At 53.5% G+C, this 69403-nt stretch overlaps 1 protein-coding gene and 5 long non-coding RNA genes across 9 annotated transcripts; 3 read left to right on the forward strand and 3 right to left on the reverse strand.

Annotated features, from left to right (window-relative positions):
- Window positions 1–7003: 7003 nt before the first annotated feature.
- Window positions 7004–12885, reverse strand: FAM240C (family with sequence similarity 240 member C). Its single transcript, XM_025287385.3, has 3 exons — window positions 12514–12885; window positions 9164–9312; window positions 7004–7235 (listed from the first exon to the last, which is right to left on the reverse strand). Exons 1-3 carry the CDS (start codon window positions 12514–12516, stop codon window positions 7106–7108), a joined length of 282 nt encoding a protein of 93 aa, XP_025143170.2. The 5' UTR covers window positions 12517–12885; the 3' UTR covers window positions 7004–7105.
- A 5095-nt stretch (window positions 12886–17980) lies between these two features.
- LOC123333940 lies at window positions 17981–20372 on the reverse strand. The gene is made up of 2 exons (XR_006551531.2): window positions 20115–20372; window positions 17981–18445 (listed from the first exon to the last, which is right to left on the reverse strand). It is a non-coding gene; the product is annotated as an uncharacterized LOC123333940 (long non-coding RNA).
- Window positions 20373–38164: 17792 nt separating this feature from the next.
- LOC123333941 lies at window positions 38165–40219 on the forward strand. Its single transcript, XR_006551532.2, has 3 exons — window positions 38165–39236; window positions 39324–39577; window positions 39721–40219. It is a non-coding gene; the product is annotated as an uncharacterized LOC123333941 (long non-coding RNA).
- Window positions 40220–43143: 2924 nt separating this feature from the next.
- Window positions 43144–53652, forward strand: LOC112585759. The gene is made up of 3 exons (XR_003110347.3): window positions 43144–44889; window positions 51827–51981; window positions 53064–53652. It is a non-coding gene; the product is annotated as an uncharacterized LOC112585759 (long non-coding RNA).
- A 4324-nt stretch (window positions 53653–57976) lies between these two features.
- Window positions 57977–60916, forward strand: LOC112585760. 4 transcript variants are annotated; one of them, XR_003110349.3, is made up of 4 exons: window positions 57977–58106; window positions 58543–59569; window positions 59688–59943; window positions 60856–60916. It is a non-coding gene; the product is annotated as an uncharacterized LOC112585760 (long non-coding RNA). The 4 variants fall into 4 exon arrangements; XR_006641239.1 differs by lacking the exon at window positions 60856–60916 and having other exon boundaries at window positions 58543–59093; window positions 59314–59569; window positions 59688–60080; XR_006552039.2 differs by lacking the exon at window positions 60856–60916 and having other exon boundaries at window positions 58543–58667; window positions 59314–59569; window positions 59688–60080.
- Window positions 60917–65331: 4415 nt separating this feature from the next.
- On the reverse strand, window positions 65332–66629 carry LOC102395631. The gene is made up of 2 exons (XR_006552040.2): window positions 65804–66629; window positions 65332–65647 (listed from the first exon to the last, which is right to left on the reverse strand). It is a non-coding gene; the product is annotated as an uncharacterized LOC102395631 (long non-coding RNA).
- Window positions 66630–69403: the final 2774 nt, after the last annotated feature.

Raw genomic sequence — 69403 nt, forward strand, 5'->3', positions numbered from 1 at the left:
AGTAAACCAATGCATGCTTCTTGTATATGTCTGTTAGTTGCTCAATCGTGTGTGCCTTTTTGCCCGCCAGGGTCCTCTGTCTATGGAATTTCCCAGGCAAGAATAGTGGAGTGGATTGTCATTTCCTTCTCCAGGGGATCTTCCTGACCCAGGAATTGAACCCGGCTCTCCTGCGTTGCAGGCAGATGCTTTACCTTCTGAGCCTAAGCTATGTTAGTGAGACTATGTATTTGCTTTGGAATCTGCCTTTCTTCAAATCGGTTCTGCCTAAGACTAACCTTTTTCTCAAGCCTTGAGTTGATAGTGGCTCAGCAAACCAGTGCGTGTTACTCATGGAAATGTTAAACGATGTTAATGGAACTGAGTATTTGTTGGAGATCCTCCTTTCTTCAAGATACATGTCAGCTGTCTTATGGCTGAAGATGACTCCCCTTGTGCCGTTCTATCTCAAAATGCACGTTGTGGGAGAGGGGCCCGGGGAACTGTTTCAGTATTGAGCTGTTTCATGTATCTGACTAGCAGCTTGCTGCTGTTGCTGCTGCTAAGTCGCTTCAGTTGTGGCCGACTCTGTGCAACCCCATAGACGGCAGCCCACCAGGCCTCCCCGTCCCTGGGATTCTCCAGACAAGAACACTGGAGTGGGTTGCCATGCCTTGCTAAAAACTAGCAAGGGGGCACTCTTTCTGTCCCCTTCTGATGACTATCTCAGAAGCTTTGTCTCTTTTATACTTCAGCAAAACTTTGCTACAGAAAAGCTCCGAGTTATTAAACCTTGTCTCTGGCCCCAAATCCAAACCGTCTCCTCTGGAGGTCACCAGTCCTGGCTCAGCTCATGGCTCGCAGCCGCAACCTTTCACCTCCCACTTTTTCCCAGCTTTCAGTTCAGTTCAGTTCAGTCACTCAGTCGTGTCTGACTCTTTGCAACCCCATGAATCGCAGCACGCCAGGCCTCCCTGTCCATCACCAATGCCCGGAGTTCACTCAGACTCACGTCCATTGAGTCAGTGATGCCATCCAGCCATCTCATCCTCTGTCATCCCCTTCTCCTCCTGCTCCCAATCCATCCCAACATCAGAGTCTTTTCCAATGAGCTTTATTGAGGTATAATTAATATAACAGGTTGTGTAAGCTTGCGGTGGTGATTTGATGCATGCACACGTCATGAAATGATTCCACAGTAAGGTTAGCCACCATCTCCATCATCTCACATAGGTACCTTTTTTTTTTTTGGTGGGGATAACATTTAAGACCCACTTTCTCCGCAGCTTCCAAGCACACGGTGCAGTCCTGTAACTAGAGTCCCCAGGCTGGGCGTCAGTCCCAGAGGTTCTGAACTTAGAGCCAGAATTTATGTCCTTGACCAGCATGTCCCTGATCCCCCGCCCCCAGCAGCGCGTAACCATCAACTCTCTGCAGCCTTTCCCACCCTGCCCACGCGTCAGTGAGGCCACAGGGCTTCCGTCTTTCTCTATCTGGCTTTGTTGTAGCTGTGCAGTCACTCAGTTGCGTCCGACTCCTTGCGACCCCATGGACGGCAGCACTCCAGGCCTCCCTGTCCTTCACCATCTCCTGCAGTTTGCTCAAACTCGTGTCGGTTGAGTCGGTGGTGCTATCCAATCATCTCCTCCTCTGTCTGGCTTATTTCAGTTTGATGTTGTCAAGGTCCAGCCCTGTCATCACAAACGGCAGGATTTCCTTCTCATGGCTGAAGAGTTTGTACGTGTATATACCGCGTCCTCGCTGCCCATCCATCCGTCTGCAGACCCTTCACTGTTTTGTCAATGATGCTGCGCTGCACACAGGTGCCGGCGTCCCTCTGAGCCAGTCAGCTGCCTCCTCCTACAAGGACCCGGCTGCTGACGCTGGTCTTTCCGGAATGATGCCCCGTCTCAAGACCCCTAACTTAACTCCCTCTGAGAAGTCACTGGGTGTGAAGGTCACAGGCTTACAGGTTCTGGGCTCAGGACATGGACACCGATGGGGGCACCGTCTCACTGACCACGGTACGGATCAGGTGGCCCCGAGCATTCTGCACAAAGTCTCTGTCTCCCCAGGAGGAGAAAATCTGCTTACAGCGCTGGGTTGCGTCCTAGACCACGGCCTTCTCTCTGTGGGGACCACTCGGCTGCAGCCCAGCCTTGTCACTCACTGCTCCCTGGGTGGGGCCAGGGCGGGGCTGCCCCGCCCCCCCAACCCCACAGACTCTCTTCCTCTGCACAAGGGTGGGGCCTGCGTCTTCCTCACCCGGACGTGTCCACAGATGCCCCTCGGGGCCTGGCCGATCCGCCCCCCGCTCCACGTCTCCCCTGCCCAGTCCTGCCAACCTCTTGCCTTCTAGAGCCCCATAGCAAGCACTCTGGACCCTTCTGTGATGGCCCCCCGTCTGCCCCTGGGGCCTGCTGCCAAGGCCCTGGGACCCATTCCCTCCTAGGAGTGGGGGCCCCACAAGGGCTCGCCCTGGACTGGGGTCCCAGAGGGAGTGCTGGTGGGTGAGGGCCACGTGGGTTGGTGGCTGCTGTGGGTTCGGGGTGGCTGGATGGAGCCCATCAGTCAGAGGCTGACCTCCCTCCTCCGGCCTGGGCGGAGGGGCCCACGGACTGCTCAACTGTGCCAAGCGTGGGTCAGGGTCCCCCAGGGAGGAGAGGGACAGCAGACCCCAGTGGACAACACTCGAGACTGGGGACCCCAGAACCTTGGGTGGGAGAAGTCCATTGTCCCCACCAGGACCCAGCATGCACCTCCCTGGGGGCAGCGTGTCCCTTCAGACGGGCAGCCTCCCTGCCCTAAGCCTTTTCTATTGGGATGAAATTCATGTTCAGTAAAGCGTGCACCCCCAGGGCCCAGCCGAGGTCTGTGTGTTGTGTAACCTCCACCCAAACAAGACCTGGAGTGTCCCCACCCAACGTGGCCCCCAGGCTTCTTGGCGCTGGGTCCGTGCCCAGAGGGGACCAGGGTCCCACTTCCACCAGGAATGGCTGCACCCCTTCTGGGATGTCACCAGAGTCACCTGCAGGATGGGCACATCTTCGTCACATCCCTGCCTCCTTTCACCACACCTGCTGTTTTCGAGGTTCACCTGCATTGATACACATATGAACAGCTTGGTCCTTGTTATCTCTACTATTTTACTATTGGATGTACCATGACTTGTTTATCCATTTTCTGTTCTGGGGCAGCTCTGGTGATACCAGTTCAGGACCTTTTGTTGTTCCAGAAAGCCAGGGATATTTCAAAGATTAATGGAGTTCCATCAAAAAGAAGCTGGTTTGAAAAGGATCTCACTGGTCAAATCTGTGAGAATTTGAGCATCCGGAAGAGGGACGCTCAGGGTTGATTGACTGCATCCAGTTTATGTAAATCCATGAATCTGCGGTGATACTCAAACGAGAGAAAGCACGAGAAGGGATATAGTGCAGAAGTGAAGCCAACTCTTTCTTTTGATTATTGGTGTCATAAGGGACAATGTAACACTGCCCTGCTTTCTGCTCCCACTAGAGTCAGTCTAAGTAAATCACTCCAGTCATGAGGAAGGCCCACTTGGAAAAGGGATGCTGTCTAATGAACATGGAAGGGGGACAGATTAGCAAGTCCCCAGTGTCAGGTGCTGGAAGTGACCCCTGGGACAAGGTGGGGGTTTGTGATCGGACCCTCAGAGGGGTGACTGCTGGGGACCTGCGCTTGAGGCATTGAGGGGGCTGTGTGTCTCCTGGACGCTGGTGGGTGTAGACTCAGTCTCACTCAGAGGGCGCCCAGGTGCTGGTTTTGGTGGCAGGCCATCCAGCCTCTGTGTTTAGGTCAAGCCCCTTGCTCCCTTAGAGAGAGTTTCTGTCTTTGAGGAATGAGACAGGACGGGCGAGCAGAGCAGTGAGTGCAGTTGGCCAGGGGACAGTCCCCAGGGCTGGTTTTCCCGAGAGCCGCGGGAGGGGACCTATTTGATGTGAGTCTCGATCACACAAACCTGCTCTCACAGGAACCGGGGATAGTTGAAAAGGGACTTGGCATTAGCTGGTGTTCAAGAGTCTTTATACTTTTCTGTTAAGTACAGTAACTTAATTTTGGCTAGTCTGGGAAATGCTCTTATTTTTAAAGACGAATGCTGAGGAAAGAGACATGGTAAGCACCGGCCACCTCTAGAAGGCCTTCCTCCTGTAATTGGCCCTGCTCTTGGTTTGCCAGGTCCCAGCAACACCGCCCCATCTGGGGGACCCTCCTCCAGGAAGCCCCCAGAGTGCCACCCAGGGATCTAAAAGTCAAAGACCAGCCCCATGTGAGCGCTTCTCTTCCCAAGTTGACAGCCCCTCAAACCCTCACCTGCATTCCTGGGTCCAAACAGCTCTGAAAAGCACAAGTTTTCTTTGTAACTCACGTGGCAGCAAGACCCTGTCGTGTTCTACTGAGAGGAAGTGGTAGAAAGATGACCATGTTATCAGGGGGTTTCTGGGCTGAGGGTTGTGGTCCTGCCAGAACAGGGTATGCTCCAAGTCCCCCCAGGCCGGGCAAGGAGCCCAGGGACGAGGACCAAACCCAGGGACGAGGATCAGCCCGGCAGAGGGAGGCCCCGGCCCCAGAGCTGTGCCTGGCAGTCCCTCAGCTCCCGGACCCGACTCAGCTCTGGAGGACGAGCAGCCGTGGACTCAGGGCCACAGTGACTATTTAGAGTGTGCGGTTCTGCTCAACATCGTTGAATCCGGCAAACCCTTCCATGGTTTAGCAGACCAAAGCTCAGTTAGCTAGCGGGCCTCCTCCCGTTGTGTTCGGATAAGTCAGAGCCGAGCAACCATGCTGCTTTGGAGAGAGCTGACCGCCCAGTGTAGGGGCCTGGCTCTCTGAGGGTGGCAGGAGCCGCACAGAACCCCCTGCAGCGGGCGTCAGCCCCCACACGACAGCAGACGAGCCCCTACTCTGGGCCGCCCCCCGCAGTCCAGGCAGCCTGGGGGACCCCCAGCCCTTGGGCTGCATGGCCTTCCTCAGCCGCTCCAGGTCCTGGGGGAGGGAGAGGCCTTGTGGACGGAAGAGACTCTCTGTGTCTCCTCCAGGCTCTGCCCCCATTTCTCTGTGTTTCAAAATCTCCTCCAGAAAAAAAAGAGTCGGTGTTTGAAATCCAGCCCCTAAATATGCTCTGCACACGTGGAAAATTGCAAAAGGGCAGGGCGAGAGGAGGGCTCGGTCCAGAGCGCCCAGGTGGGGCCCCGCCCCCTTCCTCGGTCCCCGCCCCCTTCTTCCGTCCCCTGCATGAAGCACCCTCCGGTCTCCGGGGTAGCTCAGCTTTGGGGACAAAGATCAGTGGCGGAGAGGCTGCGGCTGGTGAAGAGCCTTGTCTCCATGCCACCCTGGCTTCTGCCATGAGGAGGAAGGTCAGCGGGTCACTGCAGCGTGGCGGGCCCTGAGGACGGGGTTCCGCATCAACACGCCCGTCCCCCAGACGGTCCAAGCAGACGTCTCTGTTTATCCGTGTTGACAGCGCGGAGCTCTAAGCACATCATCAGATGAAATTACCCTGGAGCAGCTTGGGGCTTTTCGAGTCTTAGTGACGGACTTCTATTCTCCAGCTATTTTTAGGGCCATTAATCACCACATTCCCCGCGTGTTCATCAGTGGAATGTCCTGAGTCATGAGCTCTGATGGACAGCTTGCAGGGTGGTCCAAGAACGTGCGTTTGCAGGTTGGTGTTGCGCTGGGCCTTCTCTGGGCCCTCTCCACGGCCATTTGGCGAGTCAAGCACCCGTATTTGTGTCCGATTCCGGACCTTTTCTGCTGGATATCCCCTTGTGGTCCAGTCTACTGAGGACAGCTCTGGAAATGCCGTGGATGTCACGTGGCCATTTGTGTTGGCGTTTTTTCCTTTGGTTAAGTCTCTGGAGAAGCTCCGACAACCCCTCCCCGTCCTTGCCAACTGGATCGGGGGTCAGAACAAAACAGAACCCAAACCCAACTGTTATAGAATCCAAATCTGCACTGTTCACTACACAACAGCCCGATAAATGGGGAGATGAGTTGTGGCACAGAACAGTGACTTTACTCAGAAAGCCAGCAGACGGAGACAAGGGTGGACTAGAGTCCCAAAGAGCATCTCGGCGGACTTAGAATTCAGGATCCTTTTATACTGAAAGGGGAGGGGGTTAGATGCTTGTGGTGAACTTCTTGCTATGGGACTCCTTTGTTCTCGCAGCTGCCCACGGGTAGGTCAGGTCACGATGTTCCTGTAAACCTCCAACGGGAAGATGTTATCCTCTGTTCTGCAACTCTTTATCTCTGTATGAATGAGAAATTATTAGCCTGTAAAGGCGGAGGCTTGAGAGCGGGCTGACCTGTGTATTTAAAGCTGTAGCCAACATTGCTGACTCATAGCGAAGGCGCCGGCACACGAAGGTTAAAGACCTGAGGTGGAGTCGGATCTGTCCTCCCCGTTACACTATCTGCAGAGACGGCACAGCCGGGCCCCAGCCCCCTCCCGGGAGTCCTGCCCTGTCAGCGAGGCGCCGTGGTGGCTCCCACTGTGGGCCATGTGGAGGGGGCACAGCCCCCGCGGGCATCTGGTTGGCTCCCGGTCCTCCTGTCTCAGCCCGGCCTCTGCTGCGGGCTCAAGCCCCCTGCTCATCCGGGGGTCCGGGGAGGTCACAGCCCCCGCTGGGGGGACAGGCAGGTGCGACACTGAAACACTGAGTCCCAGCCCTATCGGCCTCTGTGGCCTCCGGAGACTGTGCCTCCAAACCCAAGTGAGGAAGAGGCTGTGTCGCTTCCTGAGATGATGTGGTGGCGAGTGAGGACTTTGAAGGGACTTGGGGAGCACACGGCTTTACACAGCTTCACGTCGGGCACTGTCCTTAGGCTGAGCTTTTGCAGACATTTTGATCAAAGGTGAATTAAATTGTGTTCAAATTTGCCCAAGTCCCCACAGTCCGGAGATTTCTTTCTAACTTACTGGAAGTTAGTAGCATCATGTTCACTTTTAGTGTGTGTACATTTTACAGGTGTGAAGAAAAATGGTCACAAAACATCCACTCATCTGAGATTTTATTGGGCGCTTACATCACGCTAGAGACGCAAAACCATGCAGGGGCTGGGCGGCCGCAAGGGCGGCACGGGGCCGCGGGCAGCTGCGCTCTCAGGCTGCCAGCTGGTCCCCGGTGCTCAGGGCGGGGGTGCCCAGTGGGGCTGGCTGCGGGGGCGCCTCCTGGGAGCTCTGCAGCATCTGGTTCCTCCTCTCCAGCTGCCGAGCCCACTCGTCGCGGAGCCTGGGGGAGGCCGTTTGGGCTCAGTGAGGACCTAGCACACCGGGCTGCCCAAGGCCCGTGCCCGGTGCCTGCCCCTTCTCGTCTCCGAGGGCCCCGCCTGCCCGCCAGGAAGGGCCCCGTGGGCTCCTCCCAGAGGGGAAAGCGCAGCCGGGGGCAGGCAGGTCCCTGCAGGACCAGAGGCCAGGACGCAGCGCCTCGGTCAGCCTGCCCCACCCAGCACCCCAGGTGGGCCCTCGGGAGCTCACTTCCCGGGTCAGGGGTCTGTGGTTGGGACCACAGCATGACACCCAGTGGTGACCCGGGGGAGACAGGCCCCCGTAGACTGAACATGCCCTTGGGCCCCATGTGAGCAAGGGGTTTGAGTTGGAGGGAGCGGGCTGGGATGGGAGCCTGGCCTGGACCCGCCTCCGGGGCTGCTGGGCAAACTGGTGGGAAGTGCCCACACAGGGAGGAGGGTGCCTCCCCCGAGCCAGCGGAGAGGCCAGGACAGCCCTGATGGCCTGGGGACGAGGGCGGAGCTGCTGCTGCCCAGGGGCAGGGCTGGGGGCGGGCTGAGGCCGAGTCACCAACACGTCTCCCCTGACAGGTGAGGCTGTCAGCCCCGCCCAGGGCCTCAGTGACCGGCGAGGCAGTGCTGCCCGCAGCCTGCTCCTGGGACCTTCCCTCATGGGCTGAGACCCAGAATGTCCTGGGCCTGATGGCACATGAAGGACAGGGAGGAGGCCACGGAGACCCTGCAGGGATCCTGTGCCAGGAGCCCTTCAGATGAGGGTTCTGTGCCAGGACCTCCGCCCCAGGAGGCCAGGTGAGGACAGTGGCCAGCTCTGGGGGCCACACGGTGTGGACAGGAGGCGCCGCAGCTGCACACCTGTGCTGAGTGGCCAGAAGCACTGGATGGGGGGGCAGCATGGCAACCAGACCTCTGGCCACTGGCAGGGTCAGTACCCAGGCTGAGCCCTCCACAGTAGCCAAGAATCCGCCTTTCCAGCCTAGCTCGCAGGGCAGCAGCTGCTGGTGCTATTTGGGGACTAAGGTTGGGGCCACTTTGGAAGTTTCTGGCCATCTGAGACTTTGTCTTGGTGCAAATTATGTGCTAACATTCCCTCTTAACTGTCCACTGCTCAGGGTCACCTAGGACACACCCCTTAGCACCCACAGGCCCCTGTGTCCACTCAGAAAGAAAGTGGAGTTGGCTTTGAGTCTGTAAGTGAAGCACGTGTGTGACAAGGAGCAGGATGGACTTGCTGGTTGATTGCATCCAGCGGGAGCAAATGTCAGAAAACAGATAAAATCAGATGAACTCTGCAGGGCAACTTCCTACAGGACCCTCAGGAGATTGGGAATGAAGGGATGGGGTGATGGAGGGATGGGTGATGGAGGGAGGGGTGGTGGAAGGAAGGGGTGATGGAGGGATAAGGTGACGGAGGGATGGGGTGACAGAGGGATGGGGTGATGGAGGGATGGGTGATGGAGGGATAAGTTGATGGAGGGATGGGGTGATGGAGGGAAGGGGTGATGAAGGGATGGGGTGATGGAGGGATAAGGTGATGGAGGGAAGGGGTGATGCAGGGAAGGGGTGATGGAGGGATAAGTTGATGGAGGGATGGGGTGATGGAGGGAAGGGGTGATGGAGGGATAAGGTGACGGAGGGATGGGGTGATGGAGGGATGGGGTGACGGAGGGATAGGGTGATGGAGGGATGGGCGAGGGATGGATGGGGTGTTCTTCTCTACCACTACTGAACAGTGATGTGATTCTGAAGCTGAGTTGGCATGGTTGATGTTCAGTGGTTCGTACCCACTCCTCAGGTGACACTGATCTGGGGGTGGGAAGCGGGTGGTGGGGGGGTCTCTAGACTGCATCCTGAAGGCTGGCAGTCCCGGTACAGGTGTGTCTCTGTGCCCTCAGGTTGCTGGCACCGAGCTCACCTGTCCAGGGCACTCCTGCGGATCCTCATGTCCTCCTTTTGCAGTTGTTCCCTGTGAAGCTTGATTTTTTTCTCCCAAAACATCTTTAGCACGTCAGCATCGTAGGTTACCCTTCCGTGGTACTTCATGGTGTAGCTTTTGCTCATGTTCTGGATAAAGGAGAATGTGCAGATCTGTCATGCTGTGCTGTGCTGGTTTGAGAGCTCATGAAACCGGCCCCTTACCGATAAGAAGGCGGCTCCGCCCCAGATGTTTCCCTTGCCCCCTTGCACCTTCCTGGGGGTCAGACTGTCAGGGGCTCACAGCGCATTCAGACCAGCAGGCTTGCCGCCTTCTGGACTGGTTTCCTGGATTAGGGGAAGTAGCAGCTGATGGTGAATCCCACTGGGGCCTTTGGGCATTTGGGAACGTAAGTGACAGCAACTCTTGTCTGCCTCTCCTGTGGGTGACCCCAGGCGCAGATGGCTGGGGCGTGGTGCCATACAGCAGCGGCCCTGCCTGAGCCCCGAGCGGCTGCGCTGTGCGTCTGACCCCAGGACGGCAGAGCACGACGGAAGTGACTAAGGCTAAGTGAGGTCACCAGGGGCCCTGACCCGGAGGACTGGTGTCTTTACAGGGGGGCGGTTGGGACACAGACCACAGAGGGACGCCCCGCGAGGACCCGGGACCCGCCAATGGGTAAGGCCTCAAGGGAAGCTGCCCTGCCCACACCGGGTCTTGAGTTTCGCCTCCAGGACGGCACAGGTCAGCTTCTGTTGCGAGTCCGTGGTGCCTCCCGGCTCGTCACTGTGCTCACCGTGTCTCCAGCGTCCCGACGTCTGCCCTGCACACCCACCCCTACACGCCTTGTTCTGACACCCTGGTGCTGGGTCTGGGCCTCCTGGTGCAATTTTGAAATACACACTGAACAATGCGGGACCCTTGCCCTCTCCTTGGGGGAACCCACACTCTGGGCCACAGTCCACCTGCCCTCCTCACCCAGGATGGGGTGCCAGACAGCCAGGGACGGCCCTGCACCTCGGGACCCCTGGAATCCCACAGGCCTGCCCACCCTCCGCCTGCCTCCCCTGGGCCTTCCCACAGAAACCACGCTCCCTCTGCCCCGCCACCCTCCCCTGGGGACGGTGAGGGACAGACTGTCCAACGCAGTCACAGCCTCATCTGCTGGCCTTGCTGCATCATGTGCTTCCTATCAAGGCCCCTCATTTCAGGATGCAAGGTGGACACTGGCCAAAGAAGCCTCATGAGAGATTCCAGACCCCCTGTGGACCCCTGAGACCAGGCAAGGTCATTCCAAAGGCACCCCTGGCATAATTAGGGACTGAGATCAAAGTAAGATCCCGGGGACAGAAAGCGAGGTTTTTCATCTGGAACTGGCTGTTGTTAAAACCTCCGACCGTGGGAACTGCAGGACCAACCAGGCTCCCTCCCAGCAGAGGAGGAGCAGGTCGGGGGCAGCAGTGGACGAAGCCCCCCCACCCAATGGTGGCTTCTCTGCTACTCCGTGCTTCTAAGCACGTCATGAAGAAGGGGCCCAGTGCGGCCTGCCTCTGCAGCTCAACTCTTAAGGCACGTTTGGGCTTTCAAACCCCCTAAGCTGGTCAGACTTGACCTTGAGAATTCAGTCTCAAGCACAGGTGTTTGTCCTGAGCTGGCGTTTGTGGTGTGGGTTGTATGGTTCCTGTGGTTGGCGTGGCTGGGAGAATCCGCCCCCAGCAGGACCCTGACCCTGCGGAACCTGCTGCCATTTGTCAAGGGGTTTCTCGAGGGGCCAGAAGGAAACTCTCACCCCGGGCTCAGACCCACATGCCAGAGGCTCTTGTCTGAAAGGATGGAGAGACGACTTTGGTTAGAGAAAGTCTGCATCTGTGTTTGGTGGGAAGATGGTGAGATGCACAATCTGGGACCTTTGTTAGAAGCTATGGGTACAGGATGCCTGGCGTCTGGTCCTCCAGGCAGTCAGGTCATGCCTCTGTGTCCGGGTGAGGGGTCGGCTGAGCAGAGCTGTGTAAGTGCTCGGCTCCTCAAGGCCAGGGGCTGGGCCACATGTGGGACTGAGGCCACGGGCATGGAGACTAGTGGAGCCCCTGTGCAGAAGAGCCTCCCTGAGCCCCCAGTAGCCTCAGAGTACAGGGTCCGGTTTCAGCACCATGCCCGGGCAGCCTGAGGTGTGAAAGGAGCTCCTGTGTGTGTTGCACACTGCATGTGTGTGCGTGGGTGTGAGTGCCGGGGAGCCACCTCTGGGGCCTGCACGCTGGCTGACCCTTGGGACACGGGGCTGGCTGTGGGCACAGCTGTGGGCAGCTGCAGCTGGAGCCGGGAATCTGAAGGCCACGAGCCCTGGAGGAAGACCAGCCCAGGCCCACGCGTGCACAGCGGGAGCCAGGGGAGGCTGGCTCAAGGCTTGAAGATCTTCCTGTGGAAGCAGGTAGGGGCCGAGTTCCCTGTGACTTGGGGGCCGGGGCGCAGGGCAGGAGCAGGGGTGCCGGCGCGGGAACCAGGAGAAGAGAGGGAAACGACCCGCCTCCTGCTTCGGGGCCAAGAGCACTCGGGAGACCAGCCCTCCACACTCGGGCACAGGGGGCTTATGAAAACTAAAGGAGAAGCTGCAGGCTGGCCGCAGACCCATTAGAAACAGGTCTAAGTCTCTGGAGCTGCCTGCTTGCTGGATCGGGGTTTGCAAGGCCATGTGACTAACCCCAGTGCCCCGAGCCCAAGCCTGCACCTGCTGGGGTGTGATGGAGAAGCAGGGAGACGTTCGCAGGCGAGAAGGGCAGGAGGTGGAGCCGGCAGGGTCGAGGGCCAGGAGGGCGGCCGTCCCGACCCGTGGGGGACAGGGTGGGGGACAGGCTAGATTTGGGGGCAAGAGCAGCCCAGCCGGGGCCAGGCTCCACTGTGACGGTGAAACTGCAGGATGCCCTGGGCCCCAGGGGAGACCCCTCCTCACTCACGGACTCTGTGCGGCCACCCCACCCCTGCCTGGGGGCAGCCCCTTCCGAGCCCCCAGGGATGAGCCCTGCTCCGCCATCAGGTCCGCAGTGTGAGGACCCCGCCCTCCTGACCACCCGGCAGGGCCCGTGTGCCTGCAGGAGGCTGGAGGCTGCGCACGTGTGAGCTGCGTGGGAGGCGGCAGTAACAGCTCCGAGTGCTGGGGGCCCAGATGGCGGAGAAGGGGGACCCTGAGCTCACCTCCTCCCACAGACACTCAGAGCGACATCAGTGAGGGTGGCCAGAAAACTAGCAGAAAGGGGGACCCAGGACTAAAGACATAACAGAGACCCACAGCCAGACGGGCAGCAGCGGTGGGGACACAGCATATGGGGAGCCGCAGCCTGCGGCCGGCAATTCACCATGGGCCGGATTTCACAGTCGCAGAGGTTCCCCCAAGGAGCAGGTTGGTCTGAGCCCCACGTCGAGCTCCTCAGCTTGGGGTTCCTGCAGCAGGAAGGCGAGCTCCCAGAATGTCTGGCTTCCTTTCAGGAGAGCTGGAGGGCTGCGGGAACAGACTCTGCTTGCCAGGCTGGGAAGACCCGGGGTGGGGTGGCAGTCTGCAGGAGCCAGGGTCAGACCCCTGCTGATCATGGGGCGCCTCCAGGGAGGCGGGGCCCCACGGACAGCCCTGGGGCACGGATGCTGGCAGCAGCCCCTGTGGGAGGCTTGTGCTGCCAAGTGGGCACCAGCGCTGGCCAGCACCGCGTGGGAGCCCTCCTCCTGGCCTCTGATGCCAGCGGCTTAGCCAGCACGAGCTGTCCGCACCCGTCCTCTCCCGCCCACCACTGACTGGGCACCACGCGCTTGGGGAGCTAGCCCTGCCCACAGCAAGTCCAGGGTCCAGCCCCAGCCACCAGGGGCCAGCGCCAGCCCTGGGGGCTCCCTCTGGCCCCACATGCGGCTGCTCTTGGTCCACTCTGAGTGCCCCCAGGTCAGCACGTGTGGGGCTGGCCTTGGCCGGACAGTGGGCCGGCCACTGTCCCACGCCCCACCGGGGCCACACGGCTCACTTCTGAGGAGGCCTGCCCTGCCCTTCAGGGCGTCTGCCGCAGTCAGCCCCCCATGACAGAAGGGTCCATGCACCCCACAGAGGGGCCCTCCGGCAGCATGGAGCTCTGGGGACTGGAGGGGGCATGCTGTGGGCCCCCAAGGACATCTCTCACCTAAGGCCTCTCATCCAAGACTGGGAAGAGTAACCAAATAGCCCAACACATAGAAACGAACACAGAGAGTTAGGCAAAAGCAGGACACAGAGGACCTCAGGGAAAGAACTAAACAAGGTAAGGATCAGCCGTCTACCTAGTAAGGAGCTCACGGCTACGCTCACAAAGATGCTCATGGACGCAGAAGAAGGATAAACACAGTGAGGATTTCAACAGAGAGATGATGTAAAGAGGAACCAAACCGAACTGAAGAAAACAGTTGCTGAAAAAACCACCAACACGAGAAGGAATCAACCAATTAGATCGTTCCAACAGCAGAGGAAGGGGTCTGTGATCTGGAAGACGGAGTGGTGAAATCATCGGAGCTGAACAGAAAAAGGAAAAAAAGAGTATAAAATGAGGCTAGTTTAAGAGACTTCTATAACAACATCACATACAGTGGTCCCAGAATGAGAAAAGAGGGGAAAAGGAGCAGAAAACTTCTTTGAAGAAATAGTTGCTGAAAACTTCCCTGACTTGGGGAAGGAAAAGGACAGCCAGGTCTGGGAAGCACAGAGAGCCCTAAACAAGGACAACTTAAAGAGGCTGGCATCAGCATATTATAATTAAAGTGGCCAAACTGAAGATAAAGATAGAGTCTTAAAAGCAGAAAGAGAAAACCAGCCAGTTACCTACAAGGAAATGCCCATAAGACCATTAGCTGACCTTTCAGCAGAAACTTAGCCAGAAAGAAGTGATGCTATATATACTAAGTGATGAAAGGGAACCTACAACCAAGACTACTCAAACCGGCAAGGCCATCGCTCAGATTTGAAGGGCAGAGAAAAAGCTTTACAGATGAACAAAAGCCAAAAGAGTTCAGCACCACTAAACTGGCCTTACAAGAAATGTTAAAGGGACTTCTCCATAAAAACTGAAAGAAAAAAAAAATCTCACTGGTAAAGGCAAACATCGAGTAAAAGTAATGGAACAGCAACTTATAAATCTAGTAGGAAGTTTAAAGACAAAAGCGTTAACATCATCTATGTCCATCATAAGTGGTTATGGTGTAAAATGAGATGTCAGCAAGCTAAACGTGTGGGGGGTAATAACATTAGGGTGGTTAGAATGCATTTGAACTTGAGGTCATCAAATTAAGTAGTCACGTATTTCTATAGGTTGTTATGTATGAACCTCATGATAACCACACATCAGAAGCCTGTAACAGACACACAAAGAAGAGAAAGGAATTCAAACATGACATTAAACAGTCATGAGGTCACAAGGGAAGGAAGCAAAAGAAGCAGCAGCAAAAAGAACTGCAAAAGCTATCGGAAAACAACTAACAAAATGGCAATAAGCACATACCTATCAATAGTCACTTTAAATGTTAATGAACTAAATGCTCCAGACATAGAGTGGCTGAATGGATGGAAAAATAAGACCCACGTATGCCGCCTGCCAGATGCTCACTTGCGCTATAAAGACACACACAGACTAAAGGTGAGGGGATGGGGAAAGGTATTGCGTGCAGATGGAAATGAAAGGAAATCTATTATATCAGACAAAATAGACCTTAAAACAAAAACTGCAACAAGACATGGAGAAGGCAATGGCACCCCACTCCAGTACTCTTGCCTGGAAAATCCCATGGATGGAGGAGCCTGGTAGGCTGCAGTCCATGGGGTCGCTATGAGTCGGACACGACTGAGCGACTTCACTTTCACTTTTCACTTTCATGCATTGGAGAAGGAAATGGCAACCCACTCCAGTGTTCTTGCCTGGAGAATCCCAGGGATGGGGGAGCCTGGTGGGCTGCCGTCTATAGGGTCCCACAGAGTCGGACACAACGGAAGTGACTTAGCAGCAGCAGCAGCAGCAACAAGACATAAAAAAAGTATATTACATGATGAAGGGGCCAATCCAGTAAGAAGTTATAACAATTGTAAATATGTTTGCATCCAACATGCTGCTGCTGCTGCTAAGTCACTTCAGTCGTGTCCGACTCTGTGCACCAATAAAATGGATAGCTTAGAAGAAATGGGTAAATTCATAGTGTTAATAACATACAGTCTCCCAAGACTGAATCAGGAAGAATTAGATCAGGCTGATTACTGGTAATGAAATGGAATCAGCAGCGATAACAAACCAACCAACCACAAAAACTGCTGACAAACGAAAGTCCAGGGCCAGATGGCTTTACAGATAAATTCTACAAAACATTAAAGAAGAGTTGACACCTGTATGTCTCAAACTAGTCCAGACGATTAAAGAGGCAGGAATGCTTCTTAATTCATGATATGATGAGGTCAGCCTCACCCTGATACTAAACAGACCCCACACAAAAGAAATGGGTCAATATCCCTTCTGCAAATGGTGAGGACCCCGAGGAGAGCATGGCCCACGGCCAGCCTGCCCGCCACCACCCTGGGGCCTCAGTCTCTCTCCTGATCGCAGCCCAGCTGCACACACGAGCATGGCCCTGGGCCTCTGCAGCAGAGACTCCCGCATGTTCACATCCAAGGGAAGCAGAGCCCCGGCCTGCCTGGATGCAGGGCCACTTCATCAGCCTGGCCTTTTCCTCTCGCTGGCCTGCTGACCGGAGTCCGGAGGGAGTGGGCTTGGTGGAGGAACCGCTCCCCGTGGAGGCTGGCCTAGGCTCCAGCAGGCTGCAGGAAGAGGAGGCCACCTTCCATTGTGAGGACCCTTGGTCTCTGGGCGTGGGCACGCCCAATGTGCAGCTGCCCGAGCCCTGCGCTGCCCTGGGAACGCCGGCTGTCCTGGGGCTCAGGGAGCAAACAAGGGGGCTGTTTCCCCTCCCGGGACAGCCCTCCACTCTTGAAGTTTAACGTGTGAGCCTTTGCCCAGCCCCCCTCAAAGATGCATCACCCAGCTGGGGGGCTCCAGAAGGTTCTGGAACCAGGCCCAGGCAGCCAAGGACAGGGACCAGAAGCATCTTCCAAGTGCTTCTTGTGATGTCACAGGGGTATTGCTGCCGCTGTGACCTCCAGCTTGGGAGGCAGAAGCGAGGCCAGCCTGTGAGGGCCGTAGAGGTGGGATCTGAGGGGGCAGGCGGGTGAACACTTTGTGGGGGCCCTGTAGACCAAAGAGGCTTAGAGATGCAGCAGTTTGTCTCCAAGGGCCGAGTCCTCCAGAGTCAGGGCAGCCAGTGATTAAATGGCAAAAGCTTGGGCTGACGACATGGGAGGGCATGGGGGTGCTGAGTGCGTGGGGGCATCCACTCCACGGAGGGCCTGTCCTCCGGGAGGACCGGGCTGGGCGCTGGGCTCATTCAGACCCGGGGGGAACCTGGCACTTTAAAGGGAGCTCGGCTGCTCCTCTCTCTGGGGCTTCCCAGAGACACAGGTTCTCAGAGCTCTCACCCCAGGGAAGCCCAGCTCAGCAGGGCAGCTCTCCAAGTCCTCACAGAGCAGGAACGCAAGCAGATGGACAGACAGACAGAGAGAAGAGGCCACCAGAAAGCAGCAGATGGTGGACACAGACCCACCGCAGTCGGCCCTGGGGTGGGAAGCAGGGATAGGGAGGCCGGGGACTGGGTCTCCGGAATTCTGAGTGGGAAAGGCTGCGGACGGAGCCTAGACCCCCAGAAGACGCACATGTGACCTGGCTCCCATGCGTGCCCACGGCGGGCTCACCCGCATCACCCGGGGCTTACTCTGCGGTCCTCCCCGGCTGCTCAGGCTGCTCCTGCGGACGGGCGTCCTGCCGTGTCCCCAGCGCCCGGGCTGAGTCTGCCCCTCCCCTTTATACCGGCTCGGTGACCCGGGGCCTGGCGCTCGCTCAGCACTGGGAAAGACGAGCTGCCTTCCGTCCGGTGGCCCCTGGAGGCGCGATGGGCCCCGAGGGCAGTGGGGAGTGCGCCCGCGCTGGCTCCTGCAGGGATCGAGTCAGCACCACTTTCTCCCCCGGTGGCCTGCTCCTGGGACCCCTGGAGGCTGAGCTTTAAAAGAAACAGCTGTCATCAGACCCCCTTTATCCTAAGACGTGTGAGCGAAGGTCTCCAAACAGTACAGGATTAACTCTTAGTAAAGCAGCCAAGCGTAAGTAGCATTTTTCTTTTTTTAAACACTTTTATATTGGAATATAGTTGATTTATAGTTGTGATAGTTATTTGTAGTTTCTGCTGTATAGCAAAGTGATTCAGTAATACACATACATATATCCATTCTTTCTCAGATTTTTTTCCCATGTAGGTTAGATCAGAATATTGAGTAGAGTTCCCTGTGCTCTATGGTAGGTTGTGTCTAACAGAGTGTATCTGCTAATCCACAATTTCTCCCTCCCCCCAGCTCTCCCCTTTGATAAACATAAGTTTGTTTTCTATGTCTGTGAATCTGTTGCTGTTTTGTAAATAAATTCATTTGGATCATTTTAAAAGATTCCACATATAAGTGATACCATATTTATCTTTCTCTATTTGACTTCCTTCATTTAAGATGATAATCTCTAGGTCCATCGATGTTGCTGCGAATGGCATTATTTCATTCTCTTTGGATCCACCTTCTAGAGTAATGAAAATAAAAACAAAAACAAATAAATGGGACCAATTATACTTAAAAGCTTCTGCACAGCAAAGGAGACCATAAACAGAATGAAACAGCAGGATGGAAGAAAGTATTTGCAAATGATGCGACTGAAAAGAGATTAGTCTCCAAAGCACATGGCAGCTCAGGCAAGTGCAACATCAAAAACCCAAACAACCCACAAAAAATGGGCGGAGAACCTGGATGGACACTTCTCCAAAGCCAGGGTCTGGGGGGAGCGGCGGCGGCAGAGGAGGGCCCCCAGACCTGTATATGTTTTCTGTTTTTAAATGACCTTGTTTGAAGGTACAAAATGGCTGAAGTCAGCCGTGTCATGTGGTTTGAATTAATGTAACACAGGGAGCTTTTCCAGGTGGTGGTGGAAGCGTCGCGGACATGCAGAGCAGTGTCTGCATCCTGGGCAAGCAGACATCTCCTCCTCCTCATTTTCCACCCGAAACTGGCCGTCCTCTGACGGGTGTGTCTGCCTGCTCTGAAGGGTGCAGGTTGTTCTTCAGAGATCTCCGCCACTGCGTTTCCGAAGCCTGCTGTTCGACAGTCAGTATTAGCCATGGAAGGAGCCTCCATGGAAGGGGAGGCTTCCTCTGTTAAGCAAGGTTGCAAAGAGAGATGCGATACTAAGTGCCAGTTTTCCTACAGATTCCCCGTGGTGCCTTTGAAAATCTGAAGCAAGAACCATCTAATCCAGGGTGGGAGGGAGCCCTGGACACAGGACTTGCTGGCAAGGGTGAGACGTGTGCACTCTGGAGCGGCTTCACCCTGTGTTCCTGAGGGTCACTGTGACCCCACACGTTCGTAGCTGAGTCACAGGAGCCTCACCTGTGGACGTCATGGTTGCCAGCCACTGGGGTACAGTGCAGACTCTTGCACAAAGGAAGCTGGAGTGTTCTGCATGGTCCTTTGGCGTCCGGACCCTCGGCCCGTGTCTGAATGCCCCAGAGGCAGAAATTCCCCCACAGCGCATTCCCCGACAGCAGGAATGTGGCAGGAAACCCGTCTTGGGGATGGACAGGGTTCCAAGTCCCCTTCTGTCTACCCCTCTCCAAAACCTGGAGTGGAAAAATCCCATCCCTTCTTAAAAAAGTGGAATTCAAAAAACAAATCCTTACCTGCTGCTTAAATTCTCTGGGTGATTGCTTTTTTTCTGCTTGTAATTCCAAGCTAGACCCCAAATATTTCTTTGTAAGATGAGATCATTTCAACCTGCACGTGCTGATAAGACCTGTCTGCTCCTGGCCAGGATGACAAGGGATTCGTGGTGGAGCAGGGACTTGGCCATGTCCTAAAACACGTCTGTCCTAAGGCCACATCTTCACCTGAGTTTTCTAACAAGACTCAGTACCGGTCACTAAGGCTCTGCTTCCTCCTGGGTCCTGGCAGCCACGGCCCACCCCTGAGCCAGCAGCTCACCCTAAACCTCCACGCATGCTGCCTTGGCGATGGTGGGGGCAGGGTGCTCACTGTCTTAGTTGTGAAGTGTCCTGGTGCAAGTGTATCAAAAGCTAACAAGCTGGACACTTTAAACGTGGGCTACTTATATGAACAGTATCCCAAGAAATCTGTTAGAAAACAACAGAAAACGTCCATGGGAGCGGATCCAAGAGGTAAGTGGATGAATGGAAGCCTGAGGCCAGTATCGATGGGCAAGGCGGGGGCTTCTGAGTTCATAGGAAAGAGAGAGAGAGACAGAGGAACAGAAAGAGAGAGAGGCAGACAGACAGACAGATGGCTCATGCACAGGGACTTTCACACACTCTAATGACCAAACCCAGTTCCCGTGGAAAATGAACGAGATCACTGTCTTTATTCTTATTATTTCACTTTCAAAGTCTACTGGTTTTGTAATTTTCCATTCCACTTCATTAAAAGGCGTTATGTGATAAAAGGCTGGGAAACTCCAACTCCCCAGCCTGAATCAAACTTGAGGCAGGACTGTGTTCAGACGGGAGTCCTTTCTCTAAGCTGGCCACAACCCACACTTATGAGAGGGCGGGCAGGCGTGGGGCGCTCTAGGTTTGTGGGTCCACTGCGGGTGCCCAGGGCCTGGGTTCGGCTTCTCCAGAGATGGCTGGACTACAACAACCCTCTCCCGAGCCAGCCTCCCTGAGTAGCCACTGTCCATGCTGGAGCAAGGACCCCAACGGTCTGACCCTGGGGCAGGGACCTCAGCATCTCAGCCTGGCCTACAAGCCAAAGGCGAAGGGAGGGCCTGGGTCACAGACTGAGGGGAGAGGGGCTGGGGGCAGAGCTTACCTGCTGAGCGTCCCCGGGCAGGGGAGCCAGGTCTCCACTCGCCTGGGTTGCTATTTGAGGATGAGCAGAGCCCAGACGACAGGGTACCACTGCTCCAGGTCCCTGGAGAGGGCCTGCCCCTGCCTCAGCTTGCTGGATGCTGGTGATGTCCAGCAAGCGTCCTGATGGCTGGGGGTAACTGGGGTGACTTACGGTGGCAAACTGGGGAGGCAGGTGCTTTCCTGCCAACTCACAGGTCTCATCAGTGAAAGGAAGGAAGCCAGGAACCACTTCACCATGGATCTGCATTTCACCTGTTAAAGCAGGTGAGCCAACTGCTTAAACTGCATGGTCTCCCCAGGAGCCGGTTAACTGGGTGGGGCGGGGGCGCACACCTGGGGTGGGGCGGGGGTGGGGCGGGGGTGCACACCTGGGGTGGGGGTGGGGTGGGGGTGCACACCTGGGGTGGGGGTGGGGCGGGGGCGCACACCTGGGTGGGGCGGGGGTGGGGCGGGGGCGCACACCTGGACTTGTTTATCACCAGCCACTCGGAGCTGCACTAGTTTTGTTTTTCAGGTGAAATTTCATTTTTTAAAATGTGCTTTATTGAAGTATAGTTGATTTACAATGTTGTATTAATTTCTGCTGCACAGCAGTGACTCAGTTATATACATAAACATTCTTTTTCGTATTGTTTTCCATTATGGTTTAATCACAGGATGTTGAATGTCATTCCCTATGCTATACAGTAGGACCTTGTTGCCAACTCATTCATTCATTCATTCATATAATTGCATCTACTAATTCCAAACTCCCACTCCGTCCCTCCGCACCACCACCCATGGGCAACCGCTAGTCTATTCTTTATGTCCAACATTCCGTTTCTGTTTCATAGACCAGTTCATTTGTGTCATATTTTAGATTCCACACGTATCAGTTCAGTTCAGTTCAGTCGCTCAGTCGTGTCCGACTCTTTGCAACACCATGGACTACAGCACACCAGGCCTCCCTGTCCATCAGCAACTCCTGGAGCCTGCTCAGACTCATGTCCATTGAGTTGATGATGGCATCCAACCATCTCATCCTCTCTCATCCCCTTCTCTTCCTGTCCTCAGTCTTTCCCAGCATCAGGGTCTTTTCCAATGAGTCAGTTCTTTGCATCAGTTAGCCAAAATATTGGAGTTTCAGCTTCAGCATCAGTCCTTCCAATGAATATTCAGGACTGATCTCCTTTAGGATGGACTGGTTGGATCTTCTTGCAGTCCAAGGGACTCTCAAGAGTCTTCTCCAACACCACAGCTCAAAAGCATCAGTTCTTCAATGCTCAGCCTTCTTTATGGTCCAGCCCTTACATCCATACGTGACTACAGGAAAAACCGTAGATTTGATTATATGGACCTTTGTTGGAAAGTAATGTCTCTACTTTTCAATATGCTGTCTAGGTTTGTCATAGCTTTTCTTCCAAGGAGCAAGGGTCTTTTAATTCATGGCTGCAGTCACCATCTTCAGTGATTTCGGAGCCCAAGAAAATAAAGTCTCCCACTGTTTCCATTGCTTCCCCATCTATTTGCCATGAAGTGATGGGACCAGATGCCATGATCTTAGCTTTTTTGAATGTTGAGTTTTAAGCCAGTGTTTTCACTGTCCTCTTTCACTTTCATCAAGAGGCTCTTTAGTTCCTCTTCACTTTCTGCCACAAGGGTGGTGTCATCTTCATATCTGAGGTTATATATATTTCTCCCAGCAGGCTTGATTCCAGCTTGGGCTTCATGAAGCCTGGCATTTCGCGTGATGTATTCTCCATATAAGTTAAATAAGCAGCGTGGCGATACGCAGCCTTGACATCCATGTCCTGGCTGCCGTAAACAGTCCTGCAGCGAGCATTGGGGTGCGTGTGTCTTTCTGAATCATGGTTTTGTCTGGGTATACGCCTGGGAGTGGAATTGCTGGGTCATATGGCAGCTCTGCTTTTAGTTTTTTGAGGAACCTCCATACTGTTTCCATAGTGACCACACCAGTTTAGAAGCTGCGTTAGCTAAGTGACAGAATGTTACCCTCTCTCCCTGATTTGTGTTCAGTGGTCCTGAAAACAGACACAGACACACGTGTACCTTTGAAGGGGGCCCTCGTCACAGGCTTTCGGGACTAGAAGGGCTTGTAGGACCAGAGCGCCCTCACTCACCAAGGTTTTCACGAGCCTCCTTACAGTGTGGTTCTGATTTGGGCCTGAGGGTTTGCATTTCTGAGGCTCTGGGGGTGCTGCTGCTGGGGGTGCTGCTGCTGGGGTCACAGTTTGAGGATGGAGACTAATTGACTCCCCCACGCTGGTACGGGCTTTCACAAAGGAGGAGCACTCGTGGGCAAGGGGCTCTCGTGAGGAATTGTGGGCTCCTGGGTTCACCCGGGCAGAGGTGGACAGGCAGGGCAGCCCATCCTGTGGGGCTGAAGTCAGTCCAGTCCCTTCCTTCTGTAGTAGAATCACCTGCCTGGGCGGTAGGGGTTGGCCACCATCCAGCCCCCTGCCCCAGTGGCCTCTGTGACAAGGGCCCTCTCCCACTTTTCAAGCTTAGGGTCCTGCCAGCAAAATTGTCATCATGCCTGAACCTGAGTCCATGGTCCAGATGTCTGTGGCCCCCAGATTCCTGTGTTGGAATCCTTACCCCAAGGGCAACAGTGTCAGGAGGAGGGGCCTCCAGGAGGAGGTGGGGTCTTGGGTGGAGCCTCATATTGGGTTCAGTGAGAAGGCAATGGCACCCCACTCCAGTACTCTTGCCTGGAAAATCCTATGGACGGAGGAGCCTGGAGGGCTACAGTCCATGGGGTCGCTGAGGGTCGGACACGACTGAGCGACTTCACTTTCACTTTTCACTTTCATGCATTGGAGAAGGAAATGGCAACCCACTCCAGTGTTCTTGCCTGGAGAATCCCAGGGATGGGGGAGCCTGGTGGGCTGCCATCTCTGGGGTCGCACAGAGTTAAACACGACTGAAGCGACTTAGCAGCAGTAGCAGCAGCAGCCCCATAGCAGAGACCCCTCCCAGGGAGCTCCCTCCCTCCCTTATGTGAGGAACCAATGGAAGTTGACGGTCCTCAGCCAGGAGGTGGGCTGGCACTTTGATCTTGGACTTGGTCTGTGGTGCTTTCATTACTGCAGCTCCCAAGGACCAGGGCCCTGAGTGGCACATGGGCAGTCTCTGCAAATGGAGAGGATCAGCAGGCTCATTATCATGTTGCTACACTGAGCACTGGGCTCCAAAATCACCACAGATGGTGACTGCGGCCGTGAAATTAAGACTCTTACTCTTTGGAAGAAAAGTTATGATCAACCTAGATAGCATATTAAAAAGCAGGGAAATTACTTTGCCAACAAAGGTCCATCTAGTCATGGCTATGGTTTTCCCAGTAGTCATTTATGGATGTGAGGTTTAGACTATAAAGAAAGCTGAGCACTGAAGAATGGATGCTTTTGAACTGTGGTGTTGGAGAAGACTCTTGAGAGTCCCTTGGACTGCAAGGATATCCAACCAGTCCATCCTAAAGGAGATCATCCTGAATATTCATTGGAAGGACTGATGCTGAAGCTCCAATACTTTAGCCACCTGATGTGAAGACCTGACTCATTGGAAAAGACCCTGATGCTGGGAAAGATTGAAGGCGGGAGGAGAAGGGGACGACAGAGGATGAGATGGTTGGATGGCATCACCGACTCAATGGACATGAGTTTGGGTAAACTCTGAGAGTTGGTGATGGACAGGGAGGCCTGGCGTGCTGCAGTCCGTGGGGTCACAAAGAGTCAGACACGACTGAGTGACTGAACTGCACTGAACACCGAGTATAGACAAACTAGATGGGAACAGACGCTCCCATCGCCTCCTTTCTGCTGAACGACGGAAACCAGTGCTGATCAGATCCTCAAAATCAACCCATTTCAAACTAATAGCCCTACTTTAAAGGCATGGATGATGTTCTGCTGAAACTAAATTCTGATGTTGAGTTTAATCACCAGTGTGTCTGGCTTCTTTATGTCTTATTGTGTCTGCCTGGATATTATGATTTCAGATACACAAATCATCATTCAAGTCTCTCATTATCATCAGTGCTATTTACCATTTTTAATAGCTTGTTCATTTTATCAGTGGATACATCCTACTCGTGGGGCAGTCAGCCGAGTGATGCACCCCGGATTCTGGGCTGAAGGGTGAAGACATCCGCTCCAAGGAAACTTTGCTCTCCTGTTTACTGCTCTGAGACCCATAACGCTGGTTCCTTCCTGACCCACCTGTTTTATCAGTTCTCAACCGGGTGTGTTTATGGGGAATGCTGCTACTCCAGGCTAGAAGGCCCCTTCTCAGGCCGTCCTGGAGTGAGCAAGGCGGGGTGAGAGCTGGGAGGACTGCCCAGGTGCTGGGTGCTGCTGTTTGGCACCGGGTTGGGGATGTATCACCAAGGTCAGGAAGCTAAGCAGGAAGTGGGGGCACTCATCCAGGTGGACGTCCAGCCCCCATCTCCTCAGATGAACTTGTCAATGACAGCAAAGCTCCTGCCTGAGTGCCACTGTGCTCTGCTCCACGTGTTCACTAGATGCACATCAGTCAGCTACTGCTGTGTAACAACCACTCCCCACTTCCCACAGGCTTGCAGACGGGGCCACCTCCCAACTTCCTTCCCCACTTCCTCCACCTGGACCCCTGAGCCCGCAGCTCGTGTCGCCCCAAGCAGCTCAGTACCCCCATTTGCTCCTTTTCAGTCTCTTCTCCTTTGAGTTTCCTTTGAGGCTGAGCTGTATTGGGACCAGACTAATCTGGTTTGTGGGAGTGTTTTCTGCTGTGATTTCCAAGAGCGGTTTTGGCTCTGAGCCCCAGGCCTCTGCCCTGCTGGGGTGGCTGAAGCAAATTTAAGGTTTAATTTTATCAGGTTTGTGATGTGGGGACTGGAACAGGTGGGCTTTCAGAGCTTGTCACATGCATTTCTAGGGGATCTGGATTTTGTCCAAAAAGAGATTGAAGATTCAACCAGCTGATCATGGGTGTTACCCTGAGATCTGGTTCTGGGTGTTTAGCTCTGCCCCCCGCAGGACTCACACACATAAGACACGCATCTCCCTTCCAGAATGTCCCTCCTGATGAGAGAAAAGGAGACTCGTGAGTGTCTCGTGACGTGGGGGGCAGCCTCCCACGTCACAGGCTTTGCTGGGTGAACCCCCAGGCGATAGCAGTGCTCTCCCAGGCATGCAGCCAGCTGCGTTCTTCCTGGCCTGGGATGACCCTGTGGATGGCAGACATCTCTGGGTGTGGACCTCAGAGATGGAGGAGGGTGAGTCCCTTTTCATCATAAACTTTTGGTCACAAAATTGCTTAAACAGGCATGCGTGTTACTTTCCTGAGATAAAAATTACCTAAGAAGTGGGAATTCTAGAACAAAATCCCACACTTTGGAATATGCTGCAAATGTCTTGGAAGACACCGTGAAATGTGACCTTGGCAGGTGACCTGTGTTTCCTCCTTCCACTCTGGTCTCTCTTTCCCCGTCACTCTTCTTCATCCTGTCTCGCTGAGGAGGAAAAATCTATCATTTGCCCCTTTGTGTCCCCACGTGACAGAGCACGTCCTCCCATGCCGTTCCAAGCTCTTAGACACGCTAAGACCCACATGGTGTTTGATGAGTTCCCGCTTCAGAATTCACCTGGCGTTGTTGGGTGTTTGGGTGATTTCAGTCTTCTGCCCCTCGTTGTTGCCCTGCAAGGGTGTGTCCTCAACTCTCCTCTTGCCTCCCGGCTATTTTAGTTTTTGGTAGAGTCCTTCAGATGGACTTGGTCTTGTGGGGATGAGGATGTTTTGGGGCCAGACGCCTCAGGAGAGACCCCAGCAGACACCACCAGGGGAGGAGAGCTGGGGTCTTGGTGCAGCCATGGCAGGAATAAGGCTGAAACCAAGCAGCTGAGAGGAGAGAATCGGGAACTTTGGGGTAAATTGTTGAGATTTTGGTTGCCGTCTTCCATCCACCAGATGATTTAAACAATAGAGTAAATGAACACATGGCTTGCCTCATTTAGAGGGACGGGGAGATGGGAAGGAGGCTGGGTTTTGGTTCTGAACCCACGTGGGTCTGGTTGTTGGCCCTTGTGCTGAACTCAGGGCTCATAGTTAACAATCAGTGTGTCCTGTTCTGATCGGGCGCCACCCTTTCAATCTGGAAAAGGCAGGGCCCATGGCCCCGTGTGAGGGGTATCCCTGGATGTGATGTCCCCACTTCGAGTGCCCGGCCAGCATCCTGGTCCCACCCTGGCCCAGACCCCTCTGCTTCTTATGAGCACACAGCCTGTTCACCGCTAAGTCCTTCACAGCCTGGCCACCACTGCAAACGGCTGCCACCTGTCAGCTCCCCTCTTTTATCACTGGGCAGCTCGTGCCTGTCCTTGGGTGCCCAGCAAGCTGCCCATGAACGTGCACTTGTCAAAGGTTGGTGCAGCCTTTAGTGGTGGGGATGGGCTGACAGGTTAGTTACAGGAGCACAGATTCAAATGCGGGGCCAGGCTCAAGACAGTTGTTTCCTTTGGACCAGAAGGGCTGGCCCCGTTCCTCAGGGGAGACCAGTGTCCTTTACTGTTGCAGCGTCTTCTGATCTGAGGGGACTTGGACCCTCTGCTGCCTCGTGGGGGCTGGAGAGGACCAGCAGGAGGCTGGGTCTGGGGTCTGTCTGCCCTGTGTCCCCCTGGGAGGGGGGTGGGGTCAGTCCCTGCTCGGGTGCCACTGGCTGATGAGCCTCAGTGCCTGGTTTTACTTTAAAGGAACATGAAAAAGTCAGAGGCTGACACTGCCCCCCACTCTCTTGTGTAAGTGGGGTTCACGCTCGCCATTGTTTTTGCTTGGGGGGAGACACAGGCGGCTGGGAGCTGAGCCGCTGGTGTCCAGTCGTGGGCAAGCACAGCCATTAGTGCCAGCTGACGCCTGACCCGGCCGGCCTGACCACCTGAATTGGCCAGCACGTCCCACGAGCCCTTCAAGTGCACGAAGACCCCCCAGACTGCCGCCTGCGTTGGCTGCGTTCGGACTTAGGGAAAGAGTGAAGGGATTTTAGGCCTTGCACTTCCTTCCAAGATGGAGTAAAAGCAACCAGTTCACTCTCACACTGAACACAACCACAAATAAGGGAAAAGTGTGAAACTGGTTTTATACGCTGGGCCCCAAGTAGTGAAGGGCAGTGGCCTCTGGGAGATGGAGAAAAATGATGTGAGACCTACAGCTGGCACAGCTCTTCTCTTTGCTCCCCAAGAGACTGCAGGCCCTGGAGGAGGGGGTACTAATGCTCACCTGGGGGAGCCGAGATGCTCAGACACCTGCAGACGGTTCCTCTGGAGACTCTAGTGGAATGCTGACTGACATGTGCAGGTGAGGAAAGAGGTGTCAGAAGGATGAGTGCAAACAACTCTGAGACTCACCTGGCCTGAGCATGTTTCCTACTGTCACTGGCCAGGATCATACTGGATAAAGAATCAGCAGCGTATGAGAAACTATAAATGAAGACATGAGCTGGTGAAAAGTAAAACATGGGGAAAGATACACTGGGCTGACACTAACCAAACAAAACCTGGACTTGCTCTGTTGACATCAGACTCCACAGTAGAGACCATGACAGTCACTGAATACTCACCTATCAACAGCAGAAAACTCATTTCCAAGTGCACATGTGACGTTTACAAAGACAGATTCTCTCTTGATTCATAAAACAAGTCTAAATAAGTAGAAAAAAGATCAAATCACACAAAGTATGTTCCATGACCATGATGGAACTAAATTAGAAATCAATATCACAAACTTATTGGAAAAATTCCAAAATTACTTGGAGACCAATAACACATTTATAACAACATGTGGGTCCAAGGAAAAACCATAAGGAAAATTAGAAAGTATTTAGAGCTAAACAAAATGGGAAATCAACACATCAAAGTCTGTGGAATGCCACTAATTCAGTACTTAGTGGGATTTACAGCACTAAACACCAGTTTGGAACTAAGGAAACTCTCAAATCAATGACCTTGGCTTCCACCTTAGAAAAAGAAAAAAGCATATTAAATACAAAGTAAGCAGAAAAAAGAAATAACAAAGACCTATGGGGAAAATCAATGAAGTAGAAAATAGAAAACAATAGAGAAAAATTAATGAAAATCAGGTTCTTTGAGATCAATGCAGTTGATAAATACTTTGTCAACAAAGGTCCATCTAGTCAAGGCTATGGCTTTTCCAGTAGTCAGGTATGGATGTGAGAGTTGGTCCATAAAGAAAGCTGAGCACTGAAGAATTGATGCTTTTGAACTGTGGTGTTGGAGAAGACTCTTGAGAGTCCCTTGGACTGCAAGGAGATCCAACCAGTCCATCCTAAAGGAAATAAGTCCTGAATATTCATTAGAAGGACTGATGCTGAAGCTGAAGCTCCAATACTTTGGCCACCTGATACAAAGAGCTGACGCATTTGAAAAGACCCTGATGCTGGGAAAGATTGAAGGCAGGAGGAGAAGGGGACGACTGAGGATGAAATGGTTGGATGGCATCACCGGCTCAATGGACATGAGTTTGAGCAAACTCTGGGAGTTGGTGATGGACAAGGATGCAGTCCATGGGGTTGCAAAGAGTCGGACACGACTGGGCGACTGAACCGAACTTAACTGAAAGAGGAAAGAGGAAAGAGTATCAGAGAGACTGACATCACCACAGATGCTATAGATGGGAAAGAAACGTTACGATCAACGGAGATTCTACAGCTTGGACGAAACGGGCAAAATCCTTGAACGACACAAACACGGACGAGGTGTCTTGTTCACGTGTAACCCTCCTTGATGGCTTGGCGGATTGATTTTATTTTCTGTAGAGTGAGTGTGTGGTTGTGACCGTGTGATTTCATGTGAGTGTGAGGCGAGAGCAGGGCAGCACCCCCCCCTCCCCCGCCCAGGCTGTGATTCAGACCCAGTGCCCCCCCTGCTTGCTCAGCTCTAAGCTGAGAGTTGGTTTATCTCAGACTTGGTCCCTGGAATATTCTAGTGTACTGACCTGGGTTTGGGGCCATGTAGATTCTCCTCATGTGCAAAGTGGCTTCCCTGGGACTGAGGTGAGCTGGGATATTTTTGCTTTTGTTTGTGTTTAAGCAAAAGTACAAGTGCATCTGATGCTGGGAAAGATTGAAGGTAGGAGGAGAAGGGGACGACAGAGGATGAGCTGGTTGGATGGCATCACCAACTCAATGGATATGCTTTTGAGTAAAGTCTAGGAGATGGTGAAGAACAGGGGAGCCTGGCATGCTGCAGTCCCTGGAGTCACCAAGAGCTGGACATGACTGAGTGACTTGGCATGCACGCACACACAAGTGAACACACTTAGCTTCTGTCCAGGTCCTGACTCCCAGCAGAAGCTGACGAGCCCTGGCAGGAGGGCGAGGGGACTGGAAAAGGGGCCCCTTCTGTGAGTGGAGTGTCAGGCAGCAGCCCAGGTGCCCCGGGTGAGTCCTCCCCCACCTCCTGCCCCTCTAGGGAGCACTGTGGGAGCTGAGACCTGGTTGCCTGGAGGCCACGGGCATCTGGTGTGTGTGTGTGTTTAGTTGCTTAGTCGTGTCCGACTCTTTGCCATCCTTTGGACTGTAGCCCACCAGGCTCCTCTGTTCATGGGATTCTCAGGCAAGAACACTGGAGTGGACTGCTGTGTGCTCCTCTACTGGGCACCTGGACTTGCCTCCAGCCCGGCTATGCAGGAGGGGAAAGCATGGCACTCGTGGGCTCAGGGAAGGGACCCGGGCCCAGCTGTTCCCGCCCACTGTCTGGTCACAGACCACGGGGTGGCTGTGGGCTGGGCATACCCTGTTTCTGCCGGGATGGCAGCTAGGCCAGGCCCTGGCTCCCAAGATGCTGATCTTGCACCATGCAGTGCTCATCCATGCCACCCTGTCATGGGTGCCATGACTGCGTGTGGACAGACAGCAGGCGTTCAGTGACATCTTGTCGCTGGCCTCACAGTCTCGGCTCCGATCTGCTGCCTGCACTGAGGCCCCGTGCTGGGGTGACAGCAGAGACCCCGTGTCTGCAAGGTGTGAGGGGCCCATCACCCTCTCCCAGCTGCCCGCCTGGCTTTTCAACCTACGTAGCAGGTGTGCCATCTGTGGTGCTTCCTGGGAGTCGTTTTCCTTCAGAAGCTCACCTTGGGCTCCCGGCCCCCCGGGCCCCCCCAGACCCCTGGCCCTGCAGTCCCCCACCCCTGCGGCCCCCCCAGACCACATCCCCCCACCCCTTGGCCCGGCCTTCTCCTGGGAAATGGCTCTCTGATCTCAGTTCCCAATTCTCGGGCAGTGTCAGATCTCCCACTGAGGGCTGGTTGGGAGGGGGCTTTGGCCCCCGCCCCCCACTCCCTGGCTTTGTGCGGTGACCCTGGGTGGGGGAGGAAACTGCATCCTTACAGAAATGGTGCACGGTGGGCTCCGGGGACGGGGCTGCCCGCAGGCCCGGGTGGGCTGTCACCACACTCCTGGCTCTGGGCGCCTGGCTAGGACCTGCACTTCTGGGCCAGGGGCCAGATCAGCACCTGCCCCACTCGGCCTCCCTACGCACCCTGGTCTGATGTTTCCCATTCAGTTCAGCAGGGCAGGTGGGCGGGAGTGGTCTGTCGTCTCCTCTCAGCTGCTCCTGGGCCAACACCATGGCCTCCATGTTGGGGCCAGAGCACTGGGGCCAGGGAGAGGGTCTGGGGGGCCCCTGACCCTTTCGGATGCCCTGCGGCCATGGGCGGAGTATGCTGGGAGCCCTCAGAGACCGTCTAGCCCCACCTTTCCTGGACCCTGAGCCGAGTGAGGCCCCGGGTCCCTGGGCTTTGATGTCCAGAACGGAGGTCTCTCAGAAAACCCCATGCTTTGGAGGTGGGGGCCCATTGGCGGTGGACCAGACATCCTACTCAGGAGCACAGTGGCCCGTGGAAGCAGTGGTGACCAGGCGTCCCCCTCAGGAGCACGTGGCCCCCCCAGCATCAGGGGTGACCAGGCGTCCCCCTCAGGAGCACGTGGCCCCCCAGCAGCAGGGGTGACCAGGCGTCCCTCTCTGGAGCACGGTGGCCCCCCGGCAGCAGGGGTGACCAGGCGTCCCCCTTGGGAGTACGGTGGCCCCCTGATAGCAGCAGCCACGTTAGGCTCTCAGCCTGGGGCCCTGGCAGCCTCTCCTCTGGCGGGTCCCCCATGAGGGCCGTGCCTTGACCAGGCCAGCTGGCTTCATCTGGGAATGTCTGGAGTCACGCGCAGGCCACTCTGTGACTCAGGACAGCCACATTTGCCCCCGGTGGGGGACAGGGTGGCACAGGCTGCCCAGCCTGAGGAGCTGCTGACTCCAGAGTGGGTTTGAGGTGGGCGCATCCCACAGCCTCTGACTCCAGCAGGTGGATGGTACCGGCCGCTGTGGGACATTCAGCCTCCACCCCCCAAGTGGATGGTCAGCCCCATGTCTGCACCTGGGCATGGGGTAGGACCCTGGCCGCCGTGTGAGACGCTGTGATTAGCTAGCTTTTTCTCACCCAGTGCCTGGTTTAATAGCAGAAGCAAAAATTTTGGTTGAAGCTCAGAGTGAGGCAGAGAAATTCATCTTGAAGTCACGCTGCAGAAAGCCACCCACACCGAGGGACGTTTGGAGGAAAACACGGCTCATGGAAACATTCCCAAGCGAGTGCTGAAACCACAGTACTTCAAAACTGCGTTCATGTTATTTTTAGAGTTTGTGCTGACAACCGTTATAAGTGAGCAGAGAGGGAGCCACAGACCTTAACAGAAGGCTGTTCAGTTTAGGTTTTCATTCCTTTTCTGCTCAAAAGAACACCATGAACTGAAGGAGTAACATGTTACTTGTCCCTGGAATGCTGTAATTTTTCTTGTGGTGTCGGAAGCTATTTTGGTTAATGAGATTCCCAGCTTGTCTCCAAGGAGAGGTGACTCCTCCAGGGCCTCCCGTGAGAGTGGTGCCTGCCGCCCAGCCCCCGCGCCCAGAATCTGCAGACTTCCCACGTGGCTCCTCAGGGACACGAGCTTGTTCCCTCCAGTGCAGCTGAGTGCTGCGTGTGCAGTGTCTGGATCTCCAAACTGGATGCATATTTCTTTGGAGAGGAGCTGGTTCCTTCAGGGGCTCTGGGCCTGAAATGAGAACCAGGTCTGTGGCCCTCGGCCCCAATGTGGCTACAGACTCTCAAGTGGGATGAGAAAAACAGCCCCACATCAGACTCAGAGGCCGAGGGACGCTCTCTGGAGGGGCTCTCAGCCCCCCGGCCACGTTCCTGGTCTAGAAGGTGGGGGGCTCCCTTGGTCTCAGGTTATTGTGTCAGATCATGAAGTCAAGGCAATCAGGAAGCCCAAGGGGTCCCCAGCCCAGTGGCTCCTCCAGGTTCTGCCTTCAGGGCACCAGAGCAAGGCTGAGGCAGGTGCCTTGGCGGATTAGATCCCCTGGCTCTTGATTGAACTGTGAGTGTGTGTGTCTGTGCGTGAGCGTGGTTGTGTTTATGCTACTATTAGACTCAGAGCAAAAATCCAAATTGAGGGAAAACAATGGGAAATTTCTAAAGTGCACCTGGGTCCTTCCCTCGCCCCACAGATGCCTCCACGGGCTGACGGCCCAGACGGCCAGGTGCTGGGGCACAGAGCTGCAGCCGCTTGCCGAGGGGGCAGCCCTTGAGGGCTGACCTGGTCCGGCCCCTGGGAGCCTGAGAAGAGGAGAGCCCATCTGGACCCTCAGGGCCCATATCACCCGTGTGGCTGGCTCACTGGGCTGGGAGGCGGGGGGCCTGGGCGGTATGGACTGGCGCTGGTGCGGGCTCCGGGAGCTGCGTGTGTGCGTGTGCACGTGATGTGAGCATGCCCCCTGCGTCCTTCGGCCTCGTTCCTGCCACCTGCACCCGGGGTCTGGTGTTGCTGCCCCCAGACTGTTCAGACCCCGAATGTGCACCCAGGGATGGGGAGGTGCGTCCCCCCTCCCACGGAGGCTGGCAGCTCCCTCTTCATGGTGTATGGACGGGGCCGGTAGTCAGAAGGACAGCTGAGTTGAGAGAGCAGTTTTGCTGCAAGTTCTCAACTTGTTTAGAACCAGGAAATGACGACTTAGGGGAAACCAGGTATCGCGGTTCCCGAGCCTCATGTGAGAGTGAAGCGTTTCATCACACACAGCACAACACCCACCCCCATGTGTACATGTGTGTGTGAGACAGCACAGGCGGTCCTTCCAGGTCCTCGCCTGTGTACATGTGTGAGACAACACGGCTAGTCCCTCCCGGTCCTCGGCTGTGTGCATGTGTGTGTGAGACAACACGGGTGGTCCCTCCAAGTCCTCGCCTGTGTACATGTGTGAGACAACATGGCTGGTCCCTCCCGGTCCTCACCTGTGTACATGTGTGTGTGAGACAGCACAGGCGGTCCTTCCAGGTCCTCGCCTGTGTGCATGTGTGTGTGAGACAACACGGGCGGTCCCTCTCAGTCCTTGCCTGTGTACATGTGTGTGTGAGACAGCACGGGCAGTTGCTCCCGGTCCTCGGCTGTGTACATGTGTGTGTGAGACAGCATGGGCGGTCCCTCCTGGTCCTCGGCAATGTGTACATGTGTGAGACAACACGGGTGGTCCTTCCAGGTCCTCGCCTGTGTACATGTGTGTGTGAGACAACACGGCTGGTCCCTCCTGGTCCTCAGCTGTGTACATGTGTGTGTGAGACAGCACAGGCGGTCCTTCCAGGTCCTCCTGGGGCTGCAGCTTCTGGGCGAGGCTGGGGGATGTGGTGGAAGGTGTCGTGCAGACAGTTTAACCCCAGCTCCACGTGGTCCACCTCAGCCCTGGGATGAGAGGGGTGGCCGTCCTGGGAGGGAGGCTCTCTAACAGCCTTGGACTCTGATTACAGGCCCCCCAGGGGCTTTGACTGCCCCCAGCAGCCCCACTCAGCCCCCTGGGATCCCGCCCGTGGGTCTCCTGTGTGTGGTATGGTCTGAATAGCTGCAGTCCACGCTTCCAGTTTCAAAAGAAAGAAAAAATCTCAGTCATTGTCACATCTGCGTGAGGTGTCTGACTTTCTGAATAATCCACTGGATCAAACGAGAAATCACAGGAAAATTGGAAAACAAAGTGAAGTGAATAGAAATGAAATGCAACATTTCAACAAGTACAGGATGGAGTTAAAGTAGTTTTAGAGGGAAATTTCTGTACCACATTCTTATGTTTGAAAAGAGAAAAATCAGAATCAATGACGCAATTTCAACCAGAAGAGGCTGGAAAAATTGAGTACATTTATCTTGAACTGAGTAGAAGGAAGAAAATGATAAAGCCAATATATTGATTATATTTAGAAAACAAGTAAATGGTAAAATCAGAAATAGACAAAGAATTAAAAAAATCAATGGTCACAAATGCTGGTTGTTTGAAAAAGTCACACGAGTCTCTGCACTTGCAGTGGAATAACCAAGGCAGAGCTTGTTGATTTTATCCCAGTTGCGAACTTCCTGCCTTCTTGTGGCTTCTTTGTCTTTGGCTGTGGGGTATCTTTTTTGGTGGGTTTCAGTGATTTTTGTCAATGGCTGTTCAGCAGGTAATTTTTTTGCTGCTTTCACGGAGGCAGTGAGCTCACATCCTTCTGTATCACCGTCTTGGCTCCATTCTCCCAAACTTGCTGTGAGGAGGGGGCCCTGGGGGACTGCGGTGTCTCTGAAGGGCACGATGGAATCTGGACTCAGCTGCCGCTGCAGGAAGGCTCTCCTGCTGCCACAGACAGACGTGAGGGTTCTCTGCAATTACTCTGTCCTGAAGGACCTGCATGTCCTTGGCTTGATTCACCTTCCTCAGATGATAGGAGCTTGTTGTCAGCACAAAGGCCACCTTCAGAATCTTCCCCTCCCTCAGGTGCTGCCCCAAGGCCCCTCCCATGGGTGCTGCCCTCATCCACCCATCCTTCCATCCTTTGATTCACCTTCCTCAGATGATAGGAGCTTGTTGTCAGCACAAAGGCCACCTTCAGAATCTTCCCCTCCCTCAGGTGCTGCCCCAAGGCCCCTCCCATGGGTGCTGCCCTCATCCACCCATCCTTCCATCCTTCCTTCCATCCATCTGTCTCTCCATCCATCCTTCCATCCATCTCTCCACCCATCCATCCACCCATCTATCCTTCCACCTATCTGTCCATCCATCCATCCATCCTTCCTTCCATCCATCCATCCATCATCCCATTTGTGGATCCATCCATCTCTCTATCTAGCAATTATGATTATTTACATGCCCTTTTTGGTCATAAGTGACTGTCTTTCTCGGTTAAGTGCTGGGTGATAAGAATGGATGATTGATCTAACACGCTTACTATGGGTAACTCCCCTCAAAGAGCATATTGAAAACTTCTTAAAAACAAAACCACCTCAGCAGTTTGGCCAAAGATAATAGACAAATGTGCTGATTTTGGGGGAAATTAGACCCCCTGCCGAGGGCCAGTGCCAGCACGGAGTACTGCACAGATGAGGTGGAAACTACGATTAGAGTGGAAAACACCTCGTCCTGGAGGAGGCTGCAGCTTCTCGCCTCACCCTTGCATTTCTTTTTTTTTTCTTTTTAATTTTCCAAGGTGACTTGTATTTTTACTCTAGGGAGTACAGACCACTATGGAAAGTATTGACAAATGCACTGCATTAAAATTAAGCACTTGTGTTCATACCCTGCCCCCATCAAAAAGAACTAAAGAAGGTATTCAAAGCAGCATCACACGTAAAAAGAAATGCGCAGTGTGACGAGTCTCAGCACCTCACAGCAGGCTTGAGCCTGGGAGGCGGCTCTGCTGTTGTTCCGTCACTAAGTCGTGTCGGACTCTGTGGCCCCATGACCGCAGCACACACGCAGGCTCCTCTGTCCTTCACTGTCTCCTGGACTTTGCTCAGGTTTGTGTCCACTCAGTCTCACCACTGCATTTCTATGCAGTTCTGGCGAGTTAGTGCCCAGGCCGGCCCCTGCCCTGGGACCAGTCCCATCCATGCGGTGGACTTGCAGCTGAGCCTCCACGCGTGCCGAGGCTACGTTCATCTCTGTTCAAAGCCCAGCCCTCAAGGGTGGTGCCTCTCGGTGAGGAAGGGGGCCTCTGTGTGGCTGGAGGTGGTCCTTTCAAGAAAGCTTTCATCAGTGTGATAAACAGCAGCGGAAGGCTGCCTTTTACACACACTCCTGTTCTCAGAACGTGTCCTTGGCTTTTCCATCTTATTAGTCATGAATGAAAACACACTACAGTCTAGGATGAACAAAGTGAAGCTACAGAAACGAAAAGTAAAAGAATTAAGAAAACCAAGGTCAAAGGCAGTCTGGAATTTCCAAGCGTATATATATTCTCTCTTTTCTATTGGTTGCTGCAGGAAACTGTGAAGCACATAAAAGTCCACAGGAAGTTGGGAAGGTGTCTCATCACCTGCCCAGCGGCAGCGCTGGTGCTTTGTCAGAAGCTGCCATAGACACACACACGTGTGAGGGGTCACAGTGCAATATGCGCCTAGCGGGAGGCCAGCCTGGACTGAGCTGACCCCACAGCAGGAGGATCCCGGGACTGCCCCAGGAAACGTGGTCCTGATGCTGGGAGCTTCTGGTAACCTCCGGCTGGGACCCCTGCACCCCAGCTGTTCAGGCGACTCTCCAGTGATGACATCCAAAGATAAATGAAGGGTCCAGGTGTCCACATCATCAGTCTGAACCTCCCTCCCAGGGTGGCCGTTCCCCAGGAGGCTGCTGTCGCCTGTGCCCGTCCGGACCCGCCCACGCCCTTCTTGGCCCGGGGCCCGGCCCGGCTGGGGAGGGTGTCCTGTGGTCTCTGTGGCTCGTCTCCCCAGCGCGTCCCCCCAGTCTCTCTGTTGCCGATGGTTTGTCGTCAGGCTTGGCGGGTTTCACGTGGTCGGGTGCTTCCACCTTTCCCTGAGTGCCCACTGAGTCTGACCACAGCTGGAGGAGCCCTTCTCCTCCCAGGAGCAACCACGGCTCCTTGCCTTTTCTTCTGGAAAATTATGCCACGGGCACACTGGCTGCTTTACTCTGTGGTCTGAGGGTGGCCATGGTCTGATTTTGCTTCAACGGCCGGCCAGGCTTCTCATTGGCATTTCTCCAAAACCTCTTGCTCTTCTTGCACGAGTTCAAGCGCCACTTTGTTCTTTACTCGGCTGTGAGGAAGGGATTAACTTTCCCTGATTAGCTGTTACACAATTCTCATTTTTTTTAGGACAAGTTCCAAATTTCCATCTGGTGTACTTTCTTTTTTCTGGAAGAGTGTCTTTCACCTTTTTTTTTTGTAATGAGAATCTGCTGGTGATGATTTTTTTGGCCTGAGAAGTTACTATTTCATTTGATTAAAAAAAAATAAAAAACTATTTCTGTCATCTTGGCTGCACTCGGCGTTCATGGTGGGCTTCTTGTTGCGGTGGCCTCTCTTGTTTTGGAACACGACCCTCAGGCGTGTGAGCTGCGGTAGCTGTGCCCCCAGGCTCGAGAGCCCAGGCTCAGTAGCTGCGGGCACGGGCGTCACTGCTCCGTGGATCTTCCAGGACCAGGGATGAAGCCCTGTGTCCCCGCCCTGGCAGGTGAATTCTTAACTGCTGGACCACCAGGGAAGTCCTCATCTTATTGTCGATGGGCAGATTGGCAGCCGTTTTCTCTCTATGCTGTAAACATCTGGCTTCTTTCCCGGAACCTCGGGCCACGTCTGTCTGTGGTGGGCCCTGATCTCCACCTCCTCGCAGGTTCTGTGGGGAAGCCTCTGGGCTGTGAGGCTCAGGGGCTTTGTGGGCTTGTCTCCTTTCCGAGGTGTCGCACACCTGTCCTGGGGCCGCTCAGCGCTGGGAAGCACTTCCCCTCATGGTTTGTTTGGTTTTATGATTGTCTGTAGTGAGAGACTAAGTCTCACTCTTGTTAAGGCATCTTAGCTAAAAATGGAAGTTCCTATTCACTTTTTGAACATCTTTTAAAATTTATAATGAGAAAAAATAAGCCGGCAGTGTATAGAGCGCTTAGTCTGTGAAGTTAAACAAGAGTTTCACCTTCTTAATGTGGAAATTAGTGGTGTTTTACTCACGGAGCATCACGATGCTTTTGTTCTTACACAATCTCCTGGATGGAATCAGGTGTGCAAGCACAAACACTCAGGCTGGGATTGTGTGCTTCCTTATTGGTTCATGTGTCCTAAGAACGTGCTCTTGGCAGATAAATGTTTCCTTGCATAGAAACAGAAACAGCAAAACATTAGCACGAGGTCGAACAAGCCCTTCTTCTCAAAGGCCACAGACACAGCTAGATTCTGAAGATGACTGACACAGGAGAACAGGTTAGCGCCTTGGCTCTGGACACGCGGAGAGCTGTCCACCTTGGGGGTGGCGGCTGCAGCCCCTTCTTCAGGAACAGAGAGGTGATATTTCATAACCGAATCGCGGGTAAAGACGCCAAAGCTGAATGGCCAGTGAAACCCTGCGGGGTTGCTTGCTCCGTGTGAGCAACGGATCTCCCTGACTTGTGAACCGGATGCATCAGCTTGTCGCGTGTGCGGGCCGACACGCTGTTCCCCACGGTCCCAGCCTGCTTCCCGCCTGGGTGCCCTAGCTGAAGCAGGGCTGCTTGCTTTTTCTCGGTTGTTCCCCATGGTTTTCTGGGTGACGTGAACTTGGTCGCAGGGCCTGGGCCCCCGTCAGATGGACATGGGCTGGTTTCCTGTCTTGTGCTGCTCTTGTCCCCCTGCAGCCAGGGGCAGAGACAGACCACGTGCTCCCGGACGTGGCCCTTAAACAGTCAGACCTGCCTGTTGACAGGAAGTTAGCATGTCATGGTAGCATGTTAACATGTCATGCCACGTCAACCTAGCACAAACACGGGACCACGTCCTAAAAACTCTTATCAAAGAGGAAGGCGTCATGAATCACAATTCTGGAAAGCTATTTTGGTTGACATTGGGCTGGTATTACTCATTACTTGTGGGCGGATATCAGAGACGCAAAAATCCCATCTTCCCCTGAGGGCTGTACTACTTTCCATCCCGTGGTGGGAATGTCTCAGCTACAAATACGTGCGTGCTAAGTCGCTCAGTCGTGTCTGGCTCTGTGTGACCCCGTGGACTGTAGCCCCCAGACTCCTCTGTCCATGGGATTCTCCAGGCAAGGGTACTGCAGTGGGCTGCATGCCCTCCTCCAGGGGTCTTCCTGACCCAGGGGTCAAGCCTGCATCTCTTACGTCTCTTGCATTTGCAGGTGGGTTCTCTACCACCAGCGCCACCTGGAACCTGTGAAGCTTCAGCACAGGCACACGGCGCGGTGAGCCCAAGGTGACGAAAGGGTTTGGAAGAGAAGAGACTTCCAGGAGTTTCCGAGATGAAGGTAGCTTTCTGTTTCCGGAGGGACACGGACTCTGCTCAAAGGTCTGACCTCGCGGCATCAGAGCATTCAAGGAGGAGAAATGCTCTTTGGGGCAGCGATGGACACTGTCTGCCTTCACCGTGTCCTCAGTAAGAGCTGCTGATTTCCCTCCTTGGGGTCTGATGCTACCATAACTGTTCCTTAGTTTGTCTTCCACAGAACTGCTAAATTGTTTTCTTCAAGAGTCCTCGATAATTTGTCTCACAATCGTTAAAACTTGCATTTCCCACAGCAAATATGAGAAGCAGAGGACAGAGAGAGGCTGGTGGCGCCCGTGTAAGTCAGCCACTGAACCTGGGCCCCTCACAAGCTTGCCACCTGCCCGGAACTTGGGGCTGAATTACGAGCACCTGTGACTGAGCTGACCCGTCACCTGCTGCTGTTCTGCAGTGCCCACTCCTAGTTTGTGAGCTCAAAGCAAGGACGCGATAAAGACGACCTGCTGTCACTGCTTTGTCCCCCTTTGGGAATTTCTAACACAAGCTTCCCTGGTGGTTCAGAGGGTAAAGCATTTGCCTGCAATGCAGGAGACCTGGGTTTGATCCCTGGGTCTGGAAGATGCTCTGGAGAAGGAAATGGCAACCCACTCCAGTATGCTGGCCTGGAGAATCCCATGGACTATATAGTCCGCAGGTTTGCAAAGAGTTGGACACGACTGAGTGACTTCACTTTCTTTTCTTTTTCTATCTAACACACGTTCATTTCAGGTCTCGGACTTTTGTGCCACTGCGCCCTCATTTTTTTGAAAAAAGATCTCTCTGTCTACTCTCTCTGGCTTGCCTTGTCATTTTGGAAAGCTGGCTGTTTCCATCACTCCCTGTTTGTTACTTTGGTTCAGGGGGTGGATCAGGACGGTCAGCAAGCGGCGGCAACAGGGCATCTGATTCTTGGCCCTGTGGGCTGGGCGGCCGCAGGCTGGGCAGCCATGGGCTGGGCGGCCGCAGGCTGGGCTGCCGTGGGCTGGGGTGGCTGCAGGCTGGGCAGCCGTGGGCTGGGCGGCCGTGGGCTGGGGTGGCCGTGGGCTGGGGCGGCCGTGGGCTGGGGTGGCCGCAGGCTGGGGTGGCCGCAGGCTGGGCAGCCATGGGCTGAGTAGCCACAGGCTGGGCGGCCGTGGGCTGGGGTGGCCACAGGCTGGGCGGCCATGGGCTGGGTAACCACGGGCTGGGCGGCCGTGGGCTGGGGTGGCCGCGGGCTGGGCGGCCATGGGCTGGGTAGCCACGGGCTGGGCGGCCGTGGGCTGGGGTGGCCGCGGGCTGGGCGGCCGTGGGCTGGGGTGGCCGCGGGCTGGGCGGCCGTGGGCTGGGTTGGCTGCAGGCTGGGCGGCCGTGGGCTGGGGTGGCTGCAGGCTGGGCGGCCGTGGGCTGGGGTGGCTGCAGGCTGGGGTGGCCGCAGGCTGGGCAGCCATGGGCTGAGTAGCCACAGGCTGGGTGGCCGTGGGCTGGGGTGGCTGCAGGCTGGGCGGCCATGGGCTGGGTAGCCACGGGCTGGGCGGACGTGGGCTGGGCGGCCGTGGGCTGGGTAGCCACGGGCTGGGCGGCCGTGGGCTGGGGTGGCCGCGGGCTGGGCGGCCGTGGGCTGGGGTGGCCGCGGGCTGGGCGGCCATGGGCTGGGGTGGCCGCGGGCTGGGCGGCCGTGGGCTGGGTAGCCACAGGCTGGGTGGCTGTGGACTGGGGTGGCCGCAGGCTGGGCGGCCATGGGCTGGGTAGCCACGGGCTGGGCGGCCGTGGGCTGGTGTGGCCATGGGCTGGGCGGCCGTGGGCAGCACTTTTCTAGGTCAAATGTGCCAGTGTCCCTGCACAGTCTCTGGAGGCCGCTCACAGGCGCCCTGCAGACAGTAGGTCAAGGCCCACATCTGTGAGCTCTTCCTGTGAGTCACAGGTCAAGGGCAGTCAGGCCCTCTGGCCAGGGCCTTGCGTGGGTGACAGGGAGGGGTGGGCTCTGATCCGAGGTCTGGGGTGAGTCCCCTCTGTCTGCAGGCTCCCCCAGCATGGGCACAGCTCAGCTCCTCACCATCATGGGACTGAGGTGGCTTCCTGGCTGTCCAGCCTCTGTCCCTTCAAACCTGCGATGGTGGGCAGAGTCCTTCTCACCATCCAGTGTCTCTGACCCCTTTCAGAGGGCAGAGGAAACAGTGCTCCTTGTCTGCTGGGGTCCGTGTCACAGGTCTGACCCTCTGGACCATCTGGGACACAGTCCCAACCTCAGGTTTCTGGTCTTAGTCACTTACCCAGGGTCCTTGGGCCCTGAGAGGGGACATATCCACAGGTCCAGGGATTGGGACATGGAGTGGGCCTGTCAGTGGACCGGAGGCCCATAAACAGGGCAACGTCCAGTGAATCCAACGCACAACCACTGAGAACATCTGGGGAGAAAACAGAACAGCTCGCCGGTCATCTGCAGGTGGCTGGTTCCACCTACAGACCAGGTAATGGGCCGGAAAGGACGGCTTGTTCATGCCAGGACTGGGGGCTCCTGGAGGCTGGGCCCTTCCTCCCTCGGGGGGCCACTTCTGGGCCCTGAGGGGCTGCAGCCGCTCTTCAGGGGTGGAGAGGGATGCGGACCTGGGGAGGACACAGGCCTCTTGGCTAAGCGGAAGGCTTGGGTGACGTGGGCAGGAGCTTGTTCTGCTGGGTCCTTAACGTCTGTGGCGGTGACGCAGGCTTTTTAAGCTTATGTCTATTACATGGTGCTAAGATCTCAGCCAACTGGCTGAACTGGCTAAACTGTTGCCTCTTCAGGATCAGGATTTAGAGTCTGGGCTTCGGTCTTCTGGGTATAATTCACTGTGGGCTCTGGCTCTATCAGAAGCCGCTCTGACTTCCATGGATGTCAGCGGAAGACAGAATTCACTTCACTGTGATTGAATATAAACCTTAGTCCACCATCTTCCAGCCATTTCGCGAAATAAGAGCCAATCAGTGTCACGTTTTACAGAACAGTGACTGGTAATTATCCTTGGCTGAATAAATGGGTCCACTTTGTGCAGTGCATGCCTTCCTGTGTCTAGATTTCATTCTCTCCCTCCGGATTTTTAGCCTAAAAATCTTAAGTGAAGTCAGTCAGTTTTTGGAGAACAAGGAGCCACCAATGGCAGCGTTTTCAAGGTTTTGGGACAAAGCCCTTCTCAGGAGCTGTTTGCTGTTAAACAAACAGGATGGGCGGTGGGGAAACAGAATGAACCCTGACCTCCCAGGGGCAATGAGATTCTTGGAGAGGTTGCTTGTTGCTCACTCATCTTAGACACTCTGGATGCAAAAAGTTCTGGGTGTGGGGCTGCCTGTCCCCACAGGGTGCGGGTCTTGGGCTGGTCCCTGTCTGGTGGGAGACAGAGTCTCCCTGGTCTGAATGGTGGGAAGCCATCTGCTCGTGAGAGTGGGAGAGCAGCCAGTGTCTGGGGGCCTCGGTGGCCTGACGGGGAGAGGGGAGTGGTGACCGAAGGCCCATCCTCCTGCCCATTACTGCCTGGCAGACCCAGGCTGCCTGGGAGCCGCCTGCCCTGCCTAAGGGAGTGGCCTTTGGATGCTCTGTGAAGCCTCTGTTATACTTGACTAAGCCCTTGCTGGCCTTACGATCCAGGCCACGGACTTCAATCTTAGTGCCTCTCCAGGTGGGTCCATCACACCCAGGTCCTCCCAGGTTGGGATGGAAGCTCTGAGAGTGAGCATTGTGCCCCAGCATCTCAGATGCTCTCACAGGACCGAGGGAGCATCTGGAGTTCCACGGATGCCTGTCAGCTGATTGAGTCACTGTTTATAGGCGGCATTAGGCAGGTGTATCAGTCAGCGCTGAGGAAGCAACACCATGTGACAAGCTGCCCGGATACCCTGGCTCACAAGGGGCACTTATTCTCACGCTCGTGCAATGAATTTACCGAGTGTGTCTCACCCTCCTTGTCCTATGGCCACCTGGCCTTGCCCCTCTGCTGTGATGGAATATAAGAGACAAAGCCACATGTGCATGTGTTAATGCATCTGTTCTTGGGACATCTGACAACATTTGATTGGCTGATGGAAATCTCATCGATGGGGCAGAAAACACATTGGAATCATGCAGCTGGGGGAGCACACGCACGCCACATGACAAAGGGTGTGTGTGCAGGTCTTCTCACAGAGGCAGACGGGACAGGACCAGAGACCCCATCTGTCTACCTGGGCAGGGAGGAAAAGGGGGCCAGGTCCAGCAAGCACCCTTGCTTCCTTCTGCTCTGGTTGCACCTGAATTTTATATACACTAATCCCTGCAGCCCATCTTAGCAGAGTTGTGAGATGCTGATAAAAATCCGAGGATGAACAAACTTCAGGAGCTGGCTTCGGAAGACCAGGCCTCTGACCTCAGAGCTTCTGTTAGATCAGGAATCCTGATGCCTCGCTGTGTCCTTGGGATCCTGCTGGGCACTGTGGGCAATGCCACGCTGACTGCAGCTGCTTCCTGCCCCTTCCCTTTCCAGGGGCAGCTACCCAGTTGGGGAGGGAGGGCTTGAGCCGCAGCTCTGTATGTGCTTTTGCGAGGGGAATGTCCCAGGCCAGGGTTGACCAGGTGTCCCAGAGGGCAGGGCTGCTCCCCACCTCATTGTGCCCTGGGGCAGCCTCATCCATGAGGTTGGGAGGGTGACTGTTTCGGGACCACCGAGGTTGGTGCCTGATTGCTGAAGAAAGTCAGGTTTTCAAGAGTCTCCGGCTAAGTGCGGGAGATGCTCTGGGTCCCAGATGTGGTGTGAACTTCCTTCCTGTGCAGACCCTAATGGTCAGGAGCTCCATGCTCAATTCCTGTATTTTATGACCTTATTATAGAACCTGATGTTTATTGGCTTTGAAAGTCAGCCATTTGGAATATTCTGAGATGACGGATCCAGGAGTTTCCCAGCCTCCTCTCCTTTTCTCACTCCTGCCAGACCCAGCAGGATGGCCTCAACCTTCAGCCTCTGGCAGCCTCGTCTGTGAGGCCATCTAGGTGATGTGCCCCAGCCATCACAAGGGATTTCTGCCCCAGGCACGTGGACCATTGGGATGACATCTTCCTGAGAAGGCCCGGGCGGCCCTGGCCTGTGAGTGGCCTTAGCCCCATGGAGACCCCAGCAGAGCCCTGCTGGGCAGGAGGCCATGCAGCCAGCAGATGCTCCCTGTGGTGCCCACAGCCCCGTGCGCCCAGTGAGGGTGCCTGCTGTCCAGGATGACAGCCTTGTGTTAACAATTAACTCAGACTTTGAACACGAGCTTGGTAAACGTTGTGCTGAGTCGGAAGGCCTGGAGACAAACACACAGGTTTTACCAGATGGCACGCTGGCATCGCAATGGTCCGTAAATCTGAGTCTTCTTCTGTTGTTCACTGTGGTTCTCCCGGACCCCCAGACAGCACCTTAGTCTTCATTCTCTGCCAAGTCCTGCAAAATGGATGTTAAGAGGTAGGTATTTAAAGTCCTGAGCATTTGAAATGGTCACATATTTTAGGAATAATATATTTTGTTACAACATATTTTTAGTCTCATTATTTTATTAACAGTATGGCCTTGCATCCAATTTTCTAACAATGTATGATTTAAAAGTTTAAGTGGCAGAAATTGTTCCAATTTAACGTTTTATTCATCTGCAGGCCGAACATTTCAATCACTTCTCTGTGTGGCCAGGCGCCCCTGAAAGTGCCTGTTGTGTGCACCTCGAGGGCCCAAGAGGTTCTCCTTCGGGGATGGGGCGAGGCTTGTTCCAGGAGGCGCAGCGCTTGCTTATGGAACCTCTGAAGCACATGGTGAAGGCTGATGTCAGTGCCTTCAGGTTTCCATAGTAACCCTGTCTCCCTGCATGGGACCCTCAGGCATGGACGTTGACCCCTGGACCCAGAGCCTCATCCAAGCAAAGGATGAGTGAGGAACATGGTTGGATATGATGCCCCTCACCCTCCAGACCCGAGGGCAGTGCCCCCGCCAGGCGCACCGAGGAGTGCTGCCCTGACAGGCTCTTCCCTGGCGGTCCTCTGGGGGCGCTCCTTCTTCTGCCCGCGTCCCACACGCCTCACCAGGTGATGAGTCCCTCCCATCAGCTGGTAAAGAATCCGCCTGCAGTGCAGGAGACCCCAGTTCGATTCCTGGGTCGGGAAGATCAGCTGGAGAAGGGGTAGGCTACCCAGTCCAGAATTCTTGGGCTTCCCTTGTGGCTTTGCTGGTAAAGAATCCGCCTGCAATGCAGGAGACCTGGGTTCGATCCCTGGGTTGGGGAGGTCCCCTGGAGAAGGGAAAGGCTACCCACTCCAGTATTCTGGCCTGGAGAATCCCATGGACTGTATAGTCTCTGGGGTCCAAGAGTTGGACATGGCTGATATAAGGTATATCAAGAACTATTTCCACTGTAGATTACATGAAAGAAACACTTTTATGTTGTAAAAATAAAGCTATCCTTAATTTAAATGTTAAAGAGCATGTGTTGGTGGGAATGTAAATTGATGCAACCACTATGGAAAAAATTATGGCGGCCCCTCAAAATATTGAAAATAGGATGACCTTAGGATCCAGCAACTTCACTTCTGGGTGTTTTTCTGAGGAAAACAAAAACACTAACTTGAAAAGACACATGCTTTCTTATATTCACTGTAGCACTATTCACAACAGTGAAGATAAGGAAGCAACCTAAGTGCCCACTGATAGGTGAATGGGTAAAGAAGCTGTCATACATGAACACGGTAGAATATTACCAACCCATGGAAAGAATAAAACCTTACCATCTGTGACAATGTGGATGGACCTGGAGGGTTTTATGCTAAGTGAAGTATTAGACAGAGAAAGACAAATAGTCTATGATTTCACTTATATGTGGAATCTAAAAAACACAGCAAGCAAACAGAAATGGAAACAGACCCACAGATTCAGAGAAGGTGCAGGGGGTCGCCTGAGGGGAGAAGCTGGGGCAATGAGTGACATGGGTGACAGATCAGAGGCTTAGCACTCCAGGCGTAAAGTAACTTAGTCTCGTGCAGGCACCAGCCTCATAACAACCTCGTGTGAAGACAGATGGCAACTCGATGTGCCGCGCTGGTCGTGTGATAACGTCCACAAGGGCCAAGCCACTGTCTTGCACACCTGAAGCTGGTACAGCTCTGTGAGTCAGATGTGCTTCAAAAACGGCCCAACAGTGTGGAAACAGCAATTCGTTTCTCCCCTTCCTGGGAGACTATTTGGCAAATAGTGTTTAGTTCCAAAAGAAGCTGGGTAATAAAATACATGTTATTCATGCTTTCTAATATTTGTGCAACACCTGCCCTTCTTCACGCTCGGATGCGCATGTCAGTGGGTTTCGACAATGTTCCCCCAACCCCTACCCCTGTCCTGTAAACCCCTTGGCCCGTGGAGATGTCGTGGACTTAGTTTAGTTCACTCGGCTGTTCTGTTAACTTGGCCAAATCATTCTAAGATCTGTCTCTTAGGGGTGGGGGCTGCTTGGTGGAGACTGGCCTGACTATGGCTCTGTCAGTCCCCTCCCATCAGGAGGGGGCGGGGGACCACCTGACAGTCCATCCCGCCCCTGGGCTGTCTGTCAGTGTCCCCCACGGTGGACCCACGGATGGGTTGCGGAGCCCCTCTGGGATGTGGGGGCTCTGTGTCACTGTCTGCCCCCGACTTACTGCACACGAGGTGTAGTAAGTGCACAGGGTGGAGGGCTTGTCTCCCTACACGGAATCTCCCTACATGGAGTATGAGCTTCAGCAACAGTACCTCCAATTCAGGACTGATTTCCTTCAGGATTCACTGGTTTGATGTCCTTGCAGTCCAAGGACCTCTCAAGAGTCTTCTCCAACACCACACTTCAAAAGCGTCAATACTTTGGTGCTCAGCTTTCTTGCTGGTCCAACTCTCACATCCATACATGACCACTGGAAAAACCATAGCGTTGACTAGACAGACCTTTGTTGGCAAAACAATGTCTCTGCTTTATAATATGCTGTCTAGGTTGGCCGTAGCTTTTCTTTCAAGGAGCAAGTGTCTTTTAATTTCATGGCTGCAGTCACCACCTGCAGTGATTTTGGAGCCCCCCAAAATAAAGTCTGTCACTGTTTCCACTGTTTCTCCATCTATTTCCCATGAAGTGATGGGACCGGATGCCATGATCTTCGTTTTCTGAATGTTGAGCTTTTAGCCAACTTTTTCACTCTCCTCTTTCACTTTCATCAAGAGGCTTTTTAGTTCCTCTTCACTTTCTGCCATAAGGGTGGTGTCATCTGCGTATCTGAGGTTATTGATATTTCCCCCAGCAATCTTGATTCCAGTTTGTGCTTCATTTAGCCCAGCATTTCACATGATATATTCTGCATATAACTTAAATAAGCAGGGTGACGATATACAGCCTTGATGTACTCCTTTCCAATTTGGAACCAGTTTGTTGTTCCATGTCCAGTTCTAACTGTTGCTTCTTAACCTGCATACAGGTTTCCCAGGATGCAGGTAAGGTGGTCTAGTGTTTCCATCTCTTTAAGAGTTTTCCACTGTTTGTTGTGATCCACATAGTCAAAGGCTTTAGTATAGTTGATGAAGCAGAAGTAGATATTTTTCTGGAATGCTCTTGCTTTTTCTATGATCCAACGAGTATAGGCAATTTGATCTCTGGTTCCTTTGTATTTTCTAAATCCAGCTTAAACATCTAGGTGTTCTGGTTCATGTACTGCTGAAGCCTAGTTTTGAGAATTTTGAGCATTGCCTTGCTAGTGTGTGAGATGAGTGCAATTGTATAGTAGTCTGAGCATTCTTTGGCATTGCCTTTTTTTGGGATTGGAGTGAAAACTGTCCTTTTCCAGTCCTGTGGTCACTGCTGAGTTTTCTAAATTTGGTGGTATATTGAGTGCAGCACTTTAACAGTGTCATCTTTTAGGGTTTGAAATAGCTCATCTGGAATTCCATCACCTCCACTAGCTTTGTTCGTTGTGATGCTTCCTAAGACCCACTTGAGTTCGCATTCCAAGATGTCTGGCTCTAGGTGAGTGATCACACCATTGTGGTTATCTGGGTCATTAAGATCTTTTTGTATTGCTGTTAGGTTTAAGTTCATTCTTTAAATTCTCTTAGGTAGTGCATGTCATGTGACCTTTTTTAAAAATGGAAAGCTGCTTATTGGAAAAGCAGCTGTTCAGAACATATGGGAGATAGTAAGAAATACTGAGAAACCAGAATTGAGTGTTCAGCTTTTGAAAAACTGTGCTTCGAGTCTCCATATGGGGAGGTGAAACTTGAGGTGCCTCGTTACCCTTGATGTCAAAACCTGACAAAGACTTTAAATAAAGGAAAATTATGGAAAAGTCTCTTTCACGATAGCAAACAAAAAAATCCTAAGCAAAAATTGGCCAAATTACATAGAAACGCCAATATGTCATGATGCAGTGGGTTTATTCCAGGAAAACAAGGGTGGTTTAAAGCTAAAAAGTCAATGTAATTCAACACTATCGGATGAAAGAGAAAACCCCATCTCAATGGACGCAGGAAAAGTATTGATAAAATGCAAACTCCATTCATTGTGAAATCTTTTAACCGACACTAGGAACCAAAGGGAACCTCCTCAGTCCAATAAAGAGAGTAGATAGCCGTCCAGCCACGAACAGCACTCGTGAGTTAGTAACACTGCCACCATGTCTGTTCAATAGTTCCCTGGGCGAGAAAAACATGCCTGAGGATTTGGAAGGAAGAAATAAAATTCATAATGTGATTGTGTACAGAGAAGGAAAGAATACACTTAAAAACTCCCCAAATTAATATGGATACAGATCAATATTAAGAAATCACTTGTACTTCTCAATACCAGCGACAAATAGACAACAGAATCCTAAGATAGCAGCCTTTCCAGTCGTGCAAACAGTATCCAGTGGTATGCGGATGCCGTGTGCACTGAGAACCAATCTCAGCTGAAGGAAATGAAAGGTGAGTGGGGTGAGAGGCCACACGGTTTTTAAATGTCAATCTCCCTCAGACTGACTATAAATTCAGTGCGATTCTAATCAATATTCAGTGTGATTCTAATCAACATTCTAGCTGATTCCTTTTCTGGAAATCAACACGCTTACTTTGAACTCAATGTGTGTGGTCATCAGCCTCTGAGATGACCCAGGGACCCCCAACTCCCCACCTGTAGCCACCCCCATCCCCCGCCCTCGCCAAGGTGGGCTGGCCCAGGGACCCTCTCCAGTGAGGACACAGTGTCACTTCTGAAGCGCTGAGGTTACCTTCACTCAAGGAAGCCACTCCTGGATTCCTGATTTACACTCAGAGATAATAAGTGGGGTGTTTACACTGCTGAGTTTTGGGTGGTTTGTTTCCCAGCAACAAATAACTAATACAATACAGAAATGCAAAGGGCCTAGAAGAGCCAGAGCACGTGTGAGAACACAGCTGGAGGGCTTCCTGCAAAGCAACAGTGATTGAGGCTGTGTGATGCTGATGTGCGCTTTCCTGGTGGCTCAGCGGCAAAGAATCAGCCTGCCATGCCGGAGCCACAGGAGGTGTGGGCTCAATCCCTGGATGGGGAAGATTCCCTGCAGGAGGGCATGGCAACCCCCTCCAGTATTCTTGCCTGGAGAATCCCATGGACAGAGGAGTCTGGCGGGCCACAGTCCACGGGGTTGTGAAGAGTTGGGCACGACTGAGCGACTAAGCACGCAGGCACCACGATGCTGATGGAAAAGCAGACAAATGGGACCAAAGGGCCAGAAAGATGGCACAGAAACCGCCCCCTGATCCAGGCCACAGTGGCGCCTCGCTGTGCGGAAAGGAGGTTTTAAAAATAAAATGTGTGTGCTAATTGGTTCAAGGTGGGAAAGAGTGAAGTTCTGGCTCTTTCCACATTTTATGCAAAAATAAATTCACATTCTAGGTGTACTGCAGGTCCACACATGGACGAGGAAGCAGTTAAGATTTAAGGAGAAAACAAAGAGAATGCCTTCCTTCTTCTGGGAGGTGAAGGCATCTTAAGCAGGAAGCACACACTCAATAAACATGAGGAACAGGCTTGCTACTTGTGCGACGCTGTGATTAAGAACATCTGCTCATCAACAGACACAGCGAAGAAAGTGAAAATGCAGGTCACAGAACAGGAGGCTTTGTCTGTATCTGTTTATCTCTATATACTTACATGCGTCAAAGTATCTCATCCAACGAAGAACTACAAATTGCTCAAATACACGCACAGCAAATAAAGTATTTACACAGGCCCTTCAGAAAAGAAAAATATTCAGACAGCATGTAAATAGCAAAAAGGGCTAAAGTGTTACTCATTAGGGAGTAAGGCATGAAACCCCAGCGTGACACCATGGCACACTCACCATGGCACACTCACCAAATGGCTGAAAAGAACTCACGTGCTGACCTGTGGCTGGCATGAGTGCAGCCATCACGCTGGAGGGGAGACAAAGCCACGTGTGATCTGAGCCCGCAGCCCTGTGCCTCCCTGGCTCAGGGTCCCCACGGCCCCACGGATGCACTTGAGCTGCTGCCAGAGCAGGCAGCCGGAGGCAGGTCCAGGCTCAGTGACAGTGTCCTAGGGCAAAGAGCTCCCGGGGATGTAACAGAAAGAGCCCAGCGGATTGGCTCCTGAGGGGAGACTCTTACCGAGATGACAGACGCTCCAGAAGGAAGTCGCTGTGCAAATCTGTGACACAGCCAGGAACCTTTTAAGCATCATTGAGCAGCAGCCCTGGAGCCACAAAGGCTGGAAAATGGGCTGGTTTCCAGACAGTGTCGTGTGAAGGCAGGAGGTGCGGGCAGTCGTCCGCTGGTCACTTGTTCCCCAGAAGGCCTATGTTGCCCAGAGGATCAGACCAGTTACATTCACTGTTGGTTTACTAACCTGAAGTTGTTTCAGCAGGAAGCATCATGCAGATCTATATAATTAAACCTGCAGCAAATCTGAGGGACATTATTTTATCCTTTGAGTTAATAGTTTTACCTCTTCGATCTGGCTTGTAAAGAACTGAGCCTAAATGCCTGTGTGGCCCTTGTGTGGTGATTTGGTTGTAAGATTTCAAACTTTATTCAATTTCAATCAGGGAAAAATCACATTTTATTACAGTTTTTGGGTATTTCCCCATATTAAGTCCCAATGCCAGCCAAGTCATAACTGAGATACCTGTTTACTTTAAAATAAGGTATCTGATTTCTTTGAAACTATGGACCAGATAGTAATGGAGGGCATTAAATTTTGTCTTTTATATTGAACAATATTTTGGCAATATTAGACTCGGTGATTTATGACAATGGTGAACTGCTTTATCGAAATAATAGAGACAAATGAATTTCAAGACAGAAAGCCTGGGAAATAGCCAACTGGACCCTGGGGTTCTAGAACATTCACTCTGACGGCACTTTCCACCTCCAGGTCGTGAGGGATTTGGCGTCACCAGGTTGAAGCTGGGGCTGTTCCAGAAGCTTGGATAGACAGGCGGACGGAAGAACCCCGGGGTTCGAGTCTCCCTCGAAGTTCCCAGCAGGGAGCGGCGGCCCCACAGCCCTGCGCGTGGGGAGAAGTTGCTGGTAATGAAAACACTTTTCTGAAAAACCCTTAACTGGAGTAGAGGCAGCCGCGGGCCGGGCCTTGCTTCAGCGGGATTTAAGAGTCTGACACGACTGAGCGACTTCACTTTCCCTTTTCACTTTCATGCACGTGAGAAGGAAATGGCAACCCACTCCAGTATGCTTGCCCGGAGAATCCCAGGGACGGGAGCCTGGTGGGCCGCCGTCTATGGGGTCGCACAGAGTCGGACACGACTGACGTGACTCAGCAGCAGCAGCAGCAAGGGTCGGTAGCTGTCATTCTAGCTGTCTGTCTGGCGACTCCACCAGCTGCTGTGGGCGGTGCTTGCCGGGGGCCCGCCCAGCATCTGCTCCGAAAGCGCGGAGCCCCCCAGGGGCGTCCCTAGGGCCCTCTGAAAGGGCGCCTCCTCGTGGTCCAATTCGGCAGCTTTCACAACTGCGGGAGGCCTGCCTTTGTTTACGTGCCTGCGTACTGCGGTGAACTTGTGCACACACACACGCACACACACGTGCGTGTTGGCTCCAGGAGGGCCCAGTGTATTCCCTGCAGGGTTGCGGGGCTGTAGATTGGGGCCTGACCTCCGCCACCTCCCAGGAGGATTGGTTCCGGTCAGAGCAACACAGGGGCTGCTGAGGAGCCGGGCTGGCGGGGGGACAGTGAGAGGCAGGGGCGTCGGGGGTCCGGGTCGCCGGGGGTCCGAGACGCTGGCTGGAGACCCTCAGGGCCTGCAGCCCGGGCCGGCCCCCGGGAGGCCCTCGGGTCTCCCTAAGGGCACCTGAGACAGTGGTGAGGCTGGGTCACCTCTGTGTGTGAGATGTATCACTTGTAATAGGGCTTGCTTTTAACAGAAAATGAAATGATGCATAGAAACAAAGCTTTGGGGAGACACAGAAGTTAAATGAAACGATAAAGCTGACCACCGCAGTCACAGGCAACAAGAAAAACAAGCCCTGGGATAAATAACAATAGCAACAGAAAAAGGAATCGAGTTAGAGGAAACACTGACCGAGGAGATTAGCAATCTATTATGGGCTCCAGGCTTAACCTTGTGAAACTGCACGTTGAATTCTGCGGTTTGCAGTCCTGTGCACGTGCCTTGAAGAGCTGAGATTCAAACGTCGAACTGCAACACATGGAAGCTGACTCTGCCCTTCAGACGCCCGTCTCCCTCTGCTCCTGCTCCCTTGCCGCAGGCAACTCCGGAATTCTCGATGTGCCGATGTGCCGGGGTGGCCGACCTGACCTTGAGCTGGTGTTTGGGAATCCTTGTCCCAGGGATGCTGGATCATTCCGGGAGTGGAGGGGCAGCGAGAGTCCAGCGGGAGGAGGAGGCCCCCGTTTCTGGGTGGTGGTCCAGGGGCCCACTGCCCTGCGTCTGTGGGAAGGCCCCCTTATTCTGTTTTCTGTGCCTTTTGCAGCCAGATCTCTGTCTGGGACCCTGTGCTCGTGTCCTGGGGATGGACGGTCTGCGGGAACCATGTGCAGGGTCCCCGGAGCCCTGGGAGCATCACAGCGGCCGTCTGTGCATCTCTCCAGGACAACCTGCCCGGCCCAGACACCGTGCCCTCAGTCAGTCAGTTCAGTCGCTCAGTCGTGTCCCACTGTATGTGACCCCATGAATCGCAGCACGCCAGGCCACTCAGACTCACGTCCATTGAGTCAGTGATGCCATCCAGCCATCTCATCCTCTGTTGTCCCCTTCTCCTCCTGCCCCCAATCCCTCCCAGCATCAGAGTATTTTCCAATGAGTCAACTCTTCGCATGAGGTGGCCAAAGTACTGGAGTTTCAGCTTTAGCATCATTCCTTCCAAAGAACACCCAGGACTGATCTCCTTTAGAGTGGACCGGTTGGATCTCTTTGCAGTCCAAGGGACTCTCAAGAGTCTTCTCCAACACCACAGTTCAAAAACATCAATTCTTTGGCACTCAGCTTTCTTCACAGTCCAACTCTCACATCCATACATGACTACTGGAAAAACCATAGCCTTGACTAGATGGACCTGTGTTGGCAAAGCAATGTCTCTGCTTTTTAATATGCTATCTAGGTTGGTCATAACCCTCCTTCCAAGGAGTAAATGTCTTTTAATTTCATGGCTGCAGTCACCATCTGCAGTGATTTTGGAGCCCCCCAAAATAAAGTCTGACACTGTTTCCACTGTTTCCCCATCTATTTCCCATGAAGTGATGGGACCAGATGCCATGATCTTAGTTTTCTGAATGTTGAGCTTTAAGCCAACTTTTTCACTCTCCTCTCTCACTTTCATCAAGAGGCTTTTAGTTCCTCTTCACTTTCTGCCATAAGGGTGGTGTCATCTGCATATCTGAGTTTATTGATATTTCTTCCGGCAATCTTGATTCCAGCTTGTGCTTCTTCCAGTCCAGCGTTTCTCATGATGTACTCTGCATATAAGTTAAATAAGCGGGGTGACAACATACAGCCTTGACGTACTCCTTTCCAATTTGGAACCAGTCTGTTGTTCCATGTCCAGTTCTAACTGTTGCTTCCTGACCTGCAAATAGGCTTCTCAAAAGGCTGGTCAGGTGGTCTGGTATTCCCATCTCTTTCAGAATTTTCCACAGTTTATTGTGATCCACACAATCAAAGGCCTTGGCATAGTCAATAAAGCAGAAGTAGATGTTTTTCTGGAACTCTCTTGCTTTTTCCATGATCCAGCGGATGTTGGCAATTTGATCTCTGATTCCTCTGCCTTTTCTAAAACCAGCTTGAACATCTGGAAGTTCACGGTTCATGTATTGCTGAAGCCTGGCTTGGAGCATTTTGAGCATTACTTTACTAGCGTGTGAGATGAGTGCAATTGTGCGGTAGTTTGAGCATTCTTTGGCATTGCCTTTCTTTGGGGTTGGAATGAAAACTGACCTTTTCCAGTCCTGTGGCCACTGCTGAGTTTTCCAAATTTGCTGGCATATTGAATGCAGCACTTTCACAGCATCATCTTTCAGGATTTGAAATAGCTCAACTGGAATTTCATCACCTCCACTAGCTTTGTTCATAGTGATGCTTTCTAAGGCCCACTTGACTTCACATTCCAGGATGTCTGGCTCTAGGTGAGTGATCACACCATCGTGATTATCTTGGTCGTGAAGATATTTTTTGTACAGTTCTTCTGTGTATTCTTGCCACCTCTTCTTAATATCTTCTGCTTCTGTTAGGTCCATACCATTTCTGTCCTTTATTGAGCCCATCTTTGCATGAAATGTTCCCTTGGCATCTCTGATTTTCTTGAAGAGATCTCTAGTCTTTCCGATTCTGTTGCTTTCCTCTATTTCTTTGCATTGATCGCTGAAGAAGGCTTTCTTATCTCTTCTTGCTATTCTTTGAAACTCTGCATTCAGATGTTTACATCTTTCCTTTTCTCCTTTGCTTTTCGCTTCTCTTCTTTTCACAACTATTTGTAAGGCCTCCCCAGACAGCCATTTTGCTTTTTTGCATTTCTTTTCCATGGGGATGGTCTTGATCCCTGTCTCCTGTACAATGTCATGAACCTCTGTCCATAGTTCATCAGGCACTCTATCTCTCAGATCTAGTCCCTTAAATCTATTTCTCACTTCCACTGTATAATCATAAGGGATTTGATTTAGGTCATACCTGAATGGTCTAGTGGTTTTCCCTACTTTCTTCAATTTCAGTCTGAATTTGGCAATAAGGAGTTCGTGATCTGAGCCACAGTCAGCTCCCGGTCTTGTTTTTGCTGACTGTCTAGAGCTTCTCCATCTTTGGCTGCAAAGAATATAATCAATCTGATTTTGGTGTTGACCATCTGGTGATGTCCATGTGTAGAGTCTTCTCTTGTGTTGTTGGAAAAGGGTGTTTGCTATGACCAGTGCATTCTCTTGGCAAAACTCTATTAGCCTTTGCCCTGCTTCATTCTGTATTCCAAGGCCAAATTTGCCTGTTACTCCAGGTGTTTATTGACTTCCTACTTTGGCATTCCAGTCACCTATAATGAAAAGGACATCTTTTTTGGGTGTTAGTTCTAAAAGATCTTGTAGGTCTTCATAGAACTGTTCAACTTTAGCTTCTTCAGTGTTACTGGTTGGGGCATAGACTTGGATTACTGCGATATTGAATGGTTTGCCTTGGAAACGAACAGAGATCATTCTGTCGTTTTTGAGATTGTATCCAGGTACTGCATTTCAGACTCTTTTGTTGACCATCATGGCTATTCCATTTCTTCTAAGGGATTCCTGCCCGCAGTAGTAGATATAATGGTCATCTGAGGGGCAACCCCATGTCCAAGGAGCGGTGGCTGTGCAGGCGCAGGAGGGCCGAGAGGAGCTACTCCACGTTCAAGGTCAGGAGGGGCGGCAGTGAGGAGATACCCCTCATCCAAGGTAAGGAGCAGCAGCTGCGCTTTGCTGGAGCAGCCGTGAAAAGATACCCCAAGGTAAGAGAAACCCAAGTAAGATGGTAGGTGTTGCGAGAAGGCATCAGGGGGCAGAAACACTGAAACCATAATCACAGAAAACTAGTCAATCTAATCACACAGACCACAGCCTTGTCTAACTCAGTGAAAGTAAGCCATGCCCTGTGGGGCCACCCAAGATGGGCGGGTCATGGTGGAGAGGTCTGACAGAATGTGGTCCACTGGAGAAGGGAATGGCAAACCACTTCAGTATTCTTGCCTTGAAAACCCCATGAACAGTATGCAAAGGCAAAATGATAGGATACTGAAAGAGGAACTCCCCAGGTCAGTAGGTGCCCAACATGCTACTGGAGATCAGTGGAGAAATAACTCCAGAAAGAATGAAGGGATGGAGCCAAAGCAAAAGCAATACCCAGTTGTGGATGTGACTGGTGATAGAAGCAAGGCCCGATGCTGTAAAGGGCAATATTGCATAGGAACCTGGAATGTCAGGTCCATGAATTAAGGCAAATTGGAAGTTGTCAAACAGGAGATGGCAAGAGTGAAGAATCAGTGAACTAAAATGGACTGGAATGGGTGAATTTAACTCAGATGACCATTATATCTACTACCGTGCCCTCAGCTCAGGGCCTTTTCTGGGAGGATTGGAAGCCAACGTGTTATTATTACTCCAGGAAAATGTTTTTTGCAGCAAATGTGTGCATAGTAGGGACGGCCATGTGAGGTGCCCAGGACCCACCGTGACACAGGTGGAGAAACACCAGGGGAGCAGAGAGGTCAAGGTCAAGGTCAAGGAGCAGGGAGCGGGTGGGGTCTAGCCGGGCCTGGCAGAGGTGGAGGGTGCAGCCCCCTGACCTTGGGGACTGGGGGCCAAGGGGGCACCTCCTCCCGGAAGGTGGGCCTCTGACAGCTGCTCTGAGAGGACAGGCCTCAGCACTCGGGGTCCACACGGCCCCTCGCCGACCGTCACCTGCTGTCCTGGGTGCCAGGTGGCGAAGTAGCCGCAGGCCGCTCTCTGGGGTGGACATTCTGGTGATGACTGGTGTGTTGACCGCGGTGGCCACACTGACTCTTCTGCTCCGGCCCCCCCACCCCTGTTTAGACTGTGGCATCCAGACAGGGGCCAGGGGTGGCATGGACCCTCCTGCTTGAGGCCGTGAGCTTCTAGGGCTTGCTAAAAATTGTTCGACTTTAAAATAATTAGCATTACAGAAATTGTTTGCAAAATAGTACAAGTAATTCCAATAAACCCTTCACCCAGATTCCCCAAATATTATCATTTTATTGCATTTGAGTCATCATTCTTGTGCACCTGGCACTTTCAGGTGGGTAGGAATCCAGGTAAGGGGATGGGTGGGTGGGTGGGCAGATGGGTGGGTGGCAGGTAGAGAGAAGAGGGTGGTTGGATGGGCAGAGGGTGTGCATGTCTAATTCTTTCTCCGAGACTTCTTGATGTGCTTATCGTATCCAACATGTCTAAATTACTAGAGCTGCAACTTCTAGATTCATATTAAAGTATCAAATTATGAATATTTAATAATAATCACCGTTAATTGGTTTAGTTTATGATTGTTTGGCACTTAAAAGCATCAGTTCCTTTCCTTCCACATTTAAGGTCGGCATCTGCGTCTGGACCACAGAGCTGTTTGTCTCTGCTACTCGGAGTGCTGCGGGGTGGTCTGCAGTCACAGGTGGGCTGTGCCTCAAGGGTTAGGCTTCCTGACAGCACCCTGATTCTGGTGAGTAATGCTTTATAAGGACGAGGCCTAAATTCTAACAGCTGAGTAATCCCTGACTCGATAGAAGAGATATCACAAAGGACAACAGCAGCAGAGTCATTTGCTGTCACTTCAACCCCCAGACTTCCACCGGCTCAGCCTGTTTTGTTGGGGGTGGTGGGGAGGGAGGCAGACCGTAAGCCCACCCAGAGAAGGGTGGCCATGGTGAGGGGCTCCCCAGGGCACAGGGAGAAATGCCGAGGGAGGGGAGGAAATGTCCTCGTGTTTGGGGGCCGCAGAAGACACGAGAAAGGGTGGTCAGTGGTGATCAGAGGGCAGGGGGCCCAGCCTTGCAGGGATAATTCCAAGACGCTCCCTGGGAGGGAAGGCTGGGCTGGGTGATGCTAGGTCTCATCGCTCTGGTTTTGAACTTGGTGGCATATTCTGTTTGGTCCAGTCAGGAGCCACCCAGTATCTCCAAAGGTGTCTGAGACGGTGGGGGGACTGATTGCCCATGACCAGGTGGTGTAGGGAGAGCTGGAGCGGCAGTGGCTCCATCGGTCACTCCTCACTGAGGAACAGGTCAGGAGTGGCCCTGAGCATCTGCGCAGTGGCCCTCCCAGCAGAGCCTATGGTGCTGGGCAGAGGAGGGTCCTGACCCTGAGGTGGGGAAGCTTGGGCACCTGGGAAGGACGCGTGCAGGTGGGGTGTGGCTCTGGGGCCTGGGGCTGCCCACCCTAATAGCAGGGACCAGAATGCAGAGGGTGAGGGTTGGGTGAACTGGGGAGGCCCTCCTGGGGGGGGTGGTGGCCCATTGAGTGCCCAGGCCTCCAGCGCTGGGATGAACAGCACCTGCAGACCCCCTGAGCCTGGCAGAGCCCCCTCCCCAGGGCTTACCCTCCTGTTCCCAGGCTCGCAGCCTGGCTCTGTGTTCTGGAGCAGACACCTTCTCTGTGATGAGTTCACCTTCGGGCACACTTCCTGGCAGCAAGGTCTTTCCAGCTTCAGGTCAGTGAGGAAGGGTTCCTTTTCCAGACAGGCCCCCAGCCCCTGACTTCTGGGTCCTCCAGCCTCCACTTAGGCTGGTCCAGCTAGAACGTAGTCAGGATTTGGCAAAATCAGACACACACAAACAAAGTAATTCTCTCTTGGGGCAAAACAGAAGGCACAGGACAACCTGGTGGAAAATGAGTCGTAAAACTTAAAAAACATTTAAAATGTCTCTCAGCCACAACGGAAGAGAACTGAAGCTCCACACAGATTCCAGGACAAGGGAGGGGATGAGACACGACCCTCGGAGTCATCGGGTCCCAGGCAGATCGGCTGTCAGAGCTCACTTCTCTGGGGTTTCGAGCTGACGGTGCAGCCGCCCACGTCAAATGCAGACTCAGTCTGGAGACCATCCCCATTTCTGTGGCCAGCGGAGCCCCAAGCAAGTCAGATCTGTGCCACAGACGTGCAGGCCAAACGATGTTTCTTTACAGGTTGACAAGTAGCCTTTTAAAAGTTTGAATGTTTACTTTTTTCAGTCCTGTTTCCGCTTCTCTATCTTAATTCTGAATATCCTTCCTTTCCCTCCCTCCTCCCCCACTCCCGCCTTAGGTCCATGGGGGTGTATCTCCTCTCCGACTGCACCACAGTGGCCGAGCCCTGAGCTGGTCATGTGTTGGATGAAGCGCTATGGCTTCATCACGCCCAACCGCGGCAGGCAGGGGACATCACTGGCATTGACGATACAGCCGGGGACCTGGGTTCAGCTATGAGTCCACAGCTGAATGCCTCTGTTGACACAGGGCCCCTTAGAAACAACACCAGATGAATGCTGGGCCTTTCTCTTCATGCCTGTTTCAGCTCTCAGGTGACAAGGCACATGTGCTTTCCAGAGAAGTGTTGGGAAGACGTGGGGAAGAATTAAAAGGGGAGAAAACACCAGATGTATTGCAAACAGAATGCATTTTACAGCGAACACCTGTCCGACCCACTAAGAACTGCCAGTTAGATCTCTCTCACCAGACACCTGTCTTCACTTCTCCCCCCACTTCTCCAGCCTTTTATCCTCCATTCATCCTAGGTCGATGCCAACTCACAGCGTTTCTCCTTCTGGAGCAGAGTTTACACACAGTGAATGTGTGAGCACTCATGGAGCTTTGACATGTGCTACTCCGAACAGTGTGGGACGGCCCCTGCAGAGACAAAGTTCCCAGAGTCCCTCCAGGTCCCTGCCATTTCCCTGATGCAGTCGTGGGTCCGACATGTCTCCACCAAAGGCTGGCCTGCCTGTAGCCTCACAGGACAGTACACATGCCAGGCTCACCTGTCGAGACTCACCTGTGCGGTGGGGACAGGAGGGACCTCTGTGAACCCTCCCTGTTCTCCAGCCCTCCTGCCTGCGGGCTCCTCTGCAGTGGGACGTCTGGCTGCTGAGCGTCTGCTTTGGCCCTTCTCTTCCTGAAAACGTCTGTTTCCATTGCCCCTGGGGGTCTGGGCTGTAGGGGTGGCACCTGCTTAGTTTTTTGGAGCTGCTGGGCACCCCCCCAGCTCGTCTTCACTGTTCTGAGTGCACAGCACCCTCTCCCCACCGGCGCCGTCAGCTGTGTAAATTCTGCCATTCTTCCCATTGTGTGGTATTTACACTCGACTCCCTGTGGCTGGTCTGCTGAGAGTTTTCTCATGGCTTATTTCCCAGCGCTTGGCTTGCTGTTTGTTCAGGTGTTTTCACCGTTGTTTTATTGAGTGGTTTGTACTGAAGTTTTGATGTTATTTATTCTAGGTGTCCGGAGAAGGCAATGGCACCCCACTCCAGTACTCTTGCCTGGAAAATCCCACAGATGGAGGAGCCTGGTAGGCTGCAGTCCATGGGGTCGCTAAGAGTCAGACACAACTGAACGACTTCACTTTCATGCATTGGAGAAGGCAATGGCACCCCACTCCAGTACTCTTGCCTGGAGAATCCCAGAGATGGGGGAGCCTGGTGGGCTGCTGTCTATGGGGTCGCACAGAGTAGGACCCGACTGAAGTGACTTAGCAGCAGCAGCAGCATTCTAGGTGTCAGTCCTTTGCCAAATATGTTTTTGAGAATTATATACATCTGCAGTCAGAGCAGTGATTTGATGAGCAAAGATTTTAATTTTGATAAAGTCTAATCGTCAAAGCTATGATTTTTCCAGTAGTCATGTATGGATGTGAGAGTTGGACCACAAAGAAAGCTGAGCGCCAAAGAATTGATGCTTTTGAACTGTGGTGTTGGAGAAGACTCTTGAGAGCCCCTTGAACAGCAAGGAGATCAAACCAGTCCATCCTAAAGGAAATCAGTCCTGAATATTCATTGGAAGGACTGATGCTGAAGCTGAAGCTGCAATACTTTGGCCACCTGATGTGAAGAACTGACTCATAGGAAAAGACCCTGATGCTGGGAAAAATTGAAGGCAGGAGGAGAAGGGGATGACAGAGGATGAGATGGCTGGATGGAATCACCAAATCAATGGATATGAGTTTAACTAAGCTCTGGGAGTTGGTGATGGACAGGGAAGCCTGGCGTGCTGCAGTCCATGGGGTTGCAAAGAATCAAACATGACTGACTGAACTGAACTGAATCAATTGAAGTAATATGAGTGTATTCCTAATGCACACGTTTACATGGTTCACGTGTTCTTCCGTGATTACCGTGTGTGTCATATGAAATGTGACTGTGCCCCCACTGTGTAAGCCCACCACACACTCTGCTCTTTCGGTACAGATGTTGCAGGCAGGACATTGACACGAACTCCAAGCCGCTGTAGCTTTTTCTCTGAGCATCACATGCAGTTGATACTTTTCTGCAAAACCAGGGGCTGCATCTCAATATCCTGAACCCACACTGTGCAGCCTTTTGCTTTGTCACCTCAACAAGGTTGGCCAGAGGGGAAGAATGCTGTGGTGCAGGGTCTTCAGCAGCCTGGAAATTCCTGGAGGTGGTGCTGTCTGGGCACCAATTGTCTGGTGTGGCTCCTGGCCCCACCATGGGGGAATCCAGTTAGACTGACAGGTCCCTGACCTCCGAACAGCCAAATGTCTCCTCGAAGTGTTCTGGGCACCCCTGTAACAGCATCTGGGCTGCTCACAGTCCATAGAATGTGAGAGTGGTCGGCTATACCTGCCTGATTCCTGGTGGTAGGCAGTGTAATGATGACTGTTGAATGGTTTTCAGTTTATGTTGACGAACAGCCTCAGCCAACCCACTGAAAGAGTAGTGCTGTCTGCATTTGGGAGCCTTCACTTTAATGCAATTAGGTTTCCCTCCCCCTTTCAGCTTCCAAGCAAAGCAGTGGTCCAGCTGTTAAAAGTTTGACACTTTACTTGGAGTTTTGATTAGAAATTTCAGGGTATGGAATTGTTACATGGCACCAGGTTTCTGTAGGAGTGATGGCTTCACATATGAGTCATATAAAATCTTCATAGTTTTACTGGAGAGCTTTACTGAAGCCTAGTATGGGGGTTTTGAGGGTTTGTCCAAGACTGAGGAACAAAGAATAATCTTCAGATCTCCGCCCATCCTGGTAAATAGGCGTAAAAGTCCCACAGTCGTGTCTGACTCTTTGTGTTTCCATGGACTGCAGCCTGTTCCACTCCATGGAATTCTCCAGGCAAGAGTACTGGGGTGGGTTGCTTTTCCTTCTCCAGGGGATCTTCCCAACCCGGGGATCGAACCCAGGTGTCCCACATTACAGGCGGATTCTTTACCAGCTGAGCCACCAGGGAAGCCCAAATAGGCATGAGAGTGACCAAAACCGAAAATATCACCTCCAGTGGTATTTCTCCTAAAAGCACTGAAGTGGACCAATCAGCATTGCTAGATGGGAAGACGGGTAAGTGAAGGTCAAGGACATTGGCATCAAGAAGGACCTGGGAGAGGTGCACGTGCAGGGCTGGCTTGTTACAGGGCTACACGTGCATCACACCCGACAGGCGCCAGCCAGGCAGATGTGTCCCGGCCTCTGCCTCTTGCGTCAGGACACTTCCTTCCTGACTGAGCCCGTGGGTGTTGGCGCTGCTGTGACCTATGTGAAATCGATGCTCCATTTCCAAGTGTGGGTTAAAAAGTGGTCACTGTGGGTTGGTGGTGTAGTTTTCGAAATTAAGTGGCTGACCAACTGGAGGGTCACACAGGAGGCATCCATCAGTGGAGAGAAGGCCTGCTTTGTCCGCGGTGAGATGAAAAGCAGCCTCGGAACAGTCTTCCCCACAGACTCTGCAGACGCCGGGCTTGGGGGCACCTGAGGGGCCTCCTCACCTCAACCCAGGGCCCCCGCCACCCTCCTTCCTGTGGCTGCCTCCCCGGGGCCCCTGCCCCACCACCTGCCGGCCCCCCACCCCGCCTTCCTCTAATCCAGCCGCCCTCACCCGTCCTTCCCTGCTGGACCCTCCCACCTGCCGAGACCCCAGGGCCAGGCCTTCACCCTGCACAGCTCTGGGCCCGGGGATGTCATGGCTGTCTGGTCCCCCACCCGGGCGGCCCCCTCCCTCACCCACATCCCCTGTGGGGTGCCAGGTGGCCCTGACCCATCACTGTCTGGCCGTCTCCCTCGGGGGGTGGCTCATCTGCTCCTGTGTCTCCCACTGAGGACCCCACATTAGCCCTAGGTGCCCAGCCCCTGCTCACACTCCTGCTGACCATGACTCTGAAATCTGGGGATGGCTGCTCTATGACCCTGCCACCCCCAGCTCCTTGGTGTCACCAACCCTCATGCCAAAATGGATGAGCCAGTGGGAGGTGTTTCTCAATCACAGACACGCGGCCTGACGGTGTGTAACGAGACCCACACAAGTTCTGATGACAGCTGAGGGTGAAATGTATGTTCCGGTGCCACTTTTTGGCATTTTAACCGTTTCTTCTCCCTTTCATGTGGGAGGTTTGCCTCTTCTGTTTCACTCACGTGCTGGTTGACTTTTTCTCAGGTTCTCTCCACATTCATCTCTGAGGGAGTGTGCTTTGCTTCCTGTCCTGAAAAGTCCCTCTGGCTTTATTCTTTACCTCACTGAAGGTCAGGGCTTGCCGTCCTGGTTGGAGCGGGCCTGTGGCCCTGTGATTGCTCTGCCTGGGGTTTTCTGTCAATCAGGGCCTGTTTGGGCTGCTGAGACGATCCTGGCTTGTTTCCACTCGTCCGTCAGGTGCTGCTGCCCGTTGACTGGAGTTTAAGAGTGATGACGTCTGTGTCGCTCACACTTGGAGCCGCCCCATCGTGGGGTGCATCCCACTCTGTCCCTGGGACCCCCTTCCCGTTAGAATGTGTGGAGTTGGTTCAACTGTCCTTGCAGAGAGTCCGACATGACTTAGCAACTGAACAAGAACAGCAGCAAGAGGAGGGGAGCCCAGCTCTCAGCTGGCGCGCTTCTAGCTCCACTTGGGAAAAAGAAAGACAAGATGGAGACAAGCGTAGCCGTCATCCTGAGGAGTATGAAGGCAGCAATGGAGATTTTAAATGACAGAGAAGTTGGTGTCCACACTGGAGGTACCACACGGCTGGCATTCGGAGGGAAGGTGCTGGAGACCATCACCCTCTTTGCAATTCAGCGACCCCACAGGCTGGTCAGACGAGTGGCCTCTGCTTGCCGCTCACTCCTGACGTCTGGGGTTAAGTCTGGGGTTACAGTTGCATTTGCCCACTCAGGCGGCTGTAACAGAGTATTATGGATGTAGTGCGAACAACAGACATTTATTGTCTCCCGTCCTGGAGGCTGGAATCCAAGACCCAGGTGTGGGCAGGACTTGTCCCCCTGAGGCCTCTCCCCTCGGCCTATGGATGGCTGTCTCCTGCCCGTGTCCTTGCTTGGCCACCCTGTGTGTGTGGGTCTCTATATCCTGATCTCCTCTTCCCACAAGGACACTGGGTCTATTGGATCAGGACCCACCTGAATGGCCTCATTTAACTCAATCACCTGTTCAAAGACCTTGCCTCCAAAGGCAGGCCCGCTCGGAGGTGCTGGGGGCAGGGCTTCCACACACGTGTCTGAGGGGCAGAATCTGAGCATCACACCAGCCAGAGGCATTGCGGCCCTTTGTGTGAAAGTGGTGGACCGGCACCCTCCACGGTTCTGGGGCTGCGCTCCCGGGGCAGAACCATGGCCTGCCTGAGGGCTGGAACGCTTGCACCTACAGCCCCCGGGGAAAGGACGTGCATTCGGAGCATAAGTTGGCACCTGGCTTAGCGTGTCGGTGGCACCTACAGGCCGAGCAGACCCTCTCCAAACTGGCCGTGTCCTGGCGTCCTGCACTAGCCAGGGCTCCCAGAATGAAGCCTCTCCCAAGTTCCTGTTAGGGCATGTCTGTCAAGGGGAGGGTTTGTGATCCATGTGGTGATGGCTGGAGCTGGAGGCATGGTGCAGACTTTTGGGGACTGAGCACAGACGTGGGCGGGATGAGATGACACGCTCAGACACGTCTATGCACAGGTCAGTACACGAGTGTCCCTTCAGGCATCGATGCCTCGCTCCGAGTATCTTGGAGGTCGTTGGTGTTTATTTACTGGACAGGCTCCACCATTGCTTCGGACATGCCAGCCACAGCTGTGAGTGTTTGGGATCACCTGAATTTCTCAAACAGCAAAGAACCTTTGTGGTTCACTCTACTTCTGTGTTATTCCCACGTCTGCCCCCTTTGCCCTGGGATCACTAGATTTTCCCTGTTTACACCTCGGCCTCCCTCGTCCAGGGGGTGCGTCTGCCCAGGTGAGCTCTGTTACCTCTGATCAGCCTGAACAGCAGTGCGGTTCTGAGATTCCAGCCTGGACAAGAGCAGTGGCGGGGCGCGGATGTGGCCTTGGATCTGTCATCCCAGGAACAGACGTTGACTGCGGAATGGTGAAAGTGCCTGAGTTTGACCCCGACTCTGACCCTGACCCCAAGCCTAACCCTTCCGATCTCATCTACCGCATAGACACACAGGCTCCTCTTTAGTGGGGAAGACTTTTACTTTGAAAAATACTCTGACAGGAGGTAAGGGTTACCTTCCGGAAGGTTCAGTTGCTGAAGAAATACCTGCCTTCAGGCCGTGTGTGAAGCATTTCAGGGGCGCATCAGGTGAGCCGGTGAAGCAGGCTTGGGGATTGCCCGGCCTTGTAATGTTCCTTCACTGGTCTAGGTGCGCGCCCAGCATGGATGGGTACAGAGAGAACTTTCCTGTAGAGGATTCAGTTGGCGGAGGCAACTCACCGTGTTACGGGTCGGGTGGAGGGTGTTCAGGAGGGTGGGACGCGGCCGGGGAAGGGGTGCAAGCGGTCACAGGACCGTCGGTCGGGCGCCCTCTCCCCTGACCTCGAGTCTCTGCAACAGACAGGGCTGAGCTCACCCGCCCCCTGCCGCCGGCAGGAGGAATGCGCCCCCAAAACTTCCCCTTTGTGGAACTCTGTTTCTGGGGTCCGTCTGCGTCTGAGGGCAGCTTCAGGGTCTGTAAGGGCTCTGTGCCCGACCCCGCTTCCCTCCTACGAGCCCTTGGCCCTGTCTGCGGTAGCTGCCTCTCCTCGGTTCGCGCCGCGCTGGTCCCGCCTCTGTGCTGCCGGCACCTCCCCTTCCGCGCTGCCCCCAGCCCCGCCCGGCGTCTTCGGGGTGCGTAGGGAGACCAGGGGCGTTTCTCCCCCTCCCTCGGGGTCTCGGCTTGAGTCTGGGCTCTCTCCCCGGCTCTGCGCCTGGCATCCCAGCGCAGGGGTGGGCCGGCTCCCTGCGCCGGTTCTGGGGGCCTCGCTGACTGGTTCCCGCCCCTCAGGCCTCTCAGCTTCAGGGACGTGAAATGAACGCCCTTCGTGGTGAGAAAGGAAGCAGAGGAGAAGAGGAAAGGCTCACCCTGTGACCAGGAAGGCTGCAATCACAGGAGAGGGGCGGGACCTCCCGGGAGGGCGGTGGGCAGGGGCGGGGTGCGGCCAGGACCCCCTCCCCGCCACCCAGGCACCTGCCGTCTCAGGCCCCGTGACCCTGCTGTAATGTCTGCTGGTCCCACTGAGACCCCACAGGCTGCAGCCGTGGGCCCCGGGCCAGGCCGGGGGGTCACCGCGGTCGGGACCCTGCGTCTTGCTGATAAGGGGGCCGCTGGGTCCCTCGGAGGGGCAGGCTGGGCGCTGTCATTCTCCTAGGCTCGTGCTTCTCCTCCCGGCACTTCCCTCTGTTACCTGTTTATGAATCTCGTCCCCCCCCCGGAAGCCAAGCCCAGGCAGCATCTCAGGGCGGGGTGAGGCCACGGTTCCCACAGTCACAGCACCCGCACCGCAGCTCAGCCGCCACGGTGACCGGCGACAAATGACGCCATGACCTCTGACCCCTCAGCAGGAGGCCTGCGTTGGAGGGACTTGGAGAGTTGACGTCAGTGCGCGGTGGTCAGGCTAACTGCCCTGAAGTGAGCCCGGGGCCCTGAAGGAAGGGGGAGCGGGGATCCCTGGCTCCCATGAGCTGTAGACCCTGTCCTTGCCCACTTCCCGGTCATGCCCCCACACCCCCCCAGATAAGGGGCTGGACCTGGGCCTGTTCTTACTTCCCCCGCTCATGAGGCTCATCAGGGACTCATCTCAGCCCCCAAGAGCCAAGGTCAGCAGAGGGGGGACACAGTGCTGCCTTTTACTGGTGAGTACACGTCAAATGATCGATGATGATTAAGGGCTTACAACAAATGCCCGGAGGATCGAGCGGCTGTCTGTGGGGCGTGTCCTCCTGCTTCAGGGGAGGAAGGCCCATCCCCGTCTCCCCGTCTTCTGGCCAGTCCCGCGTCTGTTTATGAGCTTGGCACCTCCTCCAGGCGCTGGCGTTTGTCACCTCCACGCAACACGATACGGCACGCTAATCCGCACCTAGTGTGCTAATTTGTGCAGTTTTTAAAAAGAATTGTCTGCTTATGTCCTCTGCCCGTTTTCCACTGAGGATTTGTGTTTGATTCACACTTGTGCACGTGATAATAAACACCTGCTTCAGGGCAGCCCACGACACTGCATTTGATGGTGAAACTCTTTAAACTTTAAATTTCAAGTTATGGTGACAAGAGCACGCGTGCTGCCCTGCTGATCTTGTCACTCAAGGAGAACAGGATTTCTGGAGGCAATTACCAAGTGAATACTGAGTGTCTTAGTGCATTTGAACTACCCCTGCATCCAAAAAGATTTGAGCCGGTTTTTGATAAAATGCTCCTATAAATAACTACACGAAAATAGAAGTGCATACTGAAAATTGCTACAGAGGGTGAGAAGATGCTGACATCAAAACCACGCCAGAAGCAGATTCCTGCAGCTGACGTTCAGTTTAGTTCTAAAATTTTTATTTATCAAGGCAAAGACACATCATCTTCAAATGCAAGTGCATTCATTTCTAAATTCGTTGCACCAACTAAGCTTTAGCCTAATTCTCCTAAAGACTGGGAAAGTAATCTTAATCCTTCTAGAAAGTATCAGAGCCACTATGCTCTCTGGTGTTTAACTTTTTCCAGGCAACGCAGCTCGCTGTGCCCTCTGGCAGCCCTCTGGCTTCATCTGACCTGAGCAGGCACACTGGTTCTTCAAGGGTGATTTTGTTTCTATTTATTTGTGATTATATTATGTTGGCTTGAAGCACTGAGCAGAACTCCTGGGACAATTAAGCCACATTCATTAAGAAAGATTTAGCTGAGTCAACAATATTCTTATTTGGGCTCCAAAAGAATGCAGACTACAGCACTATGTAGAAAAGGCTGAAATCAGGATCTTCTAACAGGAATACTTGCATGAATGGTTGGCAGGTTTTTTTTTACTAAGAATGCGTGGCCTGTGTTGCTGCATATTGTATGTTAATTATCACCTTTTTTTTTTTTTTACTAAAAATGCCTGATTGTTAATGAAAGTAAAGAGACAAGACCCTTGGATGTTATTAATGGCTCTGAAGAACCCATAATCTGTTGGTGTGCTTACACTTTAAAGATCAAAATTTATAATGAAAGCAGATAAGAAAAGAGGAATATTCTTGTTTATCCAATTAAAGCAATTTCTCTTTTTTGTGTTTAACTATCACAGGGGTCAAACCCTATGGTTTTCCCAGTAGTCATGTACAGATGTGAGAATTGGCCCCTAAAGAAGGCTGAACACTGAAAATTGATGCTTTTGAACTGTGGTGTTGGAGAAGACTCTTGTACAGCAAGGAGATCAAACCAGTCAATCCTAAAGGAAATCAATCCTGAATATACATTGGAAGGACTGATGCTAAAGCTCCAATACTTTGGCCACCTGATGGGAAGAGCTGACTCATTGGAAAAAACCCTGATGCTATGAAAGACTGAAGGCAGGAGAAGGGGACCATAGAGGAGGAGATGGTTGGATGGCATCACTGACTTAATG

This window comes from Bubalus bubalis, chromosome 6, assembly GCF_019923935.1.
Source record: "Bubalus bubalis isolate 160015118507 breed Murrah chromosome 6, NDDB_SH_1, whole genome shotgun sequence".
NCBI classification, from domain to species: Eukaryota; Metazoa; Chordata; class Mammalia; order Artiodactyla; family Bovidae; genus Bubalus; species Bubalus bubalis.

What these genes read in the sequence shown, in the direction of transcription:
- FAM240C (XM_025287385.3), bottom strand. An exon ending in CGCAGGAGTGCCCTGGACAG is followed by an intron (nt 7,236 to 9,163) that starts GTGAGCTCGGTG and finishes GGCCTCCCCCAG; the next exon opens with GCTCCGCGACGAGTGGGCTC.